Here is a 72,089-nt window from a genome sequence, read left to right on the forward strand (position 1 = left end):
TCATATGAATTAGTTTTTTATCCAAAGTTGAAGTAAATCAAAAGTACTTGAACATTTAAAACATCAAAATGTCTAAGAAATGTTTGTAAAATAAAATCTATCTCTGACCTCTAAATATTTTTTGCCAAATTAAAAATAAATAAAAAAAAGTTGAACTCATGGTCCAGCTGGCATGGCTCAGTGGCTGAGCATCGACCTAGGAACCAGGAAGTCACGGATTGATTCCCGGTCATGGCACATGCCCAGGTTGCTGGCTCGATCCCCAGTGAAGGGCATGCAGAAGGCAGCCGATCCATGATTTTCTCTCTCATCATTGGTGTTTCTATCTCTATCTCCCTCTCCCTCTCCCTTGCTCTCTGTAATCAATAAAAATATATTTTTTTAAAAAAGTTGAACTCATGGAAACAAAGAGTAGATAAATGATAACCAGGGGTTGAGGGTGGAAATGGGAAGATGTTGATCAAAGATCCAAACTTACAGTTATGAGTAAGTTCTTGGATCTAATGAATAGCAGAGTGACCATAGTCAACTTGTGGGTTATTATAAATTTAGAGATTTAATGTTCTCATTACACACAAAATATTGATAACTATGTGAGATCATAAATGTGTTAATTATCTTTATTGTGGTAATCATTTCACAATACATACATGTATCATATCATCAAGTTGTGCATCTTAAACTTACACAATGTTATAAGTCAATTGTATCTCAATAAAGCTGGAAAATTAGTTTTCATGGCTTAAAATTGCATACAAAAATATCTTCTGATAAATAGTCTGGATTTAAAACTCAAAACATCCATAAGTATGGTGGAAGTTAATTGCACACTTACAGCACACATCTGCACTAGATGAAATCTAATACCTGCATTAGTACAATGGAACTGCTTTTGCAAATCTGAATCAGTGACATTTTTGGTACTGTGTGTATATATATTCATGCTTTATATATTTTGTTTTTATTTTTCAGGTATCATGGTGATAATGACCATGTGACTAATATTTCCTATCACATCTACCTGAATATTTCCTTGTCAAAATTTACCATAATATCTGTCGTACGGCAAAAGATTTTTATTAATAAACTCTTTTTAAGTACCAAATGACAAACATTTTATTTAATAACTTGTTACATTTTAATCAAAGAAAAGGAACAATTTTAAGATACTTAAGAGTTGAGCTGGATTTCTCCATTTTTAATTTTAGGCCAAAGCATGGAAGTCTACATTAAAACAACATTAAATGGGGAAATAAAATGGCCTGATTAACAAGGACTATGTTACAAATGAGTTCCAACCATAAGTGCTTTCAAGATAATTCACAATTTTGTGATGTTAAAATGTCTAGGTTTTTAAAAAAACTGTGTTAAATAAAATAAGTCATGTACTGTGGAGCGGTCCCTGTCCTCTGCTGCCTTCTCACTGAAACTTTTCTGACTGCAGAGCTGCGATGAATTTCAAGAGGGGCACCCAAAGATGGGCTGCAGGTGGGCACAATGCTACTTATAATCTCTGTTGGAGACCTGGCCTGAGGGCTCTGATGATTGGAAAAAATGATCCTCCACAGAACTGGACCTGGAAAATGCAGGGATAATGCCATGTGGTGAAAAAAAAACAAAACTTTTTTTTAAAATGTAAAGGGCATTGAGGGGAAACAACATGGGCCAGGAGTGAGAGTCAGTGTTTAGCTGATCCATGGAATACTCTCTGTTTATAATGGTGTCATCTCTCTACTTTTAGATCTTATATATCTTTATGTTGAAATCTCTTCTTCTTAAGATGTTTTAAATGAGTTTCATATTTCACCAAAAGCAGTTTGTTGGTTCAGAGAATTCCTTGGATTACTAATGAATTTCTTACACTATACAATACCATTTCCATTATGGAAGATCAGAGTTGGCTAAATAGAAAAAATAAAACAGGAGAGATAAACAGAATGCTTTGTTTTATGGGGCCCGTTCCTATATTGGCTTGACTCCATTCAGTAAGTAGACTTTAAGTTGACATGCATCGTGGTGGCAAAATTGCTGACACTATTATCTAGCAACTTCAGTTCTAGTAACTTGGGATATTTGTTTCAGAATAGAGCCTCTTAAAGATGATTATAACATTTTTTCCCAAAGAAACAGCTCAACTAAGTAAAAAGAGTGTATGAATTACCATTTGCCATAAAACCAGGATAATCTACCCAGCAATGGTTCTCAAACTGTTTAGTCATAGGACCTCTTTTTTCTCTTAAAAATTAGCAAAGACCCCAAAGAACTTTTGTTGCTGTGGTTTAAAATATTTTTAAATAACAAAAATGCATTTAAAAATAATTTTTTAGCATTTATGAAAAATTACTATATTTTCCAAAAAGTATGTGGCATTGTTTTGCATTGCTGTAAATCTCTTTAAAGCCTGGCTGATAGAAATAACTGGATTCTCATACCACCTTCTGAATTTAGTCTTTTTGGATATGTTGCTTGATTGAGGTCTGATCTTAAATAGATATGAAATAGGACAAAGGAGGACCTCATAGACCCCTATAAAGGTCTCAGGGACCTCCAGGACTCCTCAGAACCACTGCTCTACAGATTCCTTCTACTTTTCTTTCTTCCTTAAGCCCCTCACACTAATCTCTGGACTTCCCTTTTTTTTTCTTTCTTCTTTTATGTCACACCTTCTTATTTATTTCTCCTTCCAGTATCTATTGTTCTCTACCTTGTCATCTCTTTAATTGTCCCGTTCCTTTCTGACTTATACCTCCCTTTTTCATTTTTTCTCCTTCCCTTGAAACCTCTCTACCCTGTTCTCTCTAAGTGATATATGAAAATAAGGTATGTCTTTATAAAACATGAAGTTATCTTAGGGATCTTGGAAATATATGAGATATTTCTTATTTATTCCTCCATAAATTTTCACTGTAAATGGCAGTATCTAATCATATATACCAAAATAATGTCACCCTTCATTCCCATATTTCTTCAATCTATTCATCTAGTTTCATTACTCAACATATATCATAGATTACTTTCCTTCAACTCCACTTTTCTAAGTTCAATGGCTGTTTAGTTCACTCTCCCCCCTCATGTATACTATTACAAGTCTGCCAAACTGGTTTTCTTCTCTCTATTTGCCTAACCTGACGATCACCACAATCAGTTCTCTGCTCAGTGGCCAGTGTTGAGTGGAGTAGATTTTCTTGATGACCCATGTTGATCTTTTCCAGCTGTTGTAAGGATTGGCTAATAATCTACAGATATAAAAGCATAAGCGACCATTATGACCGAACAACCAGAATGACCAGTCAACCAGTTGCTATGACACTCACTGACCACCATGTAGCAGAGGCTCAACACAGGAGCTGGCCCCTGGTGGTCTGTGTACTCCCACAGCCAACCTCCTGTGACAGGCCAATCTCCCTCAGTCCCTCCCCCTGGCCGGTCCCTCCCCCCGGCCGGTCCTTCCCCCCAGCCGGCTGCCACAATCGCCTCAATCGGGGCTGGCCGGCCAACCTCCTGCAGTCCCTCCTGCTGGACGGCTGGCGAACCTCTCCCTCTGGCTGGCAGACCAACCTCCCATGGTTCCTCTCCCCAGCCTGCAGGCCCCAGTCGACCTAACCATGATCAGCCCGGCCTCGATCAGGACTGGGCGAGACAGCCCCTATAGGCCTTGATTGCTGGCCAGGCCTAGGGATCCCACCCGTACACTGGGCCTCTAGTAATATATAAGAGCTGACCCCAATAAATTCGTGCACTGGGCCTCTAGTAATATATAAGAGCTGACCCCAATATTCTCTGGAGAATAGACTTACAGGAAATAGGAACTGCTTCCTTCAGGCTGTATCCTTATAGCCCCAGGATATAAAATGGCCAATGACTGACAGGTGGGATAAGAAAGGCTGGTCCCTGCCCCAGACACTAACTCTGTGGTGCAATGTGTATTGCTACAGAGCTTTCCCGTGGGATCAGACTGAAGTTACTCTCCACTGAGACTACATTCTTGCTTCCCTTGCTCCCATTTTCCTGAAAGGTGGATTGTCTCATGCTCTACTTCTAGGGAACCCAACCTAAGACACTAAAAAAACAATATTCTATATAAACTAGAGGCCTGGTGCATGAAATTCAGGCCAGGCCAGCACCCCCTCCAATCTGGGAACCCTCGAGGAATGACATCCCTCTCACAATCCAGAACTGCTGGCTCTTAACCGCTCACCTGCCTGCCTACCTGATTGCCCCCAACCACTCCATCCTGCCAGCCTGATCACCCCCTAACCTCTCCCCTGCCGGCCTTATTGATGCCTAACTGCTCCCCTGCCGGCTTGATTGCCCGCAACTGCCCTCCTCTGCTTGCCTGATCACCCCCAACTTCCCTCCCCTGCTGGCCTGGTTGCCCCTAACTGCCCTCCCCTTGCCAGCCATCTTGTGGTGGATATCTTGTGGTGGCCATCTTGTGGTGGCCATCTTGTGACAGCCATCTTGTGGTGGCCATCTTGTGATGATGTGAGGGCATTGCGTGAGGGCATTGCGTGAGGGCACGAGGACCACCTAGGCTTTTATTAGTATAGATTAGATTATGTTTTCTTTTTTTCTTAAAACTCTCCAACTCTTCATTATTGCCTAGAAAATACTGCTTTAATTGGTGACTACCTACTCATCATTTATTGTCAAGCATCCAAGGCTAAGAAGAAAAGTCCTTCCTCAGGGCACTTACTCTTGCTGTTTTTTCAGTCTAAAATGCTCTTTTCTGAATCCTAGTATTAGTTATCTATTGCTTTACAGCAAATTACCCCAAACTTTGCATAGTGAATCAGCAAATATTTATTATCTCACAAGTTCTGAGGGTCAAGAATTCAGGTGGCTTAACTAGGTGGTTCTGACTCAGGGTCTCTCATGAAGTTTAAGCCAGGCTGTTGGCTGCAGCAGGAGTCATCTCAAGGTCAATAGGAAGGATTTCTTTCTAAGGTCACTGGTATTGGTGGGTGTCAGTTCCTCACAATGTAGGTCTCTCCAAAGGTTACCTGAGTGTTCTCATGATTCTGGTTTCCTCTAGAGTTAGTAACTCAAGAAGAGACAAGAAATAACACTCTGGCCGAAACCGGTTTGGCTCAGTGGATAGAGCATCAGCCTGCGGACTGAAAGGTCCCAGGTTTGATTCCGGTCAAGGTACATTGGTTTCGGGCACATCCCCAGTAGGGGGTGTGCAGGAGGCAGCTGATCGATGTTTCTAACTCTCTATCTCTCTCCCTTCCTCTCTGTAAAAAAATCAATAAAATATATTTTTTTTTAAAAAAGAAATAACACTTTGTTACTTCTGTTAAATTTTATTCACTAGAATAGAGTCACTAAATGCAACCTTCACTTAAGAGAAACTGAATTAAGTTGCCCCTTTTGTGAAAAAGAGTATCAAAGAATTTGTGGACATATCTTTAAAATCACTACAAAAGAATTACAAAGTTATGTGAGAAAAATGTCATAACAGTGGTATAGGCAAAGCATTCTAAGAATTCATAAGTATATGAGAACAAGGAATAAGGAAAGGTTTCAATGAAAAGGTAGTCAATGATACTTGTTGATAAATGTAGATTGGAGGAAAATAATTTTAGGCAGAAGAAACAAAATCAAATGGGAAAATGCAGGATCTGATCCAAGAATGGAAATTATTTGGCCAGGACAAAATTATATGTGGGGGAGGAATATTTGGATGGGCGACCTGGTGTTGAGCAAGAAAACCACCTATTCCTGTTCTTCCATGATTTACAGATGGCCAGAAAAGAAAAAAGAAATCATGCAACTCTTCAAATACTCATGGCTATTTAATCAGCATAGCCGTGTTCTTAGAGAAAGTTGAAGCAGCAGCTGTGTGAGATGTGATTCAGGACTTCATCCAGCTGCCTGCTTCCCAGCATCCTTACAATGCGGATCGCGCTTGATGTAGATGTGTCTTTCTCACCAGCAGGGAAATATCTCTGTTTTCCCTTTGGAGCTTGCACCCAACTAAAACTGCACCCAGGACATTTCAATGAATAACACATTTTATTGACTAATACATATCAAAAATAGAATAAATACTTTCATGGTTTCTTCTATTGAACAACTGCTTTATCAATGTGCAAATGTATTTAGATAAGCTTTACATCTGAGACTATGCTAATACATAAAACCAGGCTAATAGGTTACTCAGTTACAGAGATAGCTCAATCAGGAGTGGGTGCTAAGGACAGGGAAGTGGAAGCAAACTAATTAATCGACAATTTTCAAGCTGATGATTCAGTTAAGTCAAAAGTCCAAACCAGTTTATCCTCCAGATTAAAGTTTTGTTTAACCCTCAGTAATTGCAAACTTATAGAACAAAAGAACACGACTGACCACCAAAGTTTGAAACTCTCAAAATGAATTTAAATGATCCCTTTTACCTTGGGAGGAAAAAGAATATCACTTTCATCAAAGTCTGTATAAAGTGTAACTCTAATGATGAAGTTAAGCTACTGAGACTTTTTATAGTACGTAAACCTCCAGTAGTTAGCATGCCCTCACAATGGGTTTCTCACCATTGGCAAACATGTTATAAGATGCAGTTGATTTACTGTTTCCAAAAAGAAGCCAAAGAACCAGCAAGTCTTGTAATAACTAAACTGGGAACATTTAGGTCAGAATATCAGATTGCTTACCTGTTTATGTAATACACAATCAGGAAATATGTTGTGACAGTTTCAAAAACAATACAATTATTTTTTGAAAATTGAGGATGGCATAACTGTATCATTTTTTATAAATGCAATAAAGTATGGAATCTATCTAGAGAGAGATTCCACCTTGATTTTCAATTAGCGTAACAAAACAGGCTAAACATAATTAGTCACAATAATTTTTGCAAATTTCAATCATTATCTATCAAACTACTTTGGGGCTCTTTTCTACTTTTATAGTTGGAATAAATAAACATGGTATAAAACACAGCAAGTCTTCTGGTCCTTATGCTAGCTAACCTTGTATGTGTCCTCTGCATAGTTTATTATTCAAGCTATAAAGGGTTTTTGCGTCTTCTGAATACTTTTTAAAGATGGATGACAAATGTTTAACAAGTGGAGTAAGGTGGGAAACAGGTCAAAATGTGTGCTTATACATTTAATAAAAATTAGGTGAAGAATTCATTTAGAAAATGCCTGTTTTGTAGTGCTAATCAAGACTGTGTGGCAGCACCCTTATTATCAATGTCTAATGCTGAGTGGGCACAGTCCCTAAAGGTTATCTATTAATCCATCACAATAAATACTAACATTCTAGGGAAACAGTATTTTCTCACACTTGTAAGACAAATTACTATTGAGTTTATTTGTGTTCCTTTTTCTCACTCACTCACAAGTTTGAACCGATAGGTCTCATCATTAACTTCTGGGAAGTAATAATTAACCCAATGCTCTAAACACCACCACAAGGGTCTCTTAATATATTGTCTCCCAATCTCACAGTGTGGTTTTTCCTTTGTTTTGTTTCTTTAACAAATTACCCATACGTTTTTACATCACTGCTTGAGAAAACAGTGCAAAAATGCAGTGTAAAATATTATAAATTTATTTTAAAGAGAGGAATTATAACTTCCTAGGAAGAACAATATCCAATAAAATGTGTGGAAGGTTAATGAGACAATCAGTGGTATAAATCTTGAAATATAGTTTCCAAAAATTCTTTCTTATATACTAACTCTTCCTTTTTCAGGTGGCTCATTTCTCTAAACAGTTTGTCATTCTCGTCATTGCTTTCAAAACTTAGTTTATATATCATGTCAATCTCTAAAATGAAAAGTCATCTTTAATGATATCTCACCTTTAATTTTTCATTATTGTTATGACAGAGCTCATTCCTTATCTCATTTAGAAATACCCAACAATGGTGTGGAAAGACCTTTTGGTAGCCCCAGCGTACCCTCAAAGAAGGTCAAAGTCATAGACAGTTTCTAATTGGTACCAACTCACACAGACACCCGGTCTGCCATTGGAACTCAGCCCCTGTCTTTTTACTTTCACTTCAGTATTCTCATGACAAAACCTGCTGGAACCTTAATGTTTCTTCAAAATCTGGAAAACTAATTTTTCTGCTCATCTCAAAGTCTTTCTTTGTTAATAGTGCTAAGGACTGAATTGTGTCCCCTCAAATTCCATATGTTGAATCCCAACCCTCAATGAAATAGTATTTGCAGGTGAAGCCTTTTTGAGCTAATTAGGGTTAAATGAGGTCATGAGGGTAGGGCCCTAATGATGAGGTTAGTGGCTTTATAAAAAGAGGAAGAGAGATCGTCCTCTTTCTCTGCAGGATGAGGACACAGAGAAAAGGCCTTCTGTAAACCAGGTAGAGGGCTTCCATCAGAACCAAATCAAGTTGGACCTGCCAGTAAGACATAAATCTTCTTTAAGCCACACAGTCTGTGGTTAATGTCAGATTAATTCAAGCCAATATGTTCATCTGTCTCTCCTTTTGTATGATCCCTTCTTATTGACAGAGTATTCATTCCCTTTTTTTTTTTTCCATTCTAGTAGACTCTCAGGAGGGCATCATTGTCAATGATTTATTTATTACTTTTTTGTAGAAGTAAATAACATTAAATCAATAAGGATTGGTTTAAATAAAATGCAGATAGAGAATGATCATAAAAAATAAAATATATTCATATATAAATTATGAAAATTATTCTCCAGAAAGTTCAGTAGAAGTTAATGTCCAAAAGATGCACTATACTTTGCAAAAGATCAAACAAATGGTATTTTTAGTTAAAAATAAAAAGAACGTTCAAAACTTGAATAAGTCCTAAATAAAAAGCTAAGCATATAAATGTACATTCTAATTTCTCAACATTGCTAGTATATTTTATCATTGCCCTATAATCTGTTTTAATTATTGTGAGGAGAATATGTTCATTTCATAAAATCATAAGCACCTTTACAGGATAGGTACTCTGAAGTACACACACTGAGGTGGGATTAGGGATTCAAGATGTTTATTTGGGATTGACACCTCTAGCAACAGAGAGAAGTCAGATTGTAATGAGAACCTGACAAAGTCTACCAGTAGGCCTGTGCCGCCCATCAGAGTTGACCCACTTGGGCTAAGATGGCCCAGGCTGATTACCTTTGCCTCCTCTAGCCACAGGATGGGGCTGCTCTGCCAAGGGGAAAGTGGCTCTCTAGAACTCACGCACACCCTGAAAGACCTGACTGCGGCAAATGTCTGCTCACTGTCTTCCCCACTGGAGCCTCTCAATTTTTACCACAAAACCTAAATATTTAAAATTACCCACTACCATGGCAGTCTGAGTTAAAACAAGTTTTGAACATCCTGAATGGTGCCCTATGTTAGATATCCTGAAGAATACAATATACAGCATGGGGTGATCCTGACTACCTTTGCTATATGTCGATAACCAATCACCCAGTCTACTAAGGTCATAACTGGCTACTCTGGAAGAAACTGATTCTATGTGGAAGACCACACCAGCCATCTGCCATGGTGTGGTCACAACACTTGCTCCATTAGAACCACAATGTGGTTAATTCCTTTCACCACACACTTTACCTGGGGCTAATAGCATAGGAAGGGAATTTAATATCCAAGTGCATATCCCATCTTTTAGAAACAGCAACCCTGTTATGGACCCCTTGATTGCCACCAGAGATATAAGATAAAATGCTTCGAATATTTTAATTCTAAAATATTCAAAGACTCACTTAAATTGAATAAAGTTCGTCAAAAATAATATTTTTCTTTGTGTGTGTTTTTGACATAATCAAATCTTTTACCCCCAACTCTTTTTTGAAGGGACATTAAGTATAACCCTGATTCTCTGTCTAACTTATTCTCTCTCTGCATAGGAAGTGGAGAGATTTAAAGAATTTACAAATTTGGGTAAGAACAGCTGGGCACATGTGGCTCCACTCTGCCCTTCTCCTCTCTGGGAAAGCTACTCTTCTAAGACAGGCTTTCCAAATGGGGCTGTCTGCTAATGGAAGGGAAGGACTAGACTAATTCTGAAAATATAATCTATATCCTAAACCTAATAAAAAAGATATTTGATATCCATCTTCCTCTTTGTATAATTTCTTACTTTTCCAGTATCTAAACATGAGAGAAAGTACTCTAAGGGTCTTCCTTGAAAGAATGTATGCACCCTTAAGTTCATTTATGATAGCCATGATTTGGAAGCAGCCCAAGTGACTGCTTCCAAAAAAGTAGTAGAATACTTTACACAATGGAATACTACTCAGCTGTTAAAAAAAAAACCCCACAATGAAATCTTACTGTTTTCAACAGTATTGATGGACCTAGAGGGTATTATGCAAAGTGAAATAAGTCAGCCAGAGAAAGACAAATACCATATGACTTAACTTACACATGGAGTCTAAGGAACAAACTAAATAAGCAAAAAACATTGAAACAGACTCAGAGACAGGTTGCCAGAGGAGAAAGGGGATGGGGAACTAGGTGAAAACGGGGGCATTAAGAAGTACAAATTGAGCCTGGCTGGTGTGGTTCAGTGGTTGAGCATCAACCTATGAACCAGGAGGTCATGGTTCAATTCCTGGTCAGGGAACATGCCCAGGTTGCAGGCTCAGGCTCAATCCCCAGTGTGGGGTGTGCAGGAGGCAGCTGATCAATGATTCTCTGTCCCTCTCCTTTCCTCTCTGAAATCAATATATATATATATTAAAAAGAAGTACAAATTGATAGTTACAAAATAGTCACAGGGACGTAAAGTACAGCATAGGGAATATAGTTAATAATATTATAATAACTATGTATAGTGCCAGGTGGGTACTGGGAATATCGGGGGGAACATTTTGTAAAGTATAAGATTATCTAACAACTGTGCTGTATACCTGAAACTAATACAAAATAATATTAAATGTAAACTATAATTGAAAAATAAAATTAAAAAGAGTATGTGAAAAACAAACTCCCTATAACTATAAAAAGTAGACAGTACAAATAAAATACTGATCTGTTTCATAACAATTACTTTGAATTACTTTTACATACAAAAAAAAAAGAAATGAAAATTAACAAGTAAGTTTGAAGGGAAAAAAGTATTTTTTTATCTTACAATGGTAAAATTCCTTCAAAATTCTGCTTTGACTTCAAGATAATGAAGATCCTTATAAATAGTAAATCTGGTTATCTGACCATAATACAACACAAAAAAATTATAAACAACTTAAACTTTTATCTTTTGTGCCAAATATGATTCTCTTGGTTACTTTTTGTTTGTTGATTTATTCAAGAAAATTTTTTAAAAAACTGGACTGATGCCCAGCTGGTGTGGCTCAGTGGTTGAGCATTGGCCTATGAACCAGGAGGTCATGGTTCGATTCCAGGTCAGGGCACATGCCTAGGATCAGATTCAATCCCCAGTGTGGGACATGCAGGAGGCAGCTGATCAGTGATTCTCTCTCATCATTGATGTTTCTATCCTTCTCTCCCTCTCCCTTCCTCTCTGAAATCAATCTTTACTAATAAAAACCTAGGTGGCCTCGTGCGACGCCCTCACGTCATCACAAGATGGCCACACCCATGTTGTCACAAGATGGCTGCCCCCACATTGTCACAAGATGGCCACCACAAGATGGCCACCCCCACGTCATCACAAGGTGGCTGCCACAAGATGCCCTACAGGGGATGGCAGTTGTGGGTGAACAGGCCAGCATGGCAGGGCAGTTAGGGGCAACCACACTGGCAGGGGAGGGCAGTTGGAGGCCATTAGGCCAGCAGGGGAGGGCAGTTGGGGGCAACCAGGTTGGCAGGGAAGGGCAGTTGGGGGCCATCAGGCTGGCAGAGGAGGGAAGTTGGGGGTGACCAGTCTGGCAGGGGAGGGCAGTTGGGGGTGATCAGGCCCGCAGGGGAGCAGTTAGGCATCAATCAGGCTGGCAGGGGAGCAATTAGGGGGTGATAAGGCTGGCAGGCAGAAGCTGTTAGGGGCAATCGGGCAGGCAGGCAGGTGAGTGGTTAGGAGCTAGCAGTCCCGGATTGTGAGAGGGATGTCTGACTGCCAGTTTAGGCCCGATCCCCGGGATAGGGCCTAAACTGGCAGTCGGATATCCCCCAAGGGGTCCCAGAAGATGGTACAGGCTGGGCTGAGGGACACCCCCACCCCAGTGCACGAATTTCATGCACTGGGCCTCTAGTAAAAATATATATTTTTTTAAAATGTATTGACTAAATGGGCTACTTGTCTTGGCATTGTATAATAACAACCAGAAATAATAAACAAACAAACAAACAAACAAATAAATAAATACAACAGAGCTGTACACTGGAAACAACACAGGGTTTGTCCTAAATGTCTGCCCCATAGCCAGGTTTACTTTGTGCCAGCATATGAAATATTTTGTGATTAGCCCCAAAGCACAAAAATACCAATTAATTATGATGATTAGATATGTCTTCATTAGTAGTTTATAAATAAATCATGCACAACATTGTGCAGTCATCTATCCTAGAAATATGCTCTAGAGGGTTATGAAAACAAATTAATTAATTATAAATGCTCTGCAATCACATATTTTATTTTGAAATGTTAAACATATGTGTATGTGTGTGTGTGTGTGTGTGTGTGTTATCTGAAGGTATTTTTCCAACTATTTCAGTGGTTCTTTATATGTTTAGCATTAACGTGCTTTCCTGAATCAAGACGTAAGTTTGTTAAAAATCTGATTTATTGATAAAAATAAAAATGTTACTGAGAACACTTATATTTCCAGTTTCCTTTATGTTTTCAGATGACAAAGAGCTTCTCTTTGACATTTAACTTAAGTGCTTCCAGAAATGTTTTGTAAATGTGCTTTTCTCCTCTTCCCACCCCTCCCCCTCCCTGCCCTCAGTATATTGTCTTCATTTTTTCAAAAGGATTTTCCCTGAATGTGTCACTGTTATGAAAGACATTTTAATTACATTTGCAATTAACCCGTTTGTGAAGATATCCCCCTTCACTCCTCCAGCTCCTCTGTCCTTCCTTCTCTACAGTGCTGGACCCCCCAGGAGACTGGCCTCTGTGAACTACATCAAGCAACCCTCTGGACCTTGGGTTTCCAGTTGAGCTGGGCTAATGGGGATCCCTGGCAGGAGATCAGAGGTGGGTAGAGGAATTTATTCCCCTAGCTCCTTCTCTTCAGGTTCACTGGAACCTCAGCCAAAGGTCGCAGCTCCTGACAGGTGATTTTTGCTGACAGAGCCCTCTAAGGGTTTTAGTCCTCTCAGATCTAAGGGTGGAAACAGGTCTTTCCCCGTTACTCAGCCTGGGGTAGGGTATTATCTCTCTTGATTTCCCTATACCCTGCCCTAGATTTTGTAAAATGTTCTTTAATTAAATTCATCTCAAATTACTCGATTTGAATATGGAATCTGTTTTCTGCAGGACCTTGATTGATACATGATTCTTCTTGTAAATTATTCAAACAATACAAAACACAGAGAATGACACACAGATATCCTCATTACCTGTTTGATTGTGAACACTGAAAATACAATTCAAATTGGCCTCAGCAGCTGGATTTTTCTAGTTCTCTGAGTCAATATGTCACATGCAGAAGCACAATCAGGAAAATGCACCTTTCAGGGCTTAGGATTTAAATTGGCCAAAGTAGAAATTTGGGGTACCTTCCTTCAAACATGCTTTTACACCTCCTTCCCTGGGAAAGAGTTTGTCCCAGTCCAGCTCCGCTCACGACAGTAATCAATTATTTTAACAGAAATAGTTTTATATAAAAATGGTTAGCTAGGTATTAAAGAATTTAAAAGGCAAAAAGAAAAATTAAATTATTATATGAGGCGTTTCTATAGGCTGCAGCTCCCTCCTGGGGCTGGGGGTGAGAATGTAGAAACTGACTGGGAGGAGGAAACTCAGACCTTGGAAAAGGGGAGCTGCTGGATCTAGGCTGGTGTCTCTTCTCTTGGAAGGGAAACCTTGTGGGACTAGGACCCACACCTCTGAAGTGGGATTCTGAGCAGCAGCAGCAGGTGCTAGAAATTCTGCAGGAACACATGGAGGCTGGTTCTGCAAGAGTTGAAAAACTGAAAACTCCGTTCAACATTTTACTGCAACAAGCTGCGGCTGCCAAGGAGAAGAGGTGAGATGAGGCTAGGCCAATGCTGAGTGGGACAGCAAGTGAACTGGAAGCCAGCACATGCAAAGAAGATGGAGCAAGTTCCTCCTCCTCCTCCTCCATCCTTACAGCTCCCTCTACTGCTTTCCACTGGCCAAGATTTGCAGAGAGGAAACTAGCAAAGCAAAATATAGTTTGCAGATTTTCAGCTCCGGCATCGCAAAGCAGATAGAAGAGAGTTTGCGTTCAGAGGTGATACCTTAATGACTGGCATAGGGCAATGGCCAGAAAATCAAGGACACACATTTAGTGGAAGCACAGTTTCAGAGTTCTTACTCTACACTAGGCCTTGAGTGAGGCTACACTGACTTAACCGCAGGAAGGTTTTAGTCCAGTTTCTAATAGGACAGTTAATATGATAAAGAGAGTAAATATAAATGATATAAGAAGAATCATGAAAGAGGAGATAATCTAAGCTTTTGGAGTGGCATGTAAAGAGCTATGTAGAGTTGGACAAAGTACTCCATTGCAGGATATTTTGAGGTTGGAGTTGAATAAATATCAGAGAGCCATATATTGAAAAATCAGAAAGATTGAGTATCAGGCTTAAGCATCAAGTAGGTTTCATCAGAGGAATTCCCTGGTGCCACTTGCTCTGGGGCCCCTGGATACCTCTATACTAGTCGTGCTGTCACTGGGCACTGCTGTCATGGAAACAACGATGGTCAATCCATTTTAACAAATCCTTATTTGTAACATGTCCTCAAAGTTAAAAATTGGGCATCCAGATGGTGTAACTTAGGTCAGTGCCCTGCTCTGGGTGCCTAGGGATTCTGAGCTCTTGCTATTCTTATCTGTATAGAGTCTCCGTGTTTTACAACTAGAAATTGTTGTATGAAAATTCCCCAGGAACCAGCCAGATGCACATCCTCTTTGATGCCTTGATGCATCATCAACACTCTTCCCTATAGATTTTCTGGATCTGTTATCTCATCCGATATAGTATTTCTCCATTTTTGCCTACTGACACATTATCACGAGACTCTAAATTGTCTAGTTGGCATTGCTTACTTCCATTGCTGAATCCCTTGGTAGAACATTTCTCACTTGGTTATTACTAATTTCTAAACCAGTAGTTCCCATAATTTCAGTAGTGGGAATGAAAAAATGGAATGGTTGATTAGGTTTATTTGGGAGAGGTGCTAATTCCAATTCTATTCCTTCGTTTTTGGATCCATGCATACCAACTATAAAAGAAATAGTACCATATACCAATCAAAGTTTCAAATAATTGGCAGCGTCCTATGATCTGGTGCCATATAGGTTTTTCAAGGAGGTATCTGATAAAACTAAACTAACCTAAGGTCATTATCTTATTCTTTTGTGTGTGTGTGTGTGTGTGTGTGTGTGTGTGTGTGTGTGTGTGTTTTCCCCCATGGGAAGTTAAGCTTCTCACTTGGAGGAAATTGTGTTAGATGTAATGATGTTGAATAAGACATTCAGTTGTCTAGGAAATTCATGGTAATACTGACTTAAGGCATGCTGGATCAAAAAATCAAATATAAATTGAAGTCCAGAATAAGTATCTAATCCACATTACAAAAACCCTCCGTGTCAAAAGTAATAAAAAATAAAAGTAACATTCAAACATATAGTATACTATTGTAGGTTCTGACATACTACTTTTGGAAATATATTCTAATATACTAGTAAGGGGAATCTTATGTTTTTGTACTTGTAAATAGCACCCGTCTTTATCACCATAGCCATATTGTTCATTAAGTAAATTCTGAAGTTGCTACAGAAGGGAGATCATTGACATTGAGAGAGCAGGTTCTCCTGCCCCGCTAATTATTATGAGTGGAAATGCCTCTGAGTTAACATGTAGCATGGGTATTCTTTATGTTCTAAGCCTATTTCAAATAATTCATCCTTGCTTCTCCCCTCTCCCCCAAGTCCTTGTCATTAATCCCCAAGTTCAGTTTCTGTGAGATTCCTCATTACCTAGGAAAATCAATAGTCCCTTCACATAGATTCTGGTAGTTCCTTTTCGGACACAGTGTGAAACAATTATGAAGCTTTACATGATACACTGGCCTTAGAGAAAACTGGACTTCTTATGACATTATTTTGCTTCATGGGCTTTACAAGGGGCCTTGTAGGTCAGAAAGAAAGGAGAGAGAGAGAGAGAGAGAGAGAGAGAGAGAGAGAGAGAGAGAGAGAGAGAGAGAGAGAAAGGAAGGAAGGAAGGAAGGAAGGAAGGAAGGAAGGAAGGAAGGAAGGAAGGAAGGAAGGAAGGAAGGAAGGAAGGAGGGAAAGAAGGAAAAAAATCATCCCATTAGGCACAATGGATTTACAGATTCTTAAGATTTGTGTATAAGTATCTCCCAAAGATTTGTGCATGTCTCTATCCCTAGAGAACCCGCACCCTGGCTACAGGTGTCTTTAGGGAGAGGTATGGGGAAATCCTCAGTATGTTCTTCAGTGACAGTGGACTATCAGTGGAAGTTTGTGTTTAGACTATCATGGCAACATACTCTTTTCCTACCAATTCTCTGTTTACATAAGAGAGAATTAAAAACTCAGAATTCCAACTGGTAGTGTAATTTTACTCTCTCTAAGACCACCTTTTGTTTTTAACCAGCTCAGTCCCTGCAGCAACAAAAGATAAGAGGTTCTTTTATCTTGATCCTAGGAACTCCCTGGATTCAGTCAGTGCTATGAGCCTAGAATTCAAGGATTTTAACTTGTCATTCTCTTTCTTTAAGCTGCCCATTGATGTTCAAAGCTGCTACCTCTTTTGTAAGTCCATAAATTCCTCGTGTACATCCTTCTGTTCTGGGGTTGGAGCAACTCAGTTCCCCAATGTCATGCCTGCAATGAGCACTTGATGCCAGGTGACCACAGGCAATGGTTTGATTAGCTTTTTTACTGCTGTTGAATTCCCGTCTTGGCATTTAAGCAAGATCTTGACTAGTTTTTGACCCAGCTCTGCCAGATAAACAATTGGTGATCCCCACAATCCCTTGCGGGGAGCTAATGCACTCTATTCCTTGGTAACAACTGTTCAGTTAGGGATCTTGGTTGTGAGCAGCAACAGCAGCTCTAGCTAATAAAAGAAGAAAATAAATGCATGGAGAGAATGTTGGGTAGCTCACAGAATTAGCTGGCAGGATGGAAGACCTGCTAGGAAAATGGGCAGAAAACAACAGAAGCTTTGTAAGAGGAACCACAGCCAAGATTATGTTGAAGAATCACAGTTGTTTGGATGTCCCGTTGGTACCACTGGTGCCATCATACAGATCTGCTGCTGGATACGACCACTGCTGCACACATCAGAAAAAGACAGATGATAAATGTAAAGGGCATAAATCCAACTACAGATCACTGATTAGCATGAGAAATAATATAAAACAAGCAAAAAAGCAGAAAAATGTTCATTTATGTCAATGATAAAGAGGCATGTAATAGAGGCACTGATTTTTTGAGATTATGTGGGAAATGATGTTAAGAGACATTTGATTAACATGTTGTCTTCATCCAATATCTTTTATGATAGGCAATTATCAGTTGCGTGGCCTTGAGAAAGTCACTTATCCTTCCTGTGACTGGTTTATTTTCTCTACAATGAAGATAGTATTCATATATATATATATATATACATATGTATATATATGTGTGTGTATATATATATATATATATATATATATATAGAGAGAGAGAGAGAGAGAGAGAGAGAGAGAGAGAGATTGTAATGAGGCAATAATGAGTAATATATAAAAAACAGAGTAGTATCCAGCACATAGTTTGTATTTTATAGGTGTTAATTAACTAGTAGTAGTATTGGGGGGAAATTTTCAAGAGAAATGTTAAAATATGTTTACCTACATGAAAACGCAACTTACAAAATTTGTGAGATGCTGTAATAGCAGTACTTAGAGGAAAATATATATTATCGATATCCACCCAGGATTTACAGATTAGAAAGAATGAAAGGATTGTATAAAATATTGTAGTGTGAACCTTTTAGCAAACACTGTGCTTAATTTGTTTCCTGCCATTTTAGCAGAACACTTTGGATTGATAGTTGGTGCTCTTTTCAAATAAACTTAAGGAGAGGTCAGGTAGAACTTCTCTATCAAAATATAAGAAAAATATCTTTTAGAGGAAAAAAGAAACATATTTTTGTTTTATTTGATAAAGGAATAGTAACAATATGCTAATTATTTTTTGTCTTTATAAACTAAAACTACAGCTGAGAGTGAGAATGCTAGGACAAACTTTAGTTTGGTAAACTTCAACTTCAAGATTCAGGGCCTCAATCTTTTCCCAGAGGAGTATCTATAGGAGCTAAGGTTAATACCTAATTTTAGCTTGTTTGTTGCTTTTTAACTCAATGCAGAATCTAGTCACAGTAAAGATTCAAACAATGCTTTAAATTCTATATTAAGTTCATGGATTTCATCCAATATAAATTGTTTTCTTAAAAGTAACAATAGAAAAGACATAAATGTGACACTTCCACTTAGACAAAGTAATGTCCTTATAAAATCCTTTAACTAATTCAACCATTTAGGGTGGTCAGCTGCAGCAAACCTTTTATTTATTCAAAATGCTGCTTTTGCCAACAGAATTTTATAGTCTCTTCTTCACAGACAGGAATTCATTAACATTTCAATTGTAATTTTGTTTGCACTGGAATGGGCAATGGTTGTACTGATTTTTTTTGCCCTGGCCAGTTCCTACATCTCCATATGATGACAATTGTTTTATCTGTTAAGAAATCTATATATTCACTAGTGGTATTCTTGTTGAACATTTGGAATTTTTCCTTGTCAGCTTCTAATACAGCAGTTCTGTATTATATATTTAGAAAATTTTTATCATATCTTTCACAGTAAAGATGCTCTATAGCTGCATCAAAGAGTTCATCACTTGCGGTGCCACAGTGGGAATTCTTATGTCCAATGTTATTAGAGATGAGGCCTCTGAGGTATGATCACTCAGTTTCTGGATTGCCATAGCTTTCATTGGTAAAAATCATTCCTGTTGGGAATTCTGTCTTAAGTGCCTTCTGGTAATCTCCAAGGGCCCTCCTGACCTTGGTGATGCCTGCAGTTCTTATAAGATCCTGCAGTATATCCCCACCTTGTTTTGTTTTTTTCTTTGTCTTACTACAGTCTGTCTTGAAGTCTATTTTGTCTGATATAGCTATATTTACCCCTGCCCTATTTAGGTTTTCATTTTCATAGAATATATTTTTCCATACCTTCACTTTTAATTTGTGAGTGTCCTTAAATTTGAAGTTAGTCTCCTCAGCATATAGTTGTGTATGTGTTCTATTCATTTACCAGTCTATGTCTTTGAATTGGAGAATTTAGTCCATTTATGTGTAAAGTAATTATTGATATATATTAACTTACTACTGCCATGTTGTTAGTGGTTTTGTGGCTGCTTTGTAATTTCTTTGTTTGTTTCTTTCTTCCTCTTTTGCTCCCCTCCTTAATTTTCTATAGTGGTATGCTTAGATTCCCTTCTCTTGATCTTTTGTGTATCTTCTATAGGTTTTTGCTTTGTGGTTATCATGAGGCTTACATAAAACATAATTGTAACTATTTTAACCTGATAACCTTAATGGATACTAAAATTCTACATTTTTACTCTTCAACCTCCACACACATTTATATCTTTTATTTTATAATTTATGTCTTTTTACTTTGTGTGTCTGTTAACAAATTATTGTAGTTATAGTTATATTTAATACTTTTGTCTTTTAGCCTTCATGCAAAGTTGTGATAATAATTTATTTCATCAAACATTTAGTCAGTTCATTTTATTTTCACAGGAAAATAATTGAGCACAATTAAACAACATAATTGTGCTGTTTTTGCCTGCACTTACTATATAGACAAATTTAAACACTTTATTGAGTAAGTCATTTTATAAGATTAAAATTTATTTCTCATCAATATATATCGAATTCCTACGTATGACTGCTCTGTACGCAATGACATGCCTAAACACGGACTCTATAATTAACTTAAAATCTTTTTAAGGTATTTTGTTAATTTAAAATTCTCTTTAAAAGCTATTGTTGAGATACTCAGCTATAAAGTTGATCCTCTGAAGTTACCACGGGGGTTACTGAGTGTGAGGTCTGAAAGTGCTGATGTCTCCCACTGAGCCTCCCACTGGATGCCAGGTCCCACTTGGAGCAGCAGCTGATATTAGCAGGGCAGTGTTCCAGGTTGGATTTCCACTCTGCTCCCCAGGGTTCTTGATGAAGAGAACTTTCCAGAATGGGAGAATGTAAGAGAAAACATTTGTAAATAATATGTCCTAACAAATCAAGTTAACTGAATTGCATGCCTCATCTTTAGTTTTCTAATCAATTTTAGATTTATTTCTTGGCAGAAGCCTAGACTGTGTTTGGGTGTTTTTATGCACAGATCTTGATGAAGAACTTGAACTCCAAGGTCACAGAGAACTTGGCCTAAGTACTGATAATATCATTTATCAGGCTTAAGAGTTCAGGAAAGCTATGCGACCATCTAAACCTGCATTTTCTCATGTGTTTATAATGAAGATAATAGATAATAGTACCGGCCTCATAGGACTGTGGTTAGCATTAAATAAGAAATTGCAAACAAATGTTTATTTTATGCCTGATACATTGAAAAGACTGAATAAATGTTAGCTATTGTATTATTTATTTGACAATACAACTTCCTTCAGTGGTTTCCCTAGAGCTGTTGCAAGGAAAATAAAACCGAACCCACACTCCTAGAATTCAGTCAATTTCACCATATGCTTATGTCTGCAGAAAGGTACAGATAGGACTGGATTTCTAAGTTGCAATGCAAAGCAGATCTGCTTTGTTGTATACAGGACAATGTACACAGATGCCTTTCCGCTGGACTATTTCTCAGGTGTGTTTAGCTCCTATAATACAGGTACAAATTAATTTAGATTTTGTTGCAAGGTAGACTGCACAGGCAGCAAGATTTGAGACAATTGCAGTAGGAGGCTTCTAAGATAGCTAAGCACAAAGGAAATGCATTTCATTATGGAATTATGCTTGAGATGCAAAATATATTTTGGGAAGACTAAGTCTTGATGTGTTAACTTCTCCATTTGTCCCTTTTAGTTCTCAGTTTCAAGACAGACCCAGTTAGAAATATTAAAAGGAAGTACTCATGTGTACACCCTATGTAAAACCCTTGATCATACAAAGGCATTTTCTCTTGAGAGAATAGTTAAACTGGCCTAATTCAATGTCTCTTGTACATTAAGTGTGTTTATTTTTATAAAAGGGAAAACAAAACCTGACTAAAAAGCATAATGCATAATTATAAATGGTAATAGTTATAACATTCTCATATTTATGCAATAAATAAGCCAGCCAAAACTAGAGTTTGGAATCTGTAGTGCACTTCCCTACTGTAGGGATATTATTTATTTTCTCCTCTACTAATGAGGCTGGCTCCAGATAGCCATGAGCATCAGTCTCAAATAAAAATTAAAAGTAAGTATATCACATTTCTCCTTCTGTTCCTCCTGCATATAGCATTGCTCCATAAGCTCACTGATGTTGGAATTCTATCTCTCCTTTTGCACATTTTTCCTCTGTGGTATGACACTATGAATATTTATGACACAATAAAAATAATATAATAATAAGCATTTCCTAAGCTGGTGCCGCATACATCTTCAGACAGGAGCTGGGAGGGCTTGATCTGTTACCTCCCACCAGAGAAGATCTTTATGTCCTGTGAAATAGCAGGCTTTCCAAAAGACCTCACTTCCATGTGAGTTCAACGACTTCCATACTGAAAAGTTCTAAAGAGGATTTTTTCTCCTTCCATTTATAGTTTTGACTATCATCATCTCTGATACATTGCCAGATTTTTCTAACGTTGAGTAGGCTTCAATTGATATCCTTATTCATCCTTCCTATGTCAACTACGACAATTCATTCTTTTATAGCCACCTTAAATCTTTAGTCTCTAAAATTCCAGGGTCCAGAATACTCTGAGCAGACTTATTACCTTGCTCAGCGAAGCGGGACTGCTTTACCCTCACTCCTCCTCCATCACCTTAACTGACGAGATGTCTTTTCATTTATAAATTTAACTCAAATTGTTTTCTTTTGTCAAATGTTTGCCAAACTTTCTCATTCCAGCCGATTTCCTCAGCCTGATTATCTGCTTAGCTACACATAATGCTCCTAATTCTGTGATGTTCAATATCCCCACATGTCAGTCTCCCATTTATTCTCTACAGTCATTCTTCTATTTTATTAATATGATTAGAATTCATTCTATTTCCCATTTAATAATTACTGAAAAGGTAGTGGGGTTTTTTTAATCCTGTCAATTGTTAAAGAAATTCTTAGGTTCACACCAAATGAAAATCCTGAAAATTTTTAGGAAACGTTTTAAAGGGGTAAGAGACTTCAAAAACATCTCTTCAGAATTTTCTCTCTGAGAGAGAAAGAAGAGAGAAGGAGTGAGATGGAGACAGAGAACACTGGCTTTTATGCGTGTTTACAGAGAAATGTCGTTAGGATACAGTTCTCCCTGGGTCTTTTCCTGTGTCTGCATGCCCTATGCGCAGAGATACAAGCCTTTGTTCTGGCCTGTCCCTTTAAGGATATTAGCATGGCCTCAGGAGAAACAGATAGTTGCTCCTTCTAGAGCCAAGAGCAGCTTTTTGGTTTTGGTTTGTTTTTTGTTTGTTTATTTTTGTCAGGTTTTTCCTTTTTTTGTTCTTGTTATCATTGTTGTTTGTTTTTGCTACTGTTCAGTATAATAAAAGCATGTTGTTTCCCTTTTGGTAAAAATCAGGCATGCATTCTACCTACCATAAAGAACTTGGTTTCTCTAACCCATGTTTACTCCCTTGTAGTGTAACCCATAAGATGTGCTCCTCTGTGTGAACTGAGGCTTGGTGAGCCAGTGTAAACACTGACACTCTGACTATTAGAGACAGTGGAAGTAATAAAGTCCATTGTGTATATCCAAGAGGTTTGTTTGTTTGTTTATTATTTGAACATTCATGAAAGAGAGGCAGAATAATTTGTTAGTTGGGTAAAAATCTCAAACCCTTTCATTTTTCTGAGAGAAGTGATGCCGACAGAGACAAGGCTTCCTTAAGAGGAAAACTGAGGGTCTCATGAGCTGATTAACAGACGTAAAGGGAAGTTCATGTATGGTTCAGAGGGTACTGAAGGGTCTTTCTCTTTCTTGCCTTTGGGGTTTTAGATTTGTTGCCTCCATGACACAGTTCCTAGGTACAAGAGAAATTGAGGAGATGGTTTCAGGCCAAACACTAGGAAGTAGGAGTAAAGACAACTAACTGCCCAAGTGATGCCCTGGGTGTTGTAAGTTGGGAATGAAAGCTCCCACCTGGTGGTCATCCTTACTTCTCAAGCTGCAAAAACTGTGCTGAGATTTGCCCTGGGTTTTGGTGGCAGAAAGTTCTACCACGTTTCATTCAAAAGAGGTGTGCTGAGGAAGAAGAAAGGGATGTGCATGACCACTGTAGGCAGAAACCAGGCAAACCATTAGAATTTTGGTTAGTTAACTTGGGAGATGAGACCAATGGGATATAAAGCTTGACTTGGCGTATATGATGTCTGTTATTGGGGCATATTATGTCCTAGTCCCTTCTGCAGACTAGCATGTCATCCCTAGATCCTTTCAAAGATGACAGTAAATGATCTCAGATTTTTTCAGTGGCTCATGCCTTTTATGAGGGAGCTTCAGCTCTTTCAGCGATATCCATGAAAAAGGCAGACTCCTTTGGTAATCCACAGGTGAGACACTGTGTAGTATTCAGGCTCTTTACTGCCCTGGAGCCTCTTTGCAATGCTGATAAAAATGATGCATGAATGAATGAAAAATGGACCCAAGTAAATCTAGATAAATGTGTTCAGTAACAAATTGAAAAACTCCCCAAGGCTTTATGCTAAAACCAGGCAAGAATTTAAGATTTGTTTTTTTGTTGTTGTTGTTGTTTGTTTGTTTGTTTTTAATAATGACACTGCAGTGGCCCTGGACTAAGGTGAAACCCTTTTAAAAAATGTTACCCCTGTGTATGTCAGATCCAAATTGGTCAAAGGGAATGAGTCACACAAGCTCAACCAGAAAGCAATGTGGCTATAGCAGTTGACCTAAGGAGTCCTCAAAGCTACAACAGATGGTGTCAACAAGGATGATCTTGCCACTTATACAGGGGTGGGCAAGAGTAGTTTTATAGTTGTGAGTATGTTAAACACAGAGTTTATTCTTGTATTATAATTTATCAATGATCATATTATTTATTTGTATTATACTATAAACCTACTTTCTACTTGGAATGTTATATTGGCTAGTCCACAAATAAGCATTCTTTGACTGAGGCCCAGACCAAAAGGGCATGTTGGAAGCTGTTTAAAGAGCTTTGCATGCTCTCTACACTACTGACCTCTTTCAGCTACCAGTCGCTGTGACTGATGGTTTTGCTCATTGGAATCTCTGTTAAGGGAAGCATCCTATACCCAGAGATGTCCCTTGAGGTTTTAGATTTGTTGCCTCCATGACACAGTTACTAGGTACACTCCTTTAAAAGCAGCAATCAGCTTGCTATGGGACACTAGTCAAAACTGAATACCTGACTCATGCAGGCTTTGTGACTTTCCAATCTAATATTACCATTTGGGGTTGAGTTGAATTAGATTCAATGACTAACAATGGCTAACAAGAAAGGGTTCAACAATCCTTACTTGTCAAGATGAAATGATATATTCAGTAATGTTGCTGGCCTGATCCCATAGCATCTTTGCTTTATGTGAAAATAAAAAAAAGAGATAATCATCTTATTGGAGACATTTTTGTGTTCTATTCCACCAACTGAAGCAAAGCTGCTGGCATAATAGGGACCTTGATTCACAGAGGTTGCCCTAAATGCCTGGGCCTGGTTCACTGATGGCTCATCTAAACTGAAAGCTGCTGGACCACACTGTTCAACCACAACACCACCCATGCAGAGCTGGACATGGACATGGTTGTTCAACTCAGCAGAACAATACTCTCCTTAATGAACCTTATTTTATGTTCACTGTCTCTTGAGCTGTTTTCAACAGTTTAAACTATTTATTCTGCTACCCTCTAGACTACAGACTGACAGATTAGAGACATCTATCCTTAGGACCACAACCTGAGGTACAAATCATGTTGATTGAACTATCTGGATCAATCATGTAGATGCACACCTTGATTTCTAAGTTAGGTCTAGATGGTTTATGAAATTTGCTTAGGTGGTCTGGTCTGAGGCAGTTGATGTTAACACTGTATATTTCCTCATGCTGCTCTTCAAGTCCTATTGATCATAGCCTTAATTAAACGTAGTATGAGACAATGGAATCGATTTATCCTAATCTCTATCAGTCAGATTAGTGAATATGACTGACAGAGTGGGGCACTCACAGTGATATTTTCGAGGAGACAAGACGGTGTTCAATTGAGGTGTGCATATTGTTAGTAGACAATTCTCCATAGGTTTTGCATGGTTAGTGCTTAGAATGACAAAGGTAATGCTTCCCTTTGGGACAAAAATTAGGCCTTCTAACTCCCACTATAAAATATTCAGTTTTCCTAAGGTTGGAATTCCACTCCTGTAATACAAACCACTCGGCCCACTTAATGCCGTCCTGTGGGACACCAGCATAAATGCTGACTGCTGCCATTGCGGTGAGGAATGAAGTCCTCTGTTTCTGATTCAGGAGTCTTGTGTCTTCTGTTAGTCCCCATGGAACCATGGCAAACTACCTTGGCACACAAGTAGAATAAAGTCTCAGACCCTTCTAAGCTTTTGGTATGTGTAATATTACAAATGCACACTAACTATGATTTCAGTTACATTAAGGAAAATTAGAGGGGAAAACACTTGTAGCTAACATTTTCAAGGGATACTGAACTTTACAAAAATTATGTTAATGAATGTGATTATATGGAAGAGAACTTCTATTTCCATGAAGGAGATTATTTTAATATGTTGGATTAAAGTAATGAAAAGTGGGGGAAATGCCCACATGACACAAGTTGTGCTTCAACACTTGTAGATACTTTGAAATCTGCAGATTGTTTAATTGAGAACCATTTTGCCAAGTGCACTTTCTGGAGTAGAGGCACCTCCTAGAAATTACCTAAACAGGTTACAATTCCTTGCACTGAATTCTAGGAAATACAACATAATGATAATCAGAACACTAAAGTATTGGAAGAAGATCTATTACTGAGAAGATGGGTATATAGTTATACAGTGTATATCTAGTGTCAGATGACTCAAATTTCTAACTAATTTTGACTTTACACATTAGAAGTAGGGGAAAAATGTTATTCCAACATTTAAATATGTATACATTATCTGACTAATAGATTTGCTTATAGTTGTTCTCGGTCTATGGACTTTAATGCAGCATCCTATATAATAAAAGGCTAATATGCAAATTTTCCCCTGGGGAGTTCAACTGACTGGCAGTTCAACTTCTCGCTATGACATGTGCTGACCACCAGGGGATGGCACAGAACAAAGGAAGGCCCCGGCTGGCAGACGGAAGGCCCCGATCGGCCCTGATTGCCAGCTAGGTCTAGGGACCCTACCCATGCACAAATTTTGTGCACCGGGCCTCTAGTTTTATATATCATTCACATGAAGTTCAAGATTTCAGGTAGCCAAGAAACAGAAAAATCATTATCCATTAAGAGTCAGTTATGTATACATTTCTCTAACAAGAGTTGTTTAATGAAAAATAGCAAAGAATAGTTGGTCAAATCTTAAACTTTCCTATAATGCCTTATTCTTACAGCAAAATAGATCAAAAGTTGTAATTATAAAGTTCCTTTAAGACACGTGTGTGTATGTGGAAATGTAGTTGGGGAAAATATTCAAAAATTTATTCTTTGTTGGTATTAGAAAAAGGTACTGAGGATAGGGAAAGGTTATTAGTTTGCTATTGCTCATTCCCTGCTGAGCACAGTAGAACATAAAATAGGAATTAAAAAAGGAAGTCAGCTCTCTAATCCCAGCTGCAGGCTGATGAATCAGTTAGTGATTAATTGTTGCTACTAGTAATTAAAATAATCATATTTTGGAGAGAGGGAAGAATAAAAGTATTTGATGTCCAAAATGTTTTTGCCTAAAGTTGTAATTGCTGCAATATTACGACTTTAAAATATAGGTATAAAGATCTTAATATAAAACTAAAAGGAATATGATTTCCAAGATTGATCCAGTACCTAGCATTAGGTTTTGAAAACTTTCATCTGTCTATCAAATTCAGTAGTCATTTATTCTACCCCTCTTATTTTCTGTTACGCTTTTCTTTTAAACAGAGTTTGCTTTATAAAGAACACAGCATAATATAGAATACAAAATAACAAAAAAATGACATAGCTATGAAATATACTTTTCTTCACTTTCAATAAAGCCAATAAGTTGACATGTATGCCCCCCAAATTGGTGTTTAAATTTTTTAAAATTAATGCTAATGTGAGCTAATCAGCATACTTTATCATGTTCCAAATTCTAAAAGTGTAAAATGTGTATGGCCCTTTTCCAAGGATTAGGGGAATTAAGAGAAAAAATGGCAAGAGAAGAGAGATGAATTTGTTTGTTATATATTGTTTCTGAAGTAATAGTAGATTATAAGGAGAAATGTCCAATAAAGAAAGAGAGATAAAAGATTCCAGTTAAACAGAATCAGAGTTGGAGATGTAGGTATGTTACTCAACATTGTTCTAAAGTAGACAATGAGAAAAAAAAAGAAAAGCAATTATATTATTGATCCCACACAACTAGATTACTTTTCCATGTAACTTCAAATTCTAGAATGTGTGATGAGTCGTAGGCAAATGGGGCTATAAAAATTCCTCTTAGGTCTGTATGTCCATGCGATTCCTCAAGTTAAATCTGGGTTGGTGTTAGAATTGATTTGACCACAAAAGTGGTAGAGGTGATGCTGTACTGGTTCAGGACCCAGGCTTTATGAGACATGGTAACTGCTGCTTTCATTCCTTTGCCATCCCGGGGCTCCTGGTAAAGAAGTCCAGGCTGCCCTTCTGAGAAAGTGGTCATCTAGGCATTCAGGCCCAGCCAACAGCCCAGCACCACGTGCCTGACATGTGAGGAAGGCCACCCTTGATCCTCCAGCCAAGCCACCACCTGAATGAGTGAGACCAGTGGACACAATACAAGGTAACGCTTCTCTGATGAGCCTTACTCAAATTCCTGAACCACAGAATCATGATGAATAAACTCATTGCAGTTTACCCACTTAATGTCAGGGTAGGGTGTTGCACAGTACTGCTTAAAGGAGAAGAGACTCACAATATTTGCTGTTTCTTCCTGATAGATAATAAAACATTCTATTAACCCTTTGCACTCGCTTGCTTTTTTCTCGATTCCTTTATTCTAATGCTAACCATTTCGAGTCACACTCGACATCTGAGTGCAAAAGGTTAAGAAACATAAAACAAGACTTAAAAATAGAGAGTAACAATGAGGTGATAGAGAAGTATTTGTATTCAGGGACCAGAGAGGACTTGTAAGGAGGTGACATTTGAGCAGAAAAGAAAGTTAAAGAACTAAATGGAAAACAGTGATGGGCCATAAACACCAAGAAAAATAAATAATTTCCCAATGTTTGCAGTGATATGTGATAAGTGACATATCCAAAATCAAATTATCATCCTTCCTCTATTGGTATAGATATGGAAGGCTCTTTTCACCAACTCTTCTTTTGTCTATATTACCAGTTATCATTAAAAATCCATTCAAATGTCGTCTTCTCCAGAAATACCTACCTGCCTCCCTAATCTGGGCTAGTGGTCGCCCCTGTGTTTCCAGAGCCACCTGCATTTTCTTCTGTGAGAATATGGGACTCATTTTGCAGCTTTTTTCACCTTTCAACCAAACCTCATACCATTAAAATGAAAGCTTGTTTTGACCTTTCTAACCTTAAAAAATGCATATCCTAGTGAAATGGCAGTACTTTCTTGCCTCTACTTCCATTGTGTTCACTATCTTATCTTTTGTTCTTTTATCTCTATCTCCCATTAGATCCCAGCTTAAGCACTTCACCAAAATTTAGATTAAGTCAAGAAAAAAGTTTTTGACCAATGGCTGTTTAATCTGCCACTGAAGAGTAGCAACAAAACAAAGCTTTTATCAACCAAAGACACATTGTGCTTCCTTTGGGAAGGTAAACAAAACAGCAGATCTAGGAGCCACATTCAAAGGGAGAATAAGGAATGGAAAGATTTTAAGAGTAGCACCTGTCAAATGGAGCAGTAGTGTGTACTGTTTGACAAAATAGGCTGGTGCCTGTCAAAATAAATACTAAACCTTCCAGCTCTGACTAATGACTGAACCGCGCCGAAATACTTGAGGGAAGCATCCAACAAAATGCAAAATTGAAAGGAAAATTGGAGCGATCAGCACAGCCTCCTAGCAGCTAAATTTTAAGCAATTTTGGAAAAACTCAAACCATTCACCAGGTTTCCTAGCGGAGGGCAAACTTCCAAAATCTCTTCTGATTGAGCATTCTGTCTTTGTGAGGAAATCACCTCTCCTCTGATGGCATGCCAACAAGCTGGGTTCTGCCTTTTCAACACAGAAACAGTCCTGCTGTGACGGTGGCATTCTCTGTGCAGACACTCAGCTGACTGCCAATAATACCACCGGGAAGAGCAGCCGGAGCTGGACCCCTTTGTACTGCAGAGCGGGGCAAATGGCAGAAACGGCGGAGAGCCAGAGACGGTCCATTTCTGATACCTCCTACTCCCATTTCTTCCGAGATGAGACACCCCTTTTCCTTTTCTCATAGCTCCTTCGAGGATCGTCTGATTTTCCCTCTCCAGCAAGCAAGGTTTTCTAACAAGATTACAAAGAAAACTGCTCAAATGCCTGCCAATAATGTTATGACCATTTCCAGGAGCGCTTTCATTTAAACAAATTGTGTTTGGAGGCCCCCGAAGCCTTGATAAGTGCCCGCTCTAAAATTCAATAATATATCACAAGTGGAAGAAAACATTGTTAGTGCAAGAATTTTAAGCATCTTAAAAATACAGTTCTGCAAAAGCCGTCTTCAGGAGTTATCCACTCCTGCCTCAAGTTCCAAGTGGCAGGAATCAATACCGGTGTGTCCCTCTGCCTGACTCCTTTCACTGTGCTCTCGGTCCCAGATGAAGCTGTTCTCTGGGCTCCCTGAGTCAACGTGAAAGAGTGAGGAAGAACAACACTAAACAGAATATCTGCTCGTAAGGAGGGGTCACTTCTAAATATTATTTAGCCTACAGTACAGGGCTTTCTTTCTCATTTAATTTTATTTATTTATGTTCTTCCATTATTTGTTTCTCCTTCACCTGTTTTATGCATTATATCGGATTGGCTCTAGTTTCAAATATGGTTTTCATAGGGATTTGATTCTGTTATAAGTAAACAGATTTGAGATGTGAAATGAGCAAAATTCAAATCTAAAAGCACACATTTAATATGTGTTTCTAACAAAAAAGTATTAACTAAAATCTGTAATGAAGAGAATACCGTTATCATTTTGTTTCTTTTAAGCCTTATCTTGGAGAGTTATAAAAGTCTGAAAATTGCATTCTGTATTACGTATTTTGACAACCATATTTTTGGAAGCAAAAAATCAGGACATATTCAGATGACAGGATAAATATCTGAACTCAGAATCATCCCAGATATATAGGCTGACCATATGTGTCATGAATGAAGTGAATAGTTGGTTCCCTAAATACCTACGTCTCACAAATGAACAGGAATCAGGATGCCTTTGCTGCTGACTCAGTGATTTCAACATTTTAGGATGATCTGATTCACCAATGCATTTGGTTGATGGATCCTACTCTGATAGCGGGAGATCCAACCCAGTCACCATCATGTCCAAGGGGTCTTGCATTTCCTGCAGCAATTATTCTGCTTGGCAAAACTCTCTTTTCTAAAACTTCTCTGCTCATTATTTTTGCTGCTTCTGCAGGGTCAGTAATGTGTCTGCCAGTAAAGTATTGTCTCCTTCCATTTCCTCTTCCCATAACCACGAGGAATAGAAGCCATTCCCCGGTTGAGGAAAGAGCATTTATCCATTAATAACCACACTAGTCGAGCAGCCAAATCCCTTTTTGATGCTCTGGTCATTTTTAACTTGGACTATTATAACCACATTCTGTGCTGTCTCCAAGGCTTTATTCTTCTTTCCAGTTTAAAATGATATGCATTCTGCAGATCAAATCATTTTCTAGATGGATTTAAGCTATGCCCCTGGGAAGGGAGAGCCTGGGCTTGACTATGTTGCAGATAGGGAGTGTGCTGTTGAACAGGGAGATGTGTGTCTAAAAGAGGCATTTAAATATATAATATGTTGAGAGAGACCCATCTTTTCTGCATTCCAGGAATCAGGACACCTCGAGATCTTATTGCAATTGTAAGAACTACATTTGACAAATTGTGGGAATTTGTTCTTCTTGTGTCCCAGCACATTAGAATGCATTGAAAAATATTTTGTGTGACTTTGGCAAACTGAAAGGTCACCAAGAAGTGATGCCATGCCATTGTTTACTAACTTCTTTGATGCAGCTGAATTAACAGAGAGGATTTTTAAAAAGCTCCTTGAGCAATAGGTATGTTGTCCACCAAACTCTGCAGATAAGAAACAAACAAGTAAACCTAAGAGGAATGTGAGACAGTGATAGAAAAAGAGCAATTGTCTGCTGCACATGGAAAGTCTGTTTAAATTCCTGGCATCCTAGACATTTTTTTTCTGGCTTATATTTTGGAATTACTACAGGCCTTTATAAAAGAGTTAATTCATTACCAAAAGGTGAGCCATTTCCTGTCTACTCAATTGTAGAATCAGACTAAGTACTATTTTATCAAAGTAACATTGGTTGTCACCCAGCGTTAATCATTTTCAGAACAATTATGATTTATTTTATACATAGGCTGAAGAATCTCTATTTCCAGATTCCATTTTGGCAACTTTGAGCCTTACCTCATATGTAAGATTATTGCTGAAAACAGTTCTCCAAATTGTCTTCCTTCAGTTCCTTAAACACACACACACACACACACACACAAACACACACACACACAATTAATTACAGTCAAGCTAGTGAGTCTATATGACTGCCAATGCTTGCTCAAATATTGTTTGCATATAATCCTACACAGATGTGCAGCCAATAGGGAGCTGAGTGACTCTGCTTTTACACATCTTTTAGTTAAATTAAAAACCCAAAAGCTAAATCTTGTGCTCTGGGAGAGCATGTGAATTTGACATTTCCTGGAGGCTATTAGAACCATAAACCAATGAATAGACTATATTCATCCATTTAAGTGGTTTGTGACTCTGAAAGACTAAATATTTACAATGTCTTTTATCCTTGGATACAATATAATGATCTCATCATTTTAATAGCCCTTTACTCAAATGTGGCTGCATCCCACTTAGATTTTAAAGACATGTATTTCAAATACTTTGGGTCTCATTAACCATTTGACTAAGGCCCAAGAATGACAAAATATATAGCAAGACTTCAAGGCGTTGAAACCAAGATTTTAGTTTTGATTTATGTCTTCCCTCCTGAATCTTACACTACTTACCAAACTTCACTCTAAGCCTTCAGATAAGAAGAGAGATTTGTACACACACAGTTGGTCAGCAGAAGGTCACTAACAGATCCCAGGCATCTGCTCATAAATGTCGGGCTATGCACACTAAGCGGGGCCGGGTGACTGAATGTGGATGAACAGAGCGAAACCACGGCAGCCCCTAGAGAAGACTGGAGCAGTGTGCCCCACAGAAAGCTGCGTGAATGGCCGTGTTCTATACGGGAAAACATGGAATTACCCCATAAAACCCATCATCTAGTTTTTTGCTTTTCCTTACAGAGTTGTAAAAATGTCTGTTCTTCTTCATATTATTTTCCCTATTTCTGCTCTTAAATCTTGCTGTTTTCTGAAAAATGAGTTGATATATTTGGCTAATATTATTCTTTTCCCCTCCCTCCCATGTAGCATGAAAACTATATCTGGTTTATTTTTTATTTGTTTATTTTTTAAATATACTTTATTGATTTTTTACAGAGAGGAAGGGAGAGGGACAGAGAGTCAGAAACATCGATGAGAGAGAAACATCGATCAGCTGCCTCCTGCACACCTACTGGGGATGTGCCCACAACCAAGGTACATGCCTGTGACTGGAGCCGAACCTGGGACCTTTCAGTCCGCAGGCCAACGCTCTATCCACTGAGCCAAACCAGTTAGGACTAAATCTGGTGTGTTGTTTTTTTTCAATATAGAATGGTAGGGGCAACATTACCTAGTTCTTGCTGCATTTGGCTCTATTACTCATAGGTTTTTTTACTTACATTGTCTTTTGCATAAAAGAAACATAAAACATATTGACTGACATAAATGTGACCAAAATAAATGTATGGTTACATCCCCTAAGATACACAAAGGGTCTGATCTATTAGAACTTTTATACTAAGACTCTTGGAATGCTCTGCTCATAGAAGTTGACCTCAATGATTATTTCATAAATCATTTTCTTAAAGCACCTATCTAACATGTTTTATAATACCTTGGTTGGATCATCTGTCAAGCCATAATTCATCTCACAATGAGGTTAAAGTCAAAATAAAAGAGATAAAGGCTAAGGGATTTTTTTCTTTGGTTTATAATATACTGATTCTTAGTAAATGTTCTGAAAAAGTCATGTACATACAAAGGGGTAGTTTTTCTTTCTTTCTACCCACAGCCAAGGAAATACATACATTCTCTTTCTCTCTCTCTCTCTCTCTCTCTCTCTCTCGCTCTCTCTCTCTCTCTCTCTCTCTCTGTCTCTCTCTCTCTCTCTCTCTCTCTCTCTCTCTCTCTCTCACACACACACACACACACACACATATGGGGTTAAATATGGTGTTTCTATAACAAAAACTATGATATACCAGAAAGACATTAAGCTATAAACAAAACAAAGAAAGTATTTAAACCCAAACTAAAACTCTTATTTATTTCTTGGCTTTAATACTCAATTTCTTTATCTGTTACATGGGAATAATATCTGCTGTGTAATACTTTACAAACTTATTGAAAATATCAAATGAAACAATGTTCTTGAAAGAACTATGAAAAAATCACAATAAATCAATTCACTGATCATGCTGATGAGTGAGGATATATGAACAAGACTCTGTCTGCCTTTTAAGAGCTCTGGTTTATTGGAAGAATCCGACCCATAAAATGTTATGGGGGAAACAGTAGGGAGTATTTAGCTGCCTTGGAATAGAACAGGGGACTACACAGAAGAGATAACATTTAGACTTGGTATTGGAGACAGAAGAAAGAAAACAATATTCTGAACAGAGGAAACAATATATACTTATATAGATAAGCATGAAAAAAAAAAAAACACAGTAAGTTTACCAAACTTGTGCTGAGATGGGGAAATTGGAAGGTGATAGAAAGAGGTGGTTGAAGAAAAATCTGATGAGTAAAGATTCCATTGCCTAATTGATCCAGAGCTCTTGGATTTTCAAAGTGAAAAAAATGCATAATGTTAATGTATAATTTTGAAAAAAAATATCAAGTTATCAGGACCTATTATGAAGAGGACCTATTATGGAAAAGGAGAGTAGAAATCAAGAAAAATGATTAGAAGTTCTTACAATTATCCAGAAAGAAACTATTAGCAATCCATGTTAATTTGGTTGTCCTGAAAAGGATAAAGGGTTGAGTTGAGAGAATTAATAAGATCTGGTAACCGTTGAGAGTTGGGAGTAAAGGAGAAGTAGTGATATGTTGATCTACTAGAGATGACTGATATACAAAAATGACATAATTCTCTAAACATGTACTTAAAACTCTATCACTATGGAATGTATCCACTGCTTTAGTGTAGTTTTCTGTCATATATGCCAATAGCTAGTTTATTTCCTATTTGACCCCTCATCCCCAAAGCCCATGAAGCATTTTAATAATAGGTAGAGCAGATGCAAGTTGGTAATCCCTTCTGGTTAGTAATTTCTGAGATGAGAGATGGAAGACTTAGGAAAAAAAAATTCACTGCCCCTCCCCCTTCTTATCATGCTCTCATTTGATCAGCAGTCACTCAGGTGGGGGATTTCTGCGGCAGTCTTTCCTTCATGATTGGAGTGGTCATGAATCACCATGACATGCCTCTCCCAAGGGTCTCCTTTTTCACCCAGATCACGGGTACACTTTGCTCAAGGGTGCAAATGTTTATGGTAAAAACTCACTTAACTCATCTCTTTCCCCGAGTTTAATGCATCATCTTAAAATGCCTGCATCACTGCTGTCTGGACATCTCACACTTTAACCTCCAACAAGGCAGGAAGTGAGCCTAATTAATTCCCACTTAGAACACTCAGTACTGCCTCCCAAACATATGGACATTTATAAATGTTTTGGTGATAATGAAATAATTTATCTTTTCTAGGGTGCATCCCTTTCAACTGAACCAAGAACAGCATATATTGTACTGATTTAGGGAGGATAAATGTAATTCCGTGACAATTAAAAATGATGGGAGGGGTAAAAACCCATCCATCTGCCTAATGACTAAACTTCTATGGTGAAGATTTGATCATTCCAGTGGAATTTGTTAGTGGAAAAGCCTTTTATTGAATGCATTTTAAAAAGTCAGGGGAGTCTGACTACCCCCGTGAACTCAGTAGTGTCAAACTATTTCAGCGAACTCAGGAAAAAGACAGAATGTATTTTTCACATTAGGACAGAAAAATACATGATGTTTTCCTGTTTAAATTAGTTCAAACTTCATTTATATTGTTTCTAGTATAGTGCACAAACTATAGAATTTAAGCTATGTATACACATACATGTGCACATGTGTATTAAATCATGTGTTGTATGTATATATAACTTAATATTAGATTCATATCCATATTTTACCCTTGAAAAATAATTATTTTTCTTTATGATTTATTACCTAAGATATTATTATATTTGACTTTTTTAATCTAAAAGCTGCCTCCTCCAAGTGAAATGGGCATATAGATAAACTAAAAAAAGTATTTATTAAATACAAACTTCAGATCAATTTTATTGATGTGATAGTTTGTGTATGGGCCTGTGGGTTGTTTTTTGTTTTTTGTTTGTTTTTGTTTTGTTTTGTGTGTATGTGTTTTTAATGCCTTTGCAAATTGAATCATGTAGTTCCTACAAACTGCTTTCTGAAAAGTTGGCTACTTGATTAAGGCATCTTTTGATAGTCACATAATCAGTATTGTGAGCTTACAATACAGAAATAAAATCTCAAAGTGAAGCAAAATGAAATTTTTCATTTTTTCTAGAACATATTTTAAAAGTCTGTTCTATTTAGGTTAGTATATATTATAGAATAACAGGAAAATTAAAAGTATAGTATACTCTATGTTCAAAGCTATTGAATAATGTTTTTCTTGTTCATTTCCCAGAGCAGAGGAAGTTGCATTGGTTATTTCAATGACTTAGAAAAGGCATTACTTGCATATTTTCAAATCAAGCCTATTAAAGCACATTATTTAAAGCCAAGCCTACTAAAGCTATTATTGCAATTGCACTGGATTCATTACTAACATGTGATCCAAATTCAATTTAATTCTTTTGCTGTAGCTATTGTTGTGGTAGATACTGAATTCTGAGAAATATATATATATATATATATATATATATATATATATATTCAAGTGACTAGTTTATAATATACATCAGAAATGGGATATTTAAAGTTTATTTATAGAATTTTAAGTCCTGGAATTTATTTTTCAGATACCACTGAAATATTATTTAAAGGACACATCCTTATTTCAGAAAATGTACTTCTCATTTTATCATATATATTTATATTCCAGTAAACTTGCTTTCTCCTTTGATTTAATTTTATCTACTGAAAAATTGCTTGGGATGTGTTTTGCATTTCCCTCACCCTTTCAGATCTGTCCTTACATGTTTCACAAACAGCAGATTTACTCTGGTGCTGTTAGTAATTTCTGCCACCAGAGGAAAAAATACATATATATTTTTCCCTATAGCTCTCTTGCAAAGGTTTAAGAGAAACTGAGCTATATTTCACTTCAAACTGAACTTTCTGCAGTTAAGTTACTTAGGGTGTTTTTTTTTTTTAATTTCATGTTTTTGCCTAAAAATAAATAACAATTGTTAGTTCACATTCACATTTTGAGACAGATTTTACTGTTCCTAATAGTATTTTACTTAACATTTTTAATTTGAATACTTGGTTTTCAAAGGCTTTCCATATTCATGATTAGATTTATTATGCCTTTGAGACAAATGATTTTTTAAAAGTGAGCATTTAGTTTCATATTAAATGATAATAAGAATGTACCAGTGCTTTCTGGATGTCAGGAAAAAATGCATTGGGATAAGGCTTGCATGAGTAAGGATGGGGTGGGTTATGCTCTAGTAAAACAATCCCCAAATCATGGACTATTGTCGATGATGAGTCAACATGAAGGCCTGATCTGAAGGAGGCTCCTGTTACTAAGTGTTTCCATAGTATTTCCAGCAGGGAAGGAGACGTGGCAAGCCTTAACTGGCTCTTCGTAAAGCTTCTGTGTGCAGTTCCCTTCTGCCCAGCTTTCACAGGCCGGAGCAAGTTACTAGGCCAAGCCTAGCTCCATGTGTGCACAGACCCAATAATTTGAGGGTCTTCTTCAATCCTCATAGCAGTGACTATAATAAACTCAAAAATTTCTGCCAGCTCAGTCAAACTCTATTCCCTTACCTTGATGTATTTACTTTAAAGTACTTAGCCTATATCATGAAAGGCTAATGTGCAAATCGAGTGAATAGCGGAAGGACCAGTCGCTATCACACACACTGACCACCACGGGGCAAGCGCTCAACTCAGGAACTGCTCCCTGGTGGTCAGCGCGCTCCCACAGAGGGAGCGCCGCTCAGCCAGAAGCCGGGCTCATAGCTGGTGAGTGCAGCGGTGGTGGCGGGGGGCTCATAGCTGGTGAGTGCAGCGGTGGTGGCAGGATCTTCTCCCGCCTCTGAGGCAGCGCTAAGGATGTCCCACTGACATCCTGAAGCTTAAGCTGTCAGTGGGACATCCCCCAAGGGCTCCTAGACTGCGAGAGGGCACAGGCCGGGCTAAGGGACCCAAATTTCATGCACCGGGTGTCTAGTAACTATATGAAATCCCATTGTTGGTTTCAGAGATATGGATATGGAAGATAACAATGTACTCTCCATCAGGGCAAGGACCTTGTTCTTCTTGCCTTTACTTTCCTCCTCCTCTCTTTACTGTCCTTTCCTTTCTTTTCTCTTAACTCTATCACCAGATTAGCACCTGACATATAGTAAATAGATGAATAATAAACACATGGATAAATTTATTATATCCATTTTACAAATAAAACATTGAATCAGATATTATAAGCAATTAAAGTAAGATAATATAGCTATGAACTAGCAGAACAGGGATCCAGAGCTCAAGGCTTAGACACTCAGCTGAAGAGCTACTGTGCTTGATAGTTACAGAGGCTGATGGGAAATGCTTATGTACTTGTGAGGTAGCACGAAAAACGCTATGAGAAATATGCACCAATTACTATGGACCTACAGAGGGAGTAAAACCTATCAGGTATCACATGTTTGAAGGTGGTGAAAAATTATAGAAAGGAAGGTTTCATGAATTACTGTGCTAGATTTTGAGTGAGATCTTGAAGATGTGTTTGCAATTTTGTTTGAAATGCCTTCTTTTTCTTTCTACTATGAGCCAAACATGTGCTAGCTGCTAAGGATTCGAAAATACCCAAGACAAGAAAAGTCTTGGTCCTTCTAGTGCCCTTTATCTCATAAGATACATGACAGTCAAACGTGCACAGAGAAAATCACTCCTCAGTGAGAGGCTGGCAGACTTCTCTGCAGCTCTTGGAGGGACACTGTAAGGAAGGAAGAGGAATTTTCATGCGGGTCAAGTGAGCAGAAGTTGGCAGGACCACGACCTGCAGAAAGGTCTTTGGGAGCTATTGACTCCAAAGGCTGCCCAGCACATGACCGTGAGCAAGATGAAATGGGGCCTGGGTCTCGGCACGTCCCTCCTTCTCTCTTTTCTAAAGCATCCTCAATGATATTCTTTCACACTGCTTTTCAGGCAGTCAGGAAAAAAGAAAGAAAGAAACAACAGCTTGTCATAAGGGAGACTAATGGCAGGAATCCAGAAAGAAAATACTTAAACTATCAGTCTTCTGCACTTGGAAGGCTGTGAAGTTGGACTCTTTCTAAATAAATGGTGAAAATATCATTCATATCAATAACATACATTGATTACCTACTGAGGTCAGGGCATGCTTGCTACATTTTGGTTAAGGGACAGTGGATGGTAAGAAGATGGTAGATAATGATGCATTTAGATATTCTCAACCTGCAGAAAGTGGTAAAGACACTGAGTCTATTGACATTCAGAGGAGAAATGTTCATGGGATACAGTAGATGCTGGGATGAGGCCAATGAAGCAGCACTTTCCAGACAGTGTGAGAAGAAGTTATCAAAGGGAGGAGTTATAGATTCGAAGAGTATGCTTGGTGCCTATTATAGAAAACCCCCAAAAAACAGTGTCTATAAAAGATACAGATTTTTAAAAATCTCTTACTAAAAAGTCCGTAAATATGCACTACAATATGACCTGATGTTTTCCTAGGATCATCTTTCTGTTCCATCATTAATTCCAGGGGAAGTTGCGAGGGGGGTGGGCAATGATTGTATACTTAAAGGAATCATGGTTGAGAGTTACATAAAAGAGTTATATATAGAGGTGTGGAAAAGGTCAAGAGCAAGAAAGAGGATATTAAATATCCCAAGGACTAGCAACAGGGGAAAGTCCACAACTATATGGAGGCAGTTCCAGGACATTAGAGCTATAGCCTTAGGAAATGGAGCTGTAGAGAGGGTAATACAACTATGTACTACTAAACGTTGGCTCAGCAGAGAGGAAGTACAGGGAATGAATTAATAATCAGCCTCCTACTGCCCTCCATTCCGTGCCTCCCATTGCTAGAAGCTAACAGGGCAAGGGGGCCCAGGAGATACTCTACCATCTCAGAAAACAGAACAGGGAGGAGAAGAGTGCAGAGTTGAACTGGAAGAACACACATAGAATAATCAGAGTTTACCCCTCGGCATTGTACTCCTCAGTATCTGTTCTTTTCTTTTTGTCCATATTGGGCAAAAAAACAAAATTGAGTCACAAAATCACTTGGTGTCCACAGTTAGGCATTAAGAAGTTACCAAGACCCAGTTATATGCTAGGAGCTATTTTCAAATGGAGTATAGCTTTTGGCAAAACATAGGGTATGGATTTAATTTAAAACTGAAATGATCTCTGCTGTTATTCTCATGCTTGGACTTACCAGAGACCTCACAAAGCATATCTATGTACCACAACCCCTTTCAGGACCATTGTGTGCTGGGTCATCTGATCCATGTCTGGAAAGCTTGCATTGCAGCCTAGACCTGCTGTGTAGCCTTCCCTTGCTTTGAGCAGCACTCAAAATTTCAGCCTTGAAGGCTACCTGGCAAATATATCGAAACAGCATGCCAAACATTTTAGGTAATTGCTCCAAAATCTGAAGAGGTTAACCAAGCATTGCCCCTCTTTCTTCTCAGAGGGTAGACAAACGTGCAGCCACCTGCCTTTCACTTTAGGAGAGTATCCCAGACATGCCCCACCTAAGGGACCCCAAGAAACTTTATGGATTTTGCAGGCCCACATGTATCTTTCTAAAGCAACCATTGTGGTTGTTGCTTTCTTATTACCTGCTTTAATTAATATAATCAATGAATCAGCATGTAGGCTATAGAATGCCACAAACAAAGAAGCAAAGAAGATTGCTCCATACTTGCTTATGACATAGAGCAAAAGAATTGTCATAGAACTGAACAAAGATGGCAAATAGAGCCACTGTCCCTGATATGGGGAGAGCCCCTGTTTCTAATTATGTTAATTAGCAGGCAGTCAAAGACAGAGCTGTTCAGGGTAATAGCATGCCAGGGTCCAGGGCACGTATCAATTTGTCCCAGTGAAAGGTCCACGTGCAGCACAGCAGATACACTTGTAGTATTATCTGATTAGGGTTCTTAGACTCCACAGTGATTCTCCAAGATCTTCTGACTTGGCAGTAAACAGGAAAATTAGATGGATATGAAGGATAAATGTCCATTCTGTTATCTCCTAAGTCCTTGATGGTGACACTAATGTCTGCAATATCCACCAGCAATGTGGTATTGCTTTTGATTGGGTATCTTCTTGTTTTGTCTCTTGGGGGAGGACACCAGGAGAGGAAATTGTATGAAACCTTCCTACAGTAGTAGCTCTCATTCCATAGCACACGGAACCAATGAGAGGACTTGGCCAGTTACTAAGAATATATACATATACATACTCCAAATATTTTAGAACTAGGAAAATATGGTAAACAACCCCAATAATTTGAGTGTAAGATTGACTTTACCAAGACTTCATCTCTCACCTGATCTCCATTAGTCCCTAATTGGGCCATTGGGCCACATGGTTCCGTTCAGAGCTAGTATCTAATAACCATGCAAGTCTGGTTATTTTCTTTTTTCTCAGTCACATTATTAAGGGATTATAGCTTCCAGAGAGGATTTGGAGGATAATTCACAGTAAAGAGTTGAGGCCCTTTTTGAGGCTGTTGACTCAAAGGGGCTGGTCTCCCTGCCAATCAACTCATTCTGTGTCTGTTCAAGTTTTAGAATTGAATAAGAGACCAGGAACCCCATCAGAGTTCTTTAATTCTTGTTTATGCTCAGCAGATCTGATCTGGAATTTTTCTGCTTATGTAAGTCAAACAGCACATTAGAAAGCTGTCCAGCATGTTTATTCCCACAGCCCTGGGAATAATTAGCCATTGTTACAGACCTCTGTGGCTAATTTATGGTAATGGTGCCCCCTATATCTCTAAGGATACGTGCCAACACCTGACTTCTATCACTCTGGGATCCCATCATTCCCATGAGGGAAACCTAAGTCCATTGTAGCACAGCTCATGTCTTCTCCAGCCGATAGAAAGCAATCTCTATAGCCTTTTGATGAACTCTGGTGATCCCCTCAGCAATGCACTCCTTGATGCCTTAGTGAAGAGAATTTCTCCAACCTGATAACTGTCTTGTGTAGCAGCGATTTGCTCCTGGAGGAGGCCTTGACTTACCTGTCTGTGCTATGCTTGGATCTAATTCTCATTTGGGGCATGGGGTCAATGAGGGATGCTGAGTATGGATACTGAAGAGAATGAGTATCTCCTGAGGAAGTATCTTCCCCAGGTAGCATCATTTAAAGTTTGTTTTGTTTTGCTTTGAATGTGAGAGAAGAGTGTCTGTCTTAGGCAAGAATGAGTGCTTGGGGAGGAAGGCTGGTAGAAGGGGCTGCTCTGTCAGAAAGGTATGTTCAGACAGACTTGAGGGTTCTAATTCTCGGCCTCCTCTGTGTCTGTCTGATTTACCCCAAGTCACATCTCAGGACCCTGGTTTCTCTGAAGCACCACTATTAACTTATTAAGAGACCTGGTGAGTGTGCGCAATCAATTTAGTTTTGCAATTCTGCAACTTTTGTAATCAGGCTTTCCCCTGGTTTAAAGTGTCTAGGGAGCTGCAAAATATTGAATAGAGTTTTGTGTGTTTTCTTTTGCCTTTTTTTTCTTTATTGATAAAGGTATTATATATGTGTCCTTATCCCCCATTGTCCCCCCACCCCACCCCCACTCATGCCCTCACCCCCCCTGGTGTCTATGTCCATTGGTTAGGCTTATATGCATGCACACAAGTTCTTTGGTTAATTTCTCCCCCTTACCCCCACCTTACCCTACCTTCCCCCTGAGGTTTGATGGTCTGATCGATGTTTCTCTGTCTCTGGATCTGTTTTTGTTCATCAGTTTATGTTGTTCATTATAATCCACAAATGAGTGAGATGATGTGATATTTATCTTTCTCTGACTGACTTATTTCGTTTAGCATAATGCTCTCCAGTTCCATCCATGCTGTTGCAAATGGTAAGAATTCCTTCTTTTTTACTGCAGCGTAGTATTCCATTGTGTAGATGTACCACAGTTTTTTTAATCCAGTCATCTGATGATGGGCACTTAGGCTGTTTCCAAATCTTAGCTATGGTGAATTGTGCTGCTATGAACATAGGGGTGCATATATCCTTTCTGATTGGTGTTTCCAGTTTCTTGGGATATATTCCTAGAAGTGGGATCACTGGATCAAATGGGAGTTCCATTTTTAGTTTTTTGAGGAAAGTCCACACTGTTCTCCACAGTGGCTGCACCAGTCTGCATTCCCACGAGCAGGGCACTAGGGTTCCTTGTTCTCTGCGTCCTCTCCAGCACTTGTCATTTGTTGATTTGTTGATGATAGCCATTCTGACAGGTGGGAGATGGTACAGCATTGTTGTTTTGATTTGCATCTCTCAGATAATTAGTGACTTTGAGCATGTTTTAATATGTCTCTTGGCCTTCCTTATGTCCTCTTTTGAAAAGTATCTATTTAGGTCCATTGTCTATTTTTTGATTGGGTTGTTTATCTTCCTTTTGTTAAGTTGTATGAGTTTTGAGACATATTGGCTATCCACAATGTAGTGAAAAAGTATGTACTGTTGCTTAAGGGATGATTGAGTTCTAAACCTTCCTCTGTTTGAACTGCTAGTTGTCTAACTAGTTACTTAAGCTCTCTGGGCCTCATTTGTTTTAATGTTAAAATTCGAGCGCTGTTTTTGTTCATGGTAAGTGTAAGGAGTTAATGAAAGGACACATGTAATGTTCCTAGTGAAAGAAGTTCTCACTATGAATTCCTGAACTCTAGCCTTTTCCATCTTTCCCTTTCTTTCCTCTCTTTTACTTAACTTGTCCCAGTGTAATTTTACAAAACATTACTGCTCTAAAACCACTTCACCTCAGAATTCAAAACCTTTAAGAAAATATAAAAATTCTGGACACACCATTATATGTTCTTGTAGTATCCCCAAACAGTGACTCATTGTTAAAGAAAGTATTCATAAAGCACAATGCACATCTTGGAAAAATAATAATTTAAATATTTATGCAAATGTTTGTAAAATTATCTATGTAAACAAAATGAAACAACTTAGAGATCATAAATACTGCACAGTTCAATTTTGTTAATTTTAAGAATGCTGTTTCTCCAATATAAAATCAGAGTTGGAAACCTCTAAGAATTTCAATAATTAGGTTTCGGCTCTGTGCCCTTTAGGAGCTAATGCTAAATCTGATAGGTAGGTTATTTTTTTTACTTCCTAATAATATTTCCTCATTAAACATTTAAAAAGAATTAACAGTGCCAGGGAGGAGAGATCTCTTCTTTTTTTCTTATTTTTATTTACTATATGAACAGCCATTTGTTTGATTTCAGTTTTATTCAGTGATTCCAAATTGGTTAATAAAATGCTAATGGTTGCCAACATACTATATTTCTCACTTGGAGATCATCATTTAATTCTAATAAATGCCAGTTGGATACTTGTTAAAACAGCAGGAACTAATTCATATATTCGAGCTAAATAAATAAAATTTGATTGCATATTTGTTCCACTCAGATTTGATAACTGACACTGTAGAGAGGTGCTTTGTATAAATTACCTTGGAAACGCCTGATAACCAAGTCTTCCTGATGAAACTGACATGTCAAAACGGTGTCATGCGCCTAAATATCACTTGTTAAAGTCCACTGTAATGGATTCTAGACCTTGAAACTCACATTCTGAAAGTCAAGGGCAATTCTGTTAGACCTGACAAAGCCCCACAGTGGAGACCCTCAGGAACTTGGAGACAACTCAGTCTTTTCCGAAGAGTCTCCTCTGTATGAAGCCCAGCCCCCTCCCAATTAAAAAATCCTAAGAGAAAGGATAGTCTAGAACTTCACAGGATGATTTCAGTTGCCTTAACATAAAGGTGAGTTGAGGGAAATACTTAATGTAATAGACTTCCATAGGGCCTCCACTTCAAAATTTATTTTGATTTATTGGGGAAATCTATGCTTTCAGAAATTCATCTTTGAATTAGTTCCTAGAAAAAAATGTTTGTCAGTACTTGCTTTTGGGAAATATGACTATTGTCTTATTTGTGACTCATACCCTAATTTAGTCTTCCTGTCTGCTATTTACATAAGATCAGCAAAGTGTCTATGTATTTACCCCACTGGGGTCTTATTTTGTAGCTTCATTTTATAAATAGTCAAGAATGTATGGAAAACCAAAAATTAAGTTGCTTATCTTGATGTGTTACCAAATATCACATTAAAAATGTGTAAAATTAATTTTTTTTAATTTTTAAAATTTGATGCAATTTATTAAAAATAATCAGGATTACAGCAGAGTAAAAATTTAAGGAAATATGAAAGTGATATTCATGAACCTCTTATGTAGAATTGAGGAGAACAGTAAGAAAGTGGGGACTTTCTGTAAATAATATAAGTCCAATAAGCATAGGGAGTGATTTTCTGTGTTGATGATTATTTTCTGTTTACACTGCTTCAATATTTCTAATATTCCTAGAGAACATATTTAAATCAGATTTTTAAAGGTAGATCCACATTTAACAATCCTTTTACCTAAACATTTTGTGTATTTTTAAGAAATAAAAACAGTTTCTAATGTCTGAGTGAAAACACAAAAATAATAAATTAAGGGTACAAAACTACACAGGACTCTTTTTGACATAATAGAAATGAATATTTTAAATTTGCAATATATACATTGGAAAAGGCTATTATACTTCTTTAATGTATATATGAATTTTCTACCATTACTAACAACATTTGATTAAAATTTTGACTGAGTTTTAAAATTCCAAGTGCCAATGTCAGTCCTGTTATCACATGCATACATGTACATGCAGAATGACTCATCTGAATTGAGGCGACTGGCCACGTCCTCCTGACCACACTATGTAAAATTCCCAGCTGCTGGACAATTAGTATTAGTTACTAATTTGTTAAATTCTTTTAAGTTAGTCAAATATAAAATGACTATTTAATATGTATTTGTGTATAGAATCATTACAATTTTTGACATAATTTGAGAGGCTATTGAGCTAGCTGTCTTTTATAAATGTCTTAACAACAGGGATGATCCTGAAATAGAGTTGAATTAGAAACCACCAAAATTTTTAAATGGTAAAAACGATGAGCACAAGCAATGTAAAAGTATATAAGAGAGTTAGAGAACCCTAAGATAAAAGTTAAAAGGCTGCAATCTAAAAAAATAATCGGTTAAAAAATGGTGACAGTTAACTGACCATCAAATATATATTGAACTTCTGGTGTATGGAGAACACCATGCTTGACCCCAGCTTAATAATTTTTTTTACTATTTTGGGTAGACCTCCCCAAGAGATAGTCATTGATCAATGTGTCCACAGTTTAGTTGTTATTCTATGAGGTTGAGAAGAGATAAAAATAAAATCACTTTCACTTGATGCTCCAGATAATGAAAAGTTAAGAGAAAACTATCTCATACTAGTAATGTGTCTTATTTGTACAGCCCACATAAGGACTCAGGCAGAACTCTATGTGACACAGTATTTATGCACTCACTGTGTGCTGAGAGCTGATTTGTGCTTTAAAAGGACTGCCATGCCAGGCTGGCATAGCTCAGTGGTTGAGGTCAAGTTTCGATTTCAGTCAGGGCACATGCCCAGGTTGTGGGCTCAGTCCTCAGTGTGGGACATGCAGGAGGCAACCGATCAATGATTCTCTCTTATCATGGATGTTTCTGTCTCTCGCTCCCTCTCCCTTCCTCTCTAAAATCAATAAAAAATATATATATTTTTAAAAGGACTGCCATTAGTTGAGTACCTACTATGTGAAGACACAGTGTTTAGTGTTTCATGTATATTAGCAATTCTAAAAGCCAGTTATAAGTATCCCTATTTTACAACAGATGACTCCCAAGTTCAGAGAATAGGCAATTGACCTGAGCTCTCACAACTAATGAGGGGGTGGAGCCCACAGTTGATTATTTTCCTGCTAAATCCCAAAGCCACCCTCACAGGCATTGTGATATAAGTAACAAAATTCATAATCAAGGTTTGGGTGAATCAATACTTGTAATCACACCATAATACCCAATAAACTCGCCCACACTTTGAGTTGACATTTCAATTCCTTGAAATGCTCTTATTTACTTTTCTTCAACCTCAAATCACCATGTTAATGTAACAGAAAAACTGCTAATTCCACTCCTTTTTATCTACTCAACACGTTGTCTATTTTTCAGGGATTTAAGAGCACCTCTAGAACAGTAGCTTTTTTGTGTTTAAAATATCAGTGATATGAGTCAGTGATGGAATGGAATGGCTCCCATTTAGCTGCAATTTTAAACAGATGAGCTCAAGAAAGTTCTGATTAGGATGTGCTACATGAGCAAAGATTGGAGGATATTAGAGAGCAAGTCTGTAAGTATTTTGGAAGAGAAGTCCAGGAAGACATAGCAACAAGTGCAAAAGTCCTGAGGGGAGAGTTCCTAGTGTATGTGACTGCGAGGCTTGTGGAGCTAGGCCAGAGTAGAAAGAGAGGAGGTCAGTGGAGTGAATGGACGTGAGTCATCAGGTAGAGCAATGTGTACTGGTCAGAGAGCCTCCTGCATTTGCCCACCTGCTCTGCCACTGAAACACACTTGATGAAACACACTGAAACAGACATGTTAAAAGAATAAATACCACCCAGTCAGTGTGGCTCAGTAGTTGAGCATCGACCTATGAATCAGGAGTCACAGTTGGATTTCTGGTCAGGGCACCTGCATTGCGGGCTCAATCCTCAGTGAGGGGTGTGCAGGAGGCAGCAGATCAATGATTCTCATCATTGATGTTTCTATCTCTCTCTCCCTTCTTTGAAATCAATAAAAATATATATTTTAAAAAATAATAAATACCAAAATCAAGCTATGCAATTTGTGGGGAGTTTAGTCAATTTCTTCCAGAAATTACAGAGGTTTCCATTTGTATCATCTAGCTTTTCATTCAAATATATGTGAGTGTTATTGATGCTGGCCTTTAAATGCGGTTACTTTCAAATTTCTGGGAAGCTTGCTAAGAATACATACTATATGGTCCCATTCTCCAGAGATAGGATTCAGAAGTTCTACAGTGGGAACAAAAGTCTTCATTTTAATAGACTCTCTACTTCACTTTGATTAAGATGGTCTAGGTGCAAGAGTTTAAGAATCACTTATCCAGGTGGTGTGTTGTACCTTCAAAATAGTAACAGGTTACAGATGCTCAGGATTATGCTTCTGCCTAAGAATACGTGATTATAATTAAAGACCATTTGGGCCCTTACACCTGGTAGATGCTGCTCTGTGATGAGGAAGGCAAGATGATTTGCGACAGTGAGAAGGAAGGAATAAACGACTGAAATCTTAAAATTTAGGAAATGCCTGTGGCAATGATGCAAGAAGGAAAACTGCAGTGAAACAACCTTGTTGAACCAACCATCTGGAGTAGGTTCTACTGCACAGGATTCTCATAACATTATTTGTCACCTCCCATAGATGTGTGTACAGTCCATTAATGAGTAACCAGAGTTCTAGACAAGATAATTATATGTTGCTGGTTCAGATAAGAAAAGGATTTTAAAGTTGAACTTCAAACCCACCTCCATCTACTTCCATAGCCATGTTCTTGATTGTACTTTTGACTTGCCTCAGGAACAATAGAATGATTATCAGACAGAAAGAGTGACCCCGGCTGTATAAGAAAGTTTTTACAATGCATTTTAAAATTCCATTCTCCATCTTCCTCATAATGTCCTACTCTTTTCTAATCCCATTTTCAAATGACAGCATATCAGTTACTTAAGTATAAGTTCCCTGGTTGCTAATATCTACTATATCCAAGACCAGTTCTGACTCTCATTAATGCATGGTCTTGGTCATATTACTAAACCTCCATGTACCTTATTTTCCCAAGCTGTAAAATAAAGATAAAAATTGCACTAATTCACAGTGTGCATTCTATCTCTCTATCCTCTCCCTTCTCTGAAATCAATAAAAATATATTATAAAAAAAAAAGAATAAATACCAAAATCAAGCTATGTAATTTTTGTGGAGTTCAGTAAAATTGGCTTTCTTCCAGAAATTATATCTATCTATCTATCTATCTATCTATCTATCTATCTATCTATCTACAGATAGATAGATATAGATATATAGACATAGATAGTATGTCATGTGTATGTACACACATGTAAAGTGTGTATGTGTGTATGTATATTTAAGTTGTGCATAGTAAATAGTCTTATGTACAGTATATATTGTGTGGTTTATAATTATATTAGAGGCCTGGTGCACGAAATTCGTGCATGGGGGTGGGGTCCCTCAGCCCAGCCTGCATAATCTCCAAACTGGGACCCCTCAGGGGATGTCTGACTGCAGGTTTAGGAGTCCCTCAATTCAGTCAGACATCCCTCTCAAAATCCGGGACTGCTGGCTCCTAACCACTCACCTGCCTGCCAGCCGAATAGCCCCCTAACCACTCCTCTGCCAGCCTGATTGATGCCTAACTGCTCCCCTGCCGGCATGATCATCCCCATCTGCCCTCCCCTGCCAGCCCGATCGCCACAACTGCCTTTCCCTTCAGGGCTGAGGGGACTGGAGGACTCCAGCTGGATGAGATGGGGCTGAGGGGACTGGGTGCCGCCATCTTGTGGCTGTGGGCACCACCATCTTGTGAGGGTTTGACAGTCAATTACTATATTCCCTCTTTATTAGATAGGATTATATTGACTCCTTAGCATTTGTATTCCTTCTTATTTTTCAAACTAGAGGCCCGGTGCACGAATTCTTGCACAGGTGGGGTCCCTAGGCCTGGCTGGCAATCAGAGCTGATCGGGGCCAGGCTGATCAGGGCCGGGCCAGAGAGGAGGCAATGGTCACCAGGCTGGGCATGGAAGTAACAGATACTGGACACTGACACCACAATCACTGGTGCTCCGCCACCGCACAGTTCCCTGCCTCCGCCCCCCTCCTTCCCTCACAGCCATGCTGCCACCACAGCGGGCGGGTGGCAGGCCAATTGGGGCCTGCCGGCCAGGAGGAGGTATAGGGCATGGGAGGTTGGCCACTGGCCCCGAAGAGGGAGCCAGCCCTTGGCCCCCCTGGGAAAAGGGCCACATCCACCACCACCCACCCCCGGTTCCCTGTCCCAGCCTGGTCCAGCCCTGATTGGGCTATCGGTGTCTGCAGGCTGGGGCAGGGGGGGAACTGTGGGAGTTTGGCTGACCAGAGGAGGTTAGCTGTGGGAGTGCACTGACCACAGAGGGCAGCTCCTGCATTGAGCGTCTGTCCCCTGGTGGTCAGTGCGTGTCATAGCAACCAGTCATTCTGGTCCTTCCGTTCATTCTGGTCGCTTAGGCTTTTATATACTGTTATATAGATGATATTTCTATAGGTAAGAATTTACCTCTTCTTTAATTAAAATATATATAAAATAAGTAAAGCCTATTTATACCACACTCATACTCTTACAGAAGAGAGCCAGTTCCTAATATTCTTTACACTGAAATAAAAATGTTTCTATATGTCTAACTTAATATGGAAAAGTAGTATTGTTTTTGTATTAATTTCTGTATAGTATAAAGAACTGAATAGGAATCATGGCTCATTTTCTTTTTAAATAATTTATGGTGAGGCCATAGCCAGGTGAAAGGTTTTAATTTTGGATGTTCCCCAATTCTAGGACTCTTTTCCTTTATATCCCTAAGAGAAGAGTCTTTATGCTCACTTCTGCTTTAAATGTAAAATATTACCTCTAGAAAACTTTGCAAGGCAAATTTAAAACAGTTGTAAAGATGTTTCCAGCCCAGACTGGTGAATGAGGATTTCCTTCCTCTCGGCCAGGTAACTAGTCAAGTGACCTATATAGGACAAAGAATAGCTAGTGTTTACCCCAGTTAAAAAAGGCTATTTAAAAAGGTAATGTCTTCAAGAGCAGGATGGATTTGTAAGAGTTCTGTGTAATAATTTTATATAAAAGCTAAGCTCTAAAACACAAGTGCAAGAAATAATTTAATAATAATTAAAGAGGAAATTACACATTAATGTGATCTATCTGATAGATTAAACTAGATTGACACTAGTGCTGAACTTCTCGAATACACACTATACAGTCAAATAATTTTTGAATCTTTGTAAGTGCTTTCTAATGATGCTGAATACTTTCAATCCAATGTAATATAATTTTTCTTTCTATGTTTATATGGTTATGATTGGACAATAAAAGATAGGAAATCATATTTTACTATGTTTTCAGCTATTGAATTCAAAGAAATTAAGTTGTCTTAAAGTAATGAATTAAAGTTAACATTTCCATAAATTATCAAGAACAAAAATGAGCTAGACTCTATTTAGTTCTAAAAAATTGAAATGATTTACTTTCACATTTTAGTTAATATATTGTATCAACTTATATTGGCTTTAACTAGACAGACCTTGGATGAATATTGATTTAATCAGTTACTAGCTTTGTGGATGTGGACAAGCTCTGTGAACTCCAAATTCTGTGCTTATAAAGTGGGGATAGCAGTTTCTTTCATCTGTGATTTTTTCAAGACTTAAATATGATAATTCATTTGATGTGCTTTTTATAGCATTTAATAAATAAATATTAGAAATTATTATTTTGTATTAAAAACAGAAAAGTATAAGCTATAAATAAAATTATGTACATTGACATGCAATTAAAATAGAAAATATTTTTCAAAAAAACTAATGTCATCCCACTTTTACTGTTAGTTTTGTCTTTCTTCAACTGTGTAGATAGATTTCCAATAAGGTAATATAACTTATTTTCATTTTTGATCTGTTTTCTGATTTTTATTAAAACCTTATTAGATAGTGGAGAAGAATATTTACCTTACTCTCATGCAGTGTCATTTGCAATTCAAAAATAAATCTACAAAAATATAGTCAAATACAGGATATAGTATACACATCAACCTTTGTTTTTACTCCATCTGTCTCTATTCCCTGGGGAGAAGATAAAGGCCCAATAAAATTCAAGCTCTGATTACCCAGAATATTTCTTTCCCAAGTCAGTGGTCCATTATTTCCCTTTCTAGTATAAATGAAAAATGTCTTAGTAATATTCTCTAGTCACTGGATAGCATTGTACAGTGTAACAACACAGAACCAAGGGGAAAACACATATTCTCCTTAGCTTCCCAAGGGTCATATGCTGAGTTCTGTTTGTCCTTTAGGCATTCACCTGCAGTATTTTGGTTCTCAAAATTGACTAAATTCCAGCATTCTTACCAGGAAAGAAAGGAGATTACAAATATGGTATGGAAAAAACCGGAAGGGCAAAATGAGAGGCATAAGTAACAGCTCTGCCTGCTGAAAGCTGAGAAGTAAAGACACCCAAAGCTATGAACACATATGAGCACATTTTTATTTGTAACATACCATTTCCTACTAAAAAGAATCAAGGAACTGTGAAGAGATGCTTAATCGAAGGGCACTGGAGGGAAAGTATAAAATAATCTAGAAAGTCTTATGGTGCTACAAAGTTTCAAAGGGCTCCAAAAACGACAGAAGCATGTCAAAAACAGAAAGGGCTCCCAATAGCTGAAGCTTGAATAATTCAAGCATCAAAATGAATAATGATGGTGATTAGTTCCTATAGAAAAAAATGTATGTGTCCGTGTACATACTAAATAAAAAAGAGAAGAGAAATCTCTTCCTTACAATAAAATGGAGGCATTATAGTCATAAAGATCTCTCTTTATAGCCATAGAAATAATTGATTTAGGGAAAAAAGTATTAATATATGTTAAAACTAAAAAAAATTGGTGGGGGATAGAATATTTATAATATCACTATATGTCATAGCTGATGGTTTATTAATTACAAGGAAAATTATAATTTTTCAGTGGAGCAGCCCTCCAAACAACACCATACCAAGGGTTACCACAGTTAATATTACCAAATAATGAAATAGGCTGACTCCTGTATCTCCTGATGTGATGCACTGGGAAGGATAAGAAGTTACTTGTAGTCCTGACAAAATTGCATAAACTAGATCTATTCATGAGGCAACAATCAGAAAAAAAAAATGAAGGAGTATTCAATAAAATCACTGGCTAGTACTCTTAAGAAATGCCAAAAAGTGAGAAATCATTCCAGATAAATGAGACTAAAAAGACATGAAGACTGGATTAGAAAAACAATTCTGTATAGGACTTTATCAAGACAAATGGCAAAATTTGAATATGAATGGCACATTGAAATAATAGTACTTTAACAATATTAAATTTTACTCTTCTGATTTTTAGAGGTATACACACTGAAATATTTAGGGATAAACATTCATGATATCTTTAATTTACTCTAAAATTGTTCAACAATTTACCCTAAAAAATATGTATACACACACTAAGTGAATGTGACCAAAGCTAACAATTAATGAATATGGGTGAAGAAAATAAGAAAGTTCATTAAAATATTATTGTAATTTTTAAATTCTTTTATAATTTTTAAAAATTAAAAGTCAAAGCAAGATGGGAAGAGCAAAGAGGTAGTTTACTTTTGTTCATCTTGAACCTAAAGTACTATATGGCACATTACCCAAAGGTGGGAGTGGAGTTGGTCAAAAGGAAAATTATACACTTTCAATTATTTATCATAAATGCTCCCTGTCCATATCCCCAAAAGATGTTTTCAATAAAAAGCTACTCAATTATCATTATTATAATTATGTATTTCCATTTGCAAACATTTTGTCATTTTGATGAATTCTATTTTACTATTAAAAAGCAATAATTTTTAAATGTAATGCACAAGAACTCCCCAGAAAGTTTGTAAAATCATTTTCCTCCCAAAATGAAAATTTTTAGCCACAATCTCCAGAAATTTGTACTCAGTAAATGTGTTTAGGCGCAAGCATCTGTCTCATTAATAAGCACCAGCTGATTCTGAAGAGATCATCACAATATATCTATCTGGTGAGATACACTAAATTGCTTTGAGCTTCCTCCCAGGGGAAGCTGGCTGAGTCTCACCATTGCCTAGGAATAAGTGCAAGTAGTTAGTAGGAGACTGAAGAAGGAAAGTTGTTTTTTCCCCCCTAAAATACAGAAAGCAACTATTCTGGAGCTGGCAGGAAAAGTCCATTCAATTTTAGTTTTATTCCATAGGACTCAACAATTAATTGCACCCACTTATTTTTTTAATTTCTTTATTGGATTAAGGTATTAAATATGTGTCCTCATCCTTCCATTAACCCCCCAAGCCCTCCAATTGCTCCCACTTTTAACAGAACATTTTTAACATTTTCCTTACAACCCCTCATCATCTTTTTGTGCTAGATATAAATTAGGGTTTAAATTTTTGTTAGATATTAGAATTAAGAGTCATTCCCTTTTATTAATTGAATATATAGAAAATTACAAATAATAAACATCTGTGAACCTGCCATCTAATGTACAACTATTGACATTTTGTGATTTTTTAAAAATTTTTATTAAAAACTTTTAATTAACATTGAAATTCCTATTATTTGACACTCCACATTTCATTCCCATATCTCACTCCCATCTGCAAGTATGGTACCATATGGTATTATGGGAATATAAAAATGATGGTGGAAGCTCAAACCATGCAGAACAATCCTAACAATTAATGAGGAATTATAATTTTTATTACTATGTTTCTGTAACATAAAAATTTTTGTCAAAACATTACAAATGTTCTTACCATAGGTGGAAAATATATAGAAAATTATAAATAATAAAGTACGTTTAGAACTGTGGCTTCAAACAGTAGAAATATTAGAATGAGTGTTTCATTTCTTTGTTTGAAAAACTGAGAGTAGTTTGAACAGTGAGTGCCTTCTTCTCATCATATAATTTACTAGAGGCCTGATGCACAAAATTTGTGCAATTGCGGCGGGGGGAGGCTCAGCCTGGCCTGCACTCTCTCGCAGTCTGGGAGCCCTCAGGTGATGTCCGACTGATGGCTTAGGCCCGCTCCCCAGGGAATCAGGCCTAGGCTGGCAGTCAGACATCCCTCTGGCAGCCCAGGAGCCCTCGGGGAGCAGGCCTAAGCCGTCAGTCAGACATCCTTAGCACTGCTGCGGAGGCGGGAGAGGCTCCCACCACTGCCCCTGCGCTCACCAGATGTGAGCGTGGCTTCTGGTTGAGCGGCACTCCCCCGGTGACAGTGCACTGACCACAAGGGGGTAGCTCCTGCATTGAGCGTCTGCCCCCTAGTGGTCAGTGCATGTCATAATGACCGGTCATTCCGCCATTCGGTCAACTTGCATATTGGCCTTTTATATAGGACTAGAGGTCCAGTGCACAAATTCGTGCATGGGTGGGGTCCAGCTGGCCTGGCGCAAATTGGGGTGAATCAGGGCCGGGCCTGTTGGGAGGAGGAGATGGTGAAGGTTGGCTGGCCAGCCCGCCCTGATTAGAGCCCAATCAGGGCTGGGCTGGCCTGGGGCATGGGACATGGGCAAATGGCTAGCAGGCCCACCCCTGATTGGGGTTGGGAGGGCTGATCGGGGGTCAGTGGCCAAGGGAGGAGCCGTGGAAGGTTGAACAACCACCCCACCCCCAATTTGTGTGGAGGGGTGATCGGGGTGGTGATGGTTGGGAGGAGGGGCTGTGGGCCAATTGGGGTGGTGGGGGCTGATTGGGAATGGGGCTGGCCATGGGAGGGGCTGTGGGTGGTGGGCCTGTGGGCCCTGCCCCTGATTGGGGTGTGGGGGGGGCAATCTGGGGCTGGGCCGGGTGGGGGAAGGGCTGCAGGAAGTTGGCTGGCCAACCCTGTTCCCCACTGGGGTGGGGGGCGGGGCGATCAGGAGCAGGGCTGGCTGGGGAGAAGGGCCATGGGGGGGTTGGCCAGCTGCCCTGCCCTTGATTGGGGTGGGAGAGGTCGATCAGGGGCAGGGCCAGCTGTGGGGAGGGGCAGCAGGAGGTTGGCCAGCTGGCCCCACCCCCAGATCAGTCCGGTTCGCTGGCCGCAGTGGGCGTGATAGCAACCAGTCGTTACAGTCATTATAGCATTCCCGTCACTGGCTTTTTATATATAGAGATTGTCTATTGGTTAGACACAAGTGACAGGTCCCACAAGTTATAGGAACAAGCATGTTTTCTATGAGTTGGTGAAATGCCATAGCCCTTTCTGAGTTTGAGTCAGCTTCCAACATTTTAACCTATGCACCATCAATATCATGAGATGTATCCAAGGGTTTGTCTAAAGCAGTGGTTCTCAACCTTTCTAATGCCGAGACCCTTTACTACAGTTCCTCAAGTTGTGGTGACCCCCAACCATAAAATTATTTTCGTTGCTACTTCATAACTGTAATTTTGCTACTGTTATGAATTGTAATGTAAATATCTGTGTTTTCCAATGGTCTTAAGCGACCCTGCTAGCGGTTCTCAACCTGTGGGTCATGACCCACAGGTTGAGAACCGCTGCTGTAGAGCCTAAGACCATCGGAAAACACAGATATTTACATTACGATTCATTAACAGTAGCAAAATTACAGTTACGAAGTAGCAACGAAAATAATTTTATGGTTGGGGTCACCACAACATGAGGAACTGTATTAAAGGGTTGCGGCATTAGGAAGGTTGAGAACCACCGGTAAAGAAAAGTGTTCTTCCAGTCTCTTCTTCTGGACATCTCCATTCTTTTCCTCCAAACCACTTCCATCATATATGTCAGTAAGTTCATCTTCACTTAGTTCTTCAGAGTGTATTTCTAGAGTCTCTCTTTAATGGCCACTTTGCAATTCTGTATCTTTCTTCATATAAGTTATTAATAAGGCTTGCCTTCCAATGGTGACTTGTCAACATTAAACATGTGACAGTCATTACAACCATCTTAACCAATATTTGGAATCTGGGTGCAATTTTTATTGCTGCTTTCTCATTAGCTCTTTTAACTTCACCAAATAGCTTAATGTAAATCAATTTATGCTACTTCTGAAATAATGACACCAACCTTTATTAGCAGTAAAAGTTATTCCAGTAATTACTTTTCTTTTCTTTTTTTTCAAAGAGGAAATTAATGTAATGCTTTGGCCTGAATGCTAGACAAACTGATTGGAATTTTTTTTTTTAGTACAGTCTTTTATCCAAAGTGGAAGTTAACACTCATCCATTCCTAGTGCAATTTAAACTGAAGACATTAAAACAACTTTGCCTTTAAAAATATATTTATTCTTCTTTTTCAATATTATTAAAATATTCTTAAAAAAGTAATTTGATGCAGGGAAAATCTTATTCTATTTTCACTTTGCTGTCCCATATTCAAATATAATATTCTAATCAAATCCAATTTCACTCCCAGTGTTTCTACTTTTCATTTCTTTGCTGTGTTTTTCTCTTTGTTAGTGAATTCCCTCTATCAATTATCAATTTCTATAAAGTGAGGCGTGATTTATTTCAGGGAGACAAGGAGATGGTACAACTCCATGCTTTGCTATCTGTGCTTGTAGCAGCTAACATATATATACTAAATACCATTCAATTTTGAAAGAAAACCAGTGATTGGTCACTGATCATCATGTGTATCTGTTACATACATAGTGATATCTAGACTGAAGAGCTAGCAGCAAAGTTTTTATTTTTTTGCAATTACAACTTATTTACAATAATAAGAGAAATGTGAAACATATAGGAGACTGGTGCTATTTCCCTAAACTATGATAAATGGAATTTGTGCAGATCACAATTGTGCAAAGCAAGGACTGGCTGTACATTGTAATTTAATCACGAGTGACATTCTAATACCTTGACTGTGTCCTATTGGTTAGACACAGTGACAGGTCCACTCTCTTGCTCTAGTGCTCAAGGGAGGGAATCATGGGGGCCATCTTAGAATTCTGCCTACCACAGCATTTATAATTTTATTGGATTCTGCCTACTTTTGTGGTATTGGACACTCCCACTAAGAGAATATGAGGATTCCTGCTATCCACAATTTCATGGAAACTTGCTATTAGATATTTGTTTTTGCCAGTTCAATAGTTGAAAGGCACACTCTTTATTTGAAATTGCACTTCCTTAATATTAATAGAAATTTGGTAGTTTCATATTTTTAGGAAATCTGTTTCCTCTTTTTTGAGTTACCTATATTAATCGCTTTTATTTTTATTGAATTGTTGATATTTTTTATTTTGCTTCATAGGAGTAGTTATACACTCTGGATAGTAAATCTTGATATGTACTATATAATAAAGTATATCCTCTCAGTCTTATCCCTATATTTAATTTGATTAATCATGTCTTTTATATATATAGTGTTTAATTGAAATTTATAAAAAATTATCACTTTCCCTTTATACTTCTTAAAAACTATGCCTCAAGTCCTAAACTAAGGTCATTAAATATTTTTCTTCACAAAAAAAGCACCAAACTATAGAATTAGCAATTGATTGCTAAATCATGAAAATTATTATACACTAGAGGCCCGGTGCACAAAATTCGTGCATGGGTAGGGTCCCTAGGCCTGGCCGGTGATCAGGGCTGATTGGAGCCTTCCAGCTGCTAGCCCGGGGCCTTCCTTCATTCCGCACTGACCCCTGGTTGTCAATGCATGTCATAGCAAGTGATTGAACTCCCAGTCTCTGGGTCGAACTCCCAAGGGGACACTTTGCATATTAGCCTTTTATATATATAGATGCCCTGTCGCTAGGGAGAGGAAGCCAGGCGTTGCTATGTGACATCATTACTCAGATGGACACTTATCATGTTAGCCTTTTATATATAGAGATGTGTTACAAAATAGCCAAAGTTAAAATTTGATATCAAAGCAAACACAAAATTAGGAAGAATTAAAACAAATCATTATTGATATATGAACAACATCTCCAAAAGAATAGTGTATTCTGACAGCAATCCCTTCCAATATGATACAGGTAGAAGATACCAAAGACAATTTTGGATTTGGAATAAAGAAATATTACTAGGATATCTTGGCAAATTTACACCCAAAGTTACATGTAAAGTGCTACTATTCACTTTAAAAATATTAAGTGCATTGGATTGGCAACATTATTATAAAAATTGTCTATGCTAAAGCTCAAAGCATCACTCTGAGGCTTGACTTGGACACTTTCTTCTCTAGAATATAAGGTCTGTTTTCTTCTTATTATTTTTTTCAAGTAAGTTAATATAAAAGCACTTCAGTTAATAAGAAAGCCAAAGAATTAAGTCTTTTCATCAAAACATGAAATAGAAATGCTATGAAATTAAAGATAGAGATCTGTTTATTTGTATAGAGACAAATTAAAAATGCATCTGTAAAACAAACCCATCAATTTTTTTTGTAGTTGGCTTTCATCTGAACTAATCTAATGCACACACAAACTCACACACACTATAAAAATATGAAATCTGCCAATTAAAAAGTAATTAGAAATGACTTTTAAAAATAGCCTCCCCAAGTGCCCATTATATAATTTCTGACAGTTCCTTAATCTTATCAAGTTTTTGTTAAAACTGTCCTCATACTAACTAGATTGTGATTCTTTTTTTATTTTACTAAATGGTTTTTAAAAAAACATATTTGGTTTTTAAAAGGACTTTAATGTGTTTAATACATATTGTTTCATATGGAAAATGTGCACATCCTTGAAGATCTATTTGATATCTATGTGCTCATTATTGAAATGCAAAGAGAAACCTGTAATTCACCAAGAATCTCCACAAGGATCCTCTTAACAAATCTAAAGTCTAGATATCTGTAATATAACCTGAGACTGCAGAGTTCTGTAGCCAACCTACTGCCATGTGGATTGCAGTTTATTTCCTGTAGGCAATACATCAACATCTGAAAACCTGAATGAAAGTTTTAAATGAAAAAACATTTTAGACATAAACACTTCTAAATCAACCTCCAGATGGATTCAATGCATTTTAAAATCTCAGCCTCAGAAATTCTCTGTAGGAGTTTTTATCTTCTTAATTCTTTGTTATGAGAAATGCTCACTAGTGTGTTTTCTATTTGCTCTCTTGAATGTCCCTTATATTTTAATGACTAACATTTAATAAAGACCATTAATTTTTGAAGTCTCATTAAATGGCAAAAAGTGAAGGTATAAGACCTCTTCTCTAAGGTATAGTCTTGCACAGCAGTGAGAGATAAAATTTCTGAAGAATGATGAATTGCCACAGAATTCCAAGAGTGTATGGGACTGAGACAAACTCATTGTATTTGGCCCTCCACATCCATACTCCCTTTTATTCCAAGGGGCTGAAAAAGGGGTACTTCTGTGTTGTTGGACGTCCGGTTGTGTTGGGCAAAGGAAATCCCAGCAGAAGAAATGAGGGAGAGAAAAACGTGTTCAGGGTATTTGTTCCCTTATCTCCCTTGTAACACTTACCAGAAGTCATTGTTCCTGGAACGGCAGCCAACTTATACTCTTCCCAGGCTGCAGGAACTGCCCTTCACCTTGCCTTCAGGCCCACGAGTGGTGACAGCTTGGCAGTTACTAGCTCTGTGTTACTCCAATCTCCTGTGTGGTTCCACTGCACTCACACTTTTGAAGTCAACTATCTTTTTGTAAATAATATATATCACACTCTCCCATAATAAGTGTGCCATGTTTTCATTGGGGCTCCTGATATACTTACTGTAATAAATTAATCATTGAATAAATGAATAAATGTATACATCAAATTATAAATATAAACATATTTTACGCACACACTTTTTTTCTTATTCAATCACCCAGTGGCCATTAACAGCATGACAGCTATTTTCAGGCATTCTTGACTATTTTTTTCAGCGTCTGAGAGACCTTAGCGATTCAGATAGTGTGTGCCAGGTCGTGCCAGCACCAGTCACCTGAACTGAAGGGTCTCCTGTCTTCTTATGCAGACTGTGGAGCAGGAAGTGTCAGGTCAATGTTGGGAGTGCGATCCCAGGGACCAGAAGAGATATTTGAGTTGTGCTTAAATCATTCACCAGCGGAGCCACGGGAAGAGCTAACGAACCCTCTAGAAGAGCAGCAGAGATGGCGTGACAGGAGAGAAAGGGTGGCTCTGAGACAGGAGAACTTTATGGAGTATTACAGGGACTCTGCTGGGTAAAATGCTAGTGAGAGTCACTTGAAAAGTCTGGCCTGAGGGGTTCAGAACTCTGTGTGAGAAGGTTTTGTGGACTGTGTTGTACTGCTGGGAAATGTCACCAACGACTTCCTGAGCTCTCCTAGGTCTGAGAGAACAAGAAGGAGAAAAATAAGGAGATGCATGTGCTTTCTACACAGAATAAGATCTGCCAGCTTGGCTGTGGTGGTGCAGACTTGGGAACAAGAAGTGATGCTCACCCATGAACTTCAGTCCTCCACAGGCAAGGGTCTAGGGTAGAATACGATAAGCAGATACCCTCCCAGCTTTTGATCATGGGCCTTATAATAGGCTCAAGTCTTGTAAAATGTGGACCTAGGTAGAAACCAAGTGCCATCTCTCAGGCCTTATCCTTTATGAATTCTATTTGTAGTTTGTTTGTCACACAGAATTGACTAACATTGACGGGAACAAGTGTACCCTGGTTCTTACTGAGGGGTTCCTGGAAGGAGCGGGGAACATGTATATTTTCCAGGTAGAAACTGCCAACCCAAGGGAAAAACCCTCCCCAAAAATGGCCTCATAGTTGGGCCGGCCCACCCTCCTGGGAAAGGAAATTAGGGGTTGGATAGGGGAAGAGCCTTTGAGTGTTGAGTTGGTAGAAGCCTGGATATTACTAGTAAATAGAAGGTTAATCTTCTCATTGAGTCTTTTAAGAAGGAGGTTATTATGTACCCACTCATTGAACAATGATTGAAGTATCATGTCAAATGAGCTGAGCACTGCTTTTGGCACCCAGGGCCCAGCACTGTGCAATACAGACCAAAAAACCTGCTTCGTGGCACTGATAGTCTAGGAGGGAAAGTTTGAGCCAGCACATTCTGGTGCTGTATTGAGAACTGACTGAAGGAGAGTAAGAACTGTATAGCAGGAGACCAATTAGAAGGCCACTGAATAGCAGAGACAGAGACTTGATGGCTTGGACGAGGGGGCGAGGGGACATCAGTGGGAAGATTGGTCCCGTTCAGGCTGTGTTGGATACTGAGACTGCGGGCTCTTCTTCCTATGCCACCGGGAGTCTCTCCCACCATGACGGACCCACATATTGTGGGGAAGCAGCTTATGTAGATTTGCTGAGAGCTGGGAATATTTACTAGTTTCGAAGAAAGTTTTTAATATGAGGAAAAAATTTTTTTCTTAAAGGTAGCATCCTCTCCTGTGAAAGATGTGCTCTTATCAACTTTACATTTTCTTATGATGTTGAGGCATACATGAAAACAAAATGTATGTATACATGTGCATGCACATATATGTGTGTGGTGTGTGTGTGTGTGTGTAGCTATCAAAGGGACTAGGAGTATTACAGGCACTCTACAGATTATTAAGCTTTTGTTTTTCTGGTTACATTATGCTAGTTAAGGGCTAAGTGTGGGCATTTTACCCACTAGCACTCAAGTGCATAATGCTGAGGATCTTACAGACCTGTATGTCAAGTCCTGAGAGAAGCATTGGCTACAAAACAAAGGAAAAAACCGCATAGTGAAAAATAAGTATTTAAATAAATATTTAATTATATTTTAATTACATCTCCACAAATACATAACCTTATGTCAACTTCATTAATTGTTAAAACTTGAATTCTAAAAAAAATATGATATATGAGAAAAAATGTTGGTTACATTTTCTCACTTTGCAAGAATCAATGCATTATCATGATTCATACAGTACAATTAGTGCCAATTGTGATTTTATTGTAAGTCACCTCTTGATAAATAACTTCAAAAGCAAAGCTATAACAATCATTTCAAAGTTGTTTACAGCAAAAAGTCATTTAATGTGTTATTGGGGCCCTATTTTATCTGAGGAAGGGGAGATAAAGTGGCTAATTGAACTCACAGGAGATCTCTGGGGTAAACACAGACATTGACAGGGGCACTTTATTAACTGTCTCATTCCTCATGGAGTCCTCAGTGACAAGTGTAGTGTCTTGCCGAGTTAGGATCCTCCAAAATGCTGATCCTGCTTCAAGGTAGGATTGGAGCAAGATCAGAGGCTGCTCAGGAGGAGAAAATTAAGCCTGGGTAGCACTGAAGTATGCTAACTGTTGACTCTGACAATGTTTTAAATTAAAACAAGTTGAAAAGAATAAACATAGAGATCACGCTTTTCAACAAATGTTATAAACTGAAGTTTTGGTTTTAATTTGCAAAAGGTATGGATTCATTATATTCAAGATTTTTTTGTGATATGTTTATAATTTGTGGATTGGCTGGCAGAAAAGAAAAGAAAGCTTCCTGCTTTAAAAATGAACACAAACTCTTGGAAAGGCAATGATAAAAATGAATTATCCAAAAATCTTTCTCTAATCTTAAACAAAGAGAAAGCTACAAACCACAGCAGTTTATAACACTTCCATAACAAGGAAATGGCTGAATATGCTGATAGGGGTATTTTCAACAGTTAACAACAGGGGGAAAAAGAAGTAAAAATAGCTTAAACAAAATTACTTCTAGCAATAAATTGTCATCCTATTAAAATGTAAGTTTCTGGGTGTTGTCTGTATTAAATCTTTGCACAAAATGGGAATATTTGCACCAAGATTTGTAGCCGTTATGAGATAACGATTAGAAACGTTGCCATTTTTCAAGTTTGATAGCTTGGATGCCAAATTTAATGCCCCCTTTCCTATATTTCATCTGAAATAAACCACCCTCCCAACCCAAAGGAAATATAGTAAATATATATATATATATATATATATATATATATATATGTGTGTGTGTGTGTGTGTGTGTGTGTGTGTGTGTGTGTGTGTTTTAAATTTCTTCTCTAATTTGTTAATTCCTATTCACAATCTCAAAAGATTATCATTTTTATTCATCATTTATGATTAACTCAGAGGAGGAATAGGTTTAACCAAGTTCTCATGTTATCTTTTTTTTTTTTTAAATCCAAATTTTTAGAATATAGCGGTTTAGCAGAGGTCCTATTAAAAAACCTAATGCAAGAGGCTAAAATCCTATTTAAACCACTGGGCAAAGTGAACAATGGAGCATTCAGTAGCATTATCTTGATTCAAACAGCTCTGGGTTTGAATCATAGTTTTGGTTCTCCCTGACCAGCCTTCTTATAAACTTCTGTAAGACTCAGTGACTTAACTGAGGTTTTGTAAGCATTAAAGTAATATATATATATATATATATATATATATATATATATATATATATATCACATTATACCTAAGTTGCTCACTTACATGTTCAAGAGGAGAAACTACAAGTGGCAAACTTTCAAAATCACTTACGTATATTTATTTTTAAAATATTTACCACAAAATTTTCCATTATAAAATTATGTAATCTACTCTGAATAAACTTTCTAAACAAGAAACACAACAATACTCATGCTTTAGGGCTGGTATTAAAAGAGACAGTACTTAATGGTTGGTATCATACAGGATTATTACAGTTTGAATAGCCTGTATTCTTTGTGATCTGTTGCCTGGGGTATTCCATTTCATTCCTTACCCCAATTAGTTATATTCAGACTAATTAACTCTAATGTATTGATCCTAGATATGATTACTAAACAAATGTTGGCTCTGTTACCAAAATATCCACTTAGCTACAGGATATTTTGGTTATTCAAAGTAGACATTATTCATTTGTTGATGCTGATAAGATGTTGAGGCCATCACTGGGACCTAGGGTCTCAATTTACACATTGAATAAGTTAATTTATCTTAAAAACATACCTATGCTTGGCACATTGTTAATATCATATTAATGTTTGCTTTTGAAACCAAAATAATAAAAATCAAAATCAAAACCCACCGGCCACCAATTTGTGTAGCCAAATGGGTGGAGGTACAGAATCTATTTTGGTTTAAAAAGAATTTGACTCAAATCTCAAGCATATGGAACATAAGACAATGTTCTTCCTTAAGTCCCTGTTACAGATCATGAACAAGTTTTAGAACTCCCACTTGTACACAGACACAGGCCCATTCAAACCTCAGTCATCATATTTTCTTCTTTAGGAAATATTAGCCAAGTGAGAAAGTAACCCCAGAATTGTGTGGAATGATAAACTGTTCCCTTGTAAATATCTTTCAGCCTGAGAAAGATTTAGTCTTCAGTATGGGAATGTTTGAGAGAATCTACTCCATAACTTTTATATATACTTGGGTTAAGCAGTTTGTACATTTTTGGTATTTTATGTGCTTGAAAGGTTTAAAGAATTTAACCCATAAGAATACATTTAAATGTCTAACTCAGTACTTGATTTAGGCTTATACTTTTAAGTTGAAATCTTACTACTTATATATAATGTGGGAACATTTAATACTCTTTGGGATTCAACATATTTATAAGTTTAATTTATTAGAAGTTATTTAAGTACTCAGGAAGATTTTAAGTCAGACAAGTAAAATATTTAAAAAGAAAATAGAATATATTATCTTTATTGATGCTGTTTATAATGTTTTTAGGTGTTTAATTAAATTGGAATTGTGATAGAATTTTATGCAAAGGCCCCCTTAAAGTAAATGTTAAAGTGTGCTATCCTCTCTAATAAAATGGCAATATGCAAATTAACCATCACTCTGCTACATAAGCCACGCCCACCAGCCAAGCCACGCCCACCAGCCAATCAGGGTGATTATGCAAATTAACCCAAACCAAGATGGCTACAGCCACAGAGAGCAAGGTTTCCCAGGTAACAGAGCAAGCCAAGCTTTCCCATAGCCGTTGCAGGCCTAAGCCTCCACTCAAGCTACAAAGTTTCAATTATAGAAGGTAAACAAATTCAAACAAATGGCGGCAGAATGGAGCTTGATAGAGCAGGCCAGGGTTGCCGTCGGCAACAGGGGAAGCAAAGCTTTCCGCACACCCTGGCCAGGCTCACCCGCTTAAGGCTACAAAGTTTCAATTGTAGAAGGTGAATTAACTGCCACAGAAATGGCTGCCGCCGCCCCAGAGGAAGCAGCAGGCTTGGCTCCGCTCCAGGCTACAAAGTTTCAATTGTAGAAGGAAAATAAATTCCAGATACCAGGGCCTCCGCTTGGGTCGCCAGGGGGCGTGGCCAGCCTGCAAACCACCACAGGCCCCTCGCTCAGGCCACCCCATGCCCCAAGGGAACCCCCACCCTGATCTGGGACACCCTTCAGGGCAAACCAGCTGGCCCCCACCCGTGCACCAGGCCTCTATCTTATCTAATGAAAGAGTAATATACAGATTGATCATCACTGCAACACACAATATAGCTGCCTCCATGTGGTCAAAGATCCTGCCCCCATGTGGACACAAGATGGCCACCACAAGATGGCCAGCAGGAGAGGGCAGTTGGGAGGCACCTGGCCTGCAAGGGAGGGCAGTTGGGAGGCACCCAGCCTGCAAGGGAGGGCAGTTGAGAGGGACCAGGCTTGCAAGGGAGGGCAGTTGGAGGTGATCAACCCTGCAGGAGAGGGCAGTTAGGGGTGACCACGCTGGCAGAGGAGGGAAGTTGGGGGCAAACAGGCTGGCAGGGGAGCAGTTAAGCATCAACCAGGCTGGCAGCGGAGTGGTTAGGGGGTGATCAGGCTGGCAGGCAGAAGCAGTTAGGGGCAATCAGGAAGGCAGGCAGGCAAGCAGTTGGGAGCCAGCAGTCCTGGATTGTGAGAGGGATGTCCGACTGCCCGTTTAGGCCCGATCCCACCAGGATCGGGCCTAAATGGGCAGTTGGACATCCCTCCAGGAGTCCCAGATTGGAGAGGGTATAGGCTGGGCTGAGGGACAACCCCCCGCCGTGCATGAATTTCTGCACCGGGCTTCTAGTATATATATGATTTACAAGAACTACATTTTTAATTTTATTACTATAATGGGTGAATATTGACTTTTTAAAACAAACATAGTTTAGTTGCTATTATTATTGCTATCACCACCAACATCATTGGTGCTCATATTAGTCTGCTAGGGCTGCCATAACAAAGTACCGCCAACTGAGTAGTTTAGACAACATAAATGTCTTATCAGGTAGTTCTCAAAGCCAGAGTCGAAGACAGAGTGTGAGCAGGCCTGGTTCCTCCTGAGGGCTGTGAGGGAGAATTTGCTCCATGCTCTGCTCTAGCTTCCGGGGATTTGCTGGCCATCGTTTGTGTGTCTTGGCTTGTGGAAGCAGCATCCCGATCGTACCTTCAATTCTCCTGGTGCGCTACCTACGGTCAGGGTCAGGGGTCAGGTCTGTCTCTGCAACCCAATGTAACCTTTTGATAAGGACACGGGTCATATTGAATTAGGGTTCACCCTAATGACCTCATTTTAACTTGATTAACTCTTTAAAACTCCATCTCCAAATAAGATTACAATCTGAGGGAGTTGGAATTAGGACACCAACATTTTTTTTCAACTCATAACACTGCCTATTGCATGTTTCCAATGTTTCTTTCAGTCATGTTTAAATTCTTCTCTTCAATAATTCGTGTTCTACTTGTACAATGTACAAATTTATAAGCTGATTTCACACAGTCCTGTGTTCAAATCCTGGTTCTGACACTCATTCAGTGGTCAGTTGTTTTCTAGGTTTTGTTTTCTTTTTTTTGTTTTTGTAAAATTGGAATAATAATAGACTCCTTATAGTGCTATTATGCCAATTAAGTTAAATAAAGTGAATAATTCATTCAGAATAATTTATTGTAAAAAATGGAATTCCAGTTAAGTGGAATTCTACTACTACTGTTGTTACTACTCTATTGTCCATGTTTACTATTATTCTGGGAGACAATGTGTATTCTTAAGTATATTTAAATTGCCCATTGTATTAGTGTCCTTTGTTATAATAAATTTAACATGAACTTAGTGGCTTAAAACAACACAAATCTATTCTCTTACAGTTCTAGATTTCAGCAGTCTGAAATAAAGCTTATGTGGCTCAAATCAAGGTGTGAGCTGGGCTGGGTTCTTCTGGACCACCGAGGGGAGAATCTCTTGTTCCCTCCAGTTTCTAGAGGGTATGGCATTCCTTGCCTTGTGGCCACATCACTCCAAATTCTGCCTCTTGTATTGAGCACATTGCCTTGCTCTGGCTGTACTTCTACTGCCTTCTGCTAATAAAGACCCTTATGATTACATTGGGATAATCGATAATCTCTTCATCTTCCAATCCTCAATTTAACCATGTCTGCAAAGTCCTGACTTTTACCATGGAAGGTGACATACATTCACAAGGTCCAGAGATTAGGGCATGGGTATCTCTGAAGGCCATTATTCAGCCTATTGCACCAATTTTTGGATTAAAACATTCCTCTCAACACTTGAAAACTAGGATTCTTGCTAAGGTATAGCAAATCCAGGAAATGGCAATGCTTTGTGATTGTGTATATGCTCCTGAGGGTGGCATTGGTAAAATTCACTATTATCTAGAAAAGGAAGAGGAAGTATTTTACAGATGAGAATACTGAGGCAGAATGGGGGAGGGAAAATAGGGGCATTGCTGTTATACAGAAAATGTCACATTACTGCTCAAATGAAATATTGAGTTTCAGCACGTCTGTGAGAGCTTTGTGGAGAACCTGGGGCTTGAGGTAAACCCTAAGGACAAAATGATGCTCAGGGGACTGCAAGAAAGGAGAGGGAGGGCACTTTAGACAACAAAAATAAGAAAAAAAAATGTATGAGCAACTGGAAATGCAATTAAGATAGAACAAAGGAATAATTGTGAGGAGAGTATAGGTGAGGATATATTAAGAGAGACAAGGAATAGCCAAGTGCTAATACCCAAAGACACTAAGTTGCAGACTAAAAAATGGGCTATCATTTAATTATTCATATTCCTTTAAAATGTTAAAGGAAAATATGTGTCAAAGCCGTTTTTCAGGAAGGTCAATGTGCATTTCTAACGGTGCCTTCTGCTGCGGTGGTAGGACCTGGACTAAGGTAGGTAGGTCAAGTGCAAAAGAAAAGTAATGCAGAGGTAAGTAGAGGAACGGCATGGTGATTTCATGTCTATAGAGAGAGTGATTAAGAATGAAGTTAGGGGGGCCCCAAGGTTTCAAGCTAGGATCTTGGGAGAATTATTATATCAATGATAACATTAAAATGCTCTGAGATGTGAACTGTTTTTGGGTAATGACAGTGAATTTGTTTTTTGGTCACTGAAAAATAGGTAATGGTGAATGAAGATACCTGGAGAGGGCCAGCTGACATTTGGAGACTTAGGATGAAAACCGAGGGACAATATCAGGGCTGCAATGTATATAATAAATATATGCAACATATAATAAACTTTAAAATAAAACAACTACTAACATTTTAAAAATTTGAAATAATTAAGGTCCAAGATGTGCAAAAAAAAGTAATAAATAAATAATAAATATTAAGTATAAAAAAATGTCTCCATATGCTTTGAAGTGTAGCTAAAATATGATTCAATATTAGTATTAATTAAAATTTGATTAACAATAGTTTTCTTGCTGTCTTGAAATGTAAAAGGCTTTCTTTTAGGATAATGGTGAGGGAGCATAGATTCACATGTTCATATCTGTTAAAATTAGAAAAGGTGTTTGATTTTTACTTTTTTTCCCTATAGCATATGGCAATCATTCAGTTGACATTAGAGTTGAATTCAGAAATAGGAGAGTTATTTTAAGAATAGCTATTGGCATATGTAAGTATAGAAGAATTAACTGAAGAACTTGTGTTGTTTACATGTGAAAAATATGTGTCATACTTTCCCAAGTAAATTTCTTATGGCTTAATTTTCTCAAATGCTCACTAATTGACCTGGGGCAACTGCCTATGATTCAGATTCCTCATCTACAACTGGACATAAAGTATCTACAAAGTGAGAGCTCACTAATTTTTAACTGTTGTTGTAAAGAAGTTATGTATGTATGCATCATTTTATTGGGAGCCCAACAATTTTGTTACATTAACAACAAAGCCATTTAGTTTTCCTTCCACCTTACAGATCATTGGCAGAATGACTCTTAGATACATATGCTTGAATGAGTAGGTAGAAAGCTCCGAATGGATAACCTTTATAATAATGGAATTCAAGCAGTTCAGTCGAAAACAGAGATGTGCAGAGAAAAATACAGTTCATATGATTAAACTATTTGAGAAAATAACATATCTTCTTTGATCTTTTTTTAACAAAGTAAGCAAGTGAGTCCAAATATACAGATTACCGTAACTGTTATTTCAATCAATTTTCTTGTCTGTCATCTAGTATTTCTTTCATAGTATCCCGAAAGAATGCCTCAGCAGTGTAAAATAAAGACAGCACTGCAGCATACTGTTCCATTTGCAAATGTCCTGTTTATTTTTATTGCTTATTCAGTGATCTCCCTAACCTGTAGTACCTAAGCAAATATGCTTCCATTATCCATTCATTTATTCTATAAGACTGCATTACAACTCTGCCACGTATCGTGCATTATGTTAGGAACCAGACATATAGAAAAAAATAAGTGAATTTCCCTTCAAGCAAAGAGTTTAAAGCCTAGTCAGTTGAAAACATATGTTTAAATATTTTAATACACTCTGATAAACATAATAAAACTGCATTTAAGTCATAATGGTGACACAAAGTGAGTCAGACAAGATTCTCCCAGATCAGTGACATGTTAACTAACACTCCAAGGTGAGAAGTTCCCCTGATCGACTCAGAGGTAAGGGGCATTTCCATCATGGGACAGAGCATGCACAGAGCTGCAGAGGCAGCTAACACTCTGGGATCTGTAAGTGGTTAATTGAGTTGTAAGTGCAGGATGTATTTTGGAAGTGGTAGGTGATTAAAGAAGTGGTTAAAGAGCCAAATGTGGGAAGATAAATATGTTATATCTAGGAAATTAGGAAGATGTTGAAGGTGTTTTCAAAACATATGTTTTCAAAAAGCAGAGAAGCAATGATCAAATACCCCTCTCTCTAAATTCATGTACAGAAACTTCTAGCCTGTCCTCTCTCAGGTGTCCCTGTATCTCTATCCCCTTATCCAGCCCACACAGATTCTACACATGTAACAGGACAGAGCCTCACTGAAATACCTGCTCTCTGATATTGCTCAACCATTTGACTTTAAAGCCTTAAAATAGCATCTCTGAAACATTGTTTGGTCTCTTTTTTATAAGTGCTATTTTATTTTCTGTTTGTATTTTTTATGGAACAAACCAATTCCATATAATGACTTTTAGAAGCTGGGACTCTTCTTCAATGTGAACATATTACCAAAATATCCAATGTGAAGATTGTATACAAAATGTCTACTAAGGACTTGTTTTTATGAACTAATGTCAGAAAGGAGAATTTGAAGACTCCACTTATGGATGATTTTTCTTCATTAAAAAATATATTATAATAAAAGCATAATATGCTAATTAGACCGGACAGCCGAACGTCCTTCTGGATGACCTTCTGGACGAAGCTGGGACTGTGAGGGCCGAGCCCCTTGCATGAATTTCATGCATCAGGCCTCTAGCAAATAAATAAAAGTCCTTATACTCTGTTTTGTCCCTCAACTATAGCCTGCCTTTAAAGTTGGAGTAAAAAGTCTTTAGTGTGACTCTTTCTGGAATTTTTTATTTGCTTGTTTCCTACTTCCCAGATTCCTTGCATCAACCCTCCTTTAAAGTATAACAGAGATGATCAGTAACCCTCCACTCAGTGTATAATTGGGATGATTACAGAACTATAACTTAAAAGTCAAATAATTTACAAGGAGGAGAAAAAAGTGGATGTAAAAATAGTGCTTCTGTAAACAGAAATGTGATACAGCAAAAGAAACCATCAACAAAACAACAAGAAAGCCCACTCTATGGGAGAACATATTTGCAAAAGCTATCACTGATAAAGGTTTAATCTCCAACATCTACTGGCAGCTTATGC

This window comes from Cnephaeus nilssonii (genome assembly GCF_951640355.1).
Source record: "Cnephaeus nilssonii genome assembly, chromosome: 9".
NCBI classification, from domain to species: Eukaryota; Metazoa; Chordata; class Mammalia; order Chiroptera; family Vespertilionidae; genus Cnephaeus; species Cnephaeus nilssonii.